Genomic DNA, 52,298 nt, shown 5'->3' on the forward strand with positions numbered 1-52,298 from the left:
CTCTCTCTCTCTCTCTCTCTCTCTCTCTCTCTCTCTCTCTCTCTCTCTCTCACATATGCACACACGGACCCACAGAGACCAGAGCTAGCTCCTGCATACATGTATACACTTAGCACAGCCCAGTTCCCCTGTTCATTTGGACAAACTATTGTTGCATTTTTAGAAACTGAAATCATGAGTTCTCGAAAATGAAATGATACATACCCTTCTTTTAATTAAGATTTCCGTCTATGTTCTAGGGTGGCCACATCATCTTCTTCCAGAGCCTCAGTCTTCTTGGTTACTGTCTATTCCCTCTGGATGTTGGTGCCCTGATTTGCATGTTAAAAGACAATGTAATAATTAAAGTGGTTGTCGTAGCCGTGACATTGGCTTGGAGCTCATGGGCTGCATACCCCTTCATGAGTACTGCTGTCAACCCAGGAAGGAAAGCTCTTGCACTCTATCCCGTCTTACTCATGTACGTCTCTGTGGGTTTCCTCATCATCGCCATCGACTGAAGAATCAATGATGGTTGTTATAGTAACACTCGATCAGCAAATCAAAAACTAGAATTCTTTACAGTAGAGTTTCTGAGGAATTCTGTAATTGTGATTGTACGTAATATTCTTTCTGTTGTTTGCAACATCACCCAGTAAAATTGTTCAACAGAGTTTGGTTAGTCAAATTATTAACCTTTGCTTCTTAGAGCTAACCGACTGTGCATCGAACTTTTTTTATGAGACCTAAAAGTTACAGTGTTTGATTTGTTCTTGTGTAACTCGAACAGAAAACCAAAGTAAAATAACCACACAAATATTCCAACAGAAACATGTAGTAGGCTTACAAGCACCGCAACCAATATCTATATAAACCAACAACCTTCTGAACGTGTGAAATATTCCCTCAAAGAAAACGTTAGAAATTATATTTGCACTTCTTTTGAGAAATTTTTCATTTATAATCATATCTTTCGTTAGAATTTGAATAAAAAAATATTGAAGTTAGTTAAAAAAATAACATTATTTTTTAATTTTATTCTACATTCAACATTCTTTATAATTTATTGATCTTAGTAATATTTTTATGCAAGTAAAAGTAATTTAAAAGAGTATTATAATACGTTTTCGAATTATTATCATTGAACAAAAGGTAGTTATTAATAAATGAAAAAACTAATCGTATTATCAATAATTTAAACAGAATGTTGAATGGGATGTAAAATTAGAAATTTTATATAATTTTTTTATTGATATCAGTAATTTTTCATCCAAATCTTAATAAACAGGTACAATTGGAAAATTTATAAAATAAAAATTGAAAATTCACATGTAGTAGGGTCTAAATATAACTAATCTTAAAATATGGAACATGTTATTGTGAGTATTATTGTGGGTGAAATGGTGGCATGCTAACGCATTGTCAATTCACAGACCACTTTGCTAAATCAAACCAACGCCGCTAATTATTGGCTTTGGAGGCTGAAAAGTGAATTAAATCATACACCCAATCAAACATTTGTACTATGATGATTATTGATTCCCACCAACTTAAGTAATTTATAAAAATAGATTAGTTATATTTCAATGCCAACTCTAATAAATCTATCCACACAAATCAAGAATGTTGAATAGAAAATTTTTTAGTTGGCATGTGTCAAGTAAAGTATACTTGTTATTTTAAGAGTATTTATGTCGGCAAGTTTCTTATTTTTAGTTGTAAACGACAAGTTTGAACAATTTATAAATTTTAATATTTCTTTTTTTCCTAATAAGATCTTTTTTGAATAAAATCGTGAGACTCGTAAGAAACTAGAATGGAAAATATCTTGCACAATGAGGCAGAGATTGAGTCGTAAGCCACATCATTTTGGCTTCGTCTGTGGAAACGAGGTCGTATGCCCGTCTCAAGCTATTCGTGAGGCTCATACAAAACTAGAACGGACAATACTTCATGAAATGAGGTACTGATTAAGTCTCACAAATCACATGAAATATATAACTTAAAACAGTAATTAATTATCAATCATATAATAAACGTAAAAAGAAAATATTTTTCTCCCCAATAAGAACATATATATAAGGGCTCAAGTCATTGCCGGATGACATTCTTCAATTGTACGGATGCAACATTTTTACGTGAATCAAATTTTGTGATATTCGGTAAGTGTATGGGTCAGTATATAATTTTTTAAAAATATTTTATAAAATATTTGAAAATTTATATGATATTAAAAAAATATTGGATAATTTTTTTTTAAAAATAAATTTTTCAGATATAAAAATAAGTCATTATGAGAGGCTACAAGTTCCTCTAGGAAAAAAAATAAGGAGCTTTTTAACTTGTTTTTTAAATTTTAATAGACTTCTTCAATTTTAATTATATTAATTATAAAATTATTATTAGTAATAATATTTTATAAGTTCTATAATTTTACTTTGTCCAAACAATTTAAAAGCTTATCTTTAAAATAAGTTTTTAATTCTTATCTTATAAGATAATTTAAATATAAGTTTAGCCAAATACCTCTAAATTAATTAGATAAGAAGCATTGTTAAATTTGTCATATAATATATTAACTTTATGGTGTAACATAATCTGGATATAATATTATTTGTGCTATTAAACTTATCAACTAGTAATTTTAAATTATTATTCTGCTAATTTCATTAAATTACTTACTCGCATGTCTAAATATTTGTATATTAAAGATTGGATACAGTTAATAATATGGTTATGTATTTAAACTTCATTAGAAATATAAAAATTAGTAAGAAATATGAGCGCACACTTCTAATCTCTCTTATCTTTTTTTAAGTGAAAGCAATAAACTATTATTTTCAAATAAATCGATTACAATAATCAATATCAATTATTTGTATCTAACAACAAATGATAACTATAACAATCATATATTAATTGTCAATGTCAAATAACAATATCAAATCAATAACTACTATTAAAATATAACAACACTTACTATCAAATCAACAATGGACCGTGTTGACCCAGAATCAGTATGGATCAGCCCAAAAATGCTCGGCCCTTTACTGTTCATGGCCGGTCTTGGAGCGGTCCTGAACCTCTAAGTGGACCCTAATCGGGTCAATTTTTAAACCCAGGTCCAGTCCATAGACCGGCTCAATTGAGCCCCAAACCAAGCTCAGATCAGGTCCGGATGTGCTTGCTTTTTTTTTTTTATAATATTAAGGTATTCTTATAAATAATTACTTAAATTTATAATTGCCTTATGAAATGAATAAATAATAAGTTAAATCACATGAAAATTTATATATAGAGATAATAATTAAGAATATATAATGAATTTAAAAAGGAAAAGGCCCAACAGGCTTGGCTCAAACCCGATCCAGGACCAAGTGGACCTAGGCCACTGGGCTAGGTTGGTCTCAAGTATTGATTCCTAACATTGGCTCAAGACCGTCCGTTCCCACGTGCGCCTAGGCCGAACCAGCCCAATTTTTTATTGGTTCAATCCGATCTTGGGTTGGGTTAGCCCAGTCTAGCACACTGTGCATGTTGAATCCCACATGTTGGTGCACTAGAAAAAAAAAATGACTATTGGCTACGATTTTAATAGCTATGAACAAAAAAAAATCGTGATAAATATTTTTTATTGACCACGGTTAAATAAAATCGATACAAAAATATTGATTTTCCATCAAGAAAAAGTTATTAAGCCATGGCAAATGTTTTAGTCACTCTCACAGATACCACGGCCAACAACCGTTGCATGGTCGTGGTCAATGACTATTTGTTACGGCTATTTTATTACTAATCACGACAATTAATCATAATTAAATATTGCATCTTTTTTATAGTGGTGGGTTCGAATTCACGACTTTAAAGTAATATCTAATCTCCCTTAGTTAAAAGTTCATTTTCTACAAAATAATTACAACACAAAAAATTGTTTTAGGAATCATATTAATAACACTAGTTTTAAGAAAGGAGTTCTTGATGGGGAAATAAATCTGGAGTATGAAATCCAAATACACTACGAACACGTGAAAAGTCACAAAACTGTAATTTTTTTTTCTCTGATTTGTCCCAAATCCCCTTTTACAGTGATACAAAAGGGGATTTATACAACTTTAAGTAATCAATGGGTTGGTGGGGGGGGGGGTATAAAATGGTTTATCACCAATAATTGGACATAATTAGGGCTAATCTAGCTAGTACTTACATTTAAATTATTATAAAAGACAACATTTTCTCGTACTAATTTTTTAATACTCAATTTACCCTTTATTTCATTTCATTCCTCAAAAAAGATTTGGTCATTAGTAATTACAACAATTTTAATAACCTCACTTTTTTTCCTCTTAACTATCCACTACTCCACACTTCTCTCTCATCTTACTTCTCCATATTTATTATAATTTATAATCATAATTTATTCTTTTCATATTTTTTCTTATCATCTCATGCAAAAAAAAAAAAAATTATATGTTCATCTAGAGAATCGCATTCGACAATAATTAGTGTTAACTAAAAAAACTTCACGATCTTGATATCTGAATGTCTTTTATGGAAAGCAATCTCCACGCCCCCATAATTGTGCTCTTTGTCTCCATCAGTTATTGCAAAAAACAGTATGAAGTGTACAAAAAAATTAGGGATATTTACATGCTGACAATAGATCGGTCACCGAGCTTCAAAAAGAATCAAATGATTACAAGTTTTCATGGGTTGAAGAAATCCTTACATAAATTTATTACAAACCTTACAAATATAAAGAATAATAGCAAACTTAAACCTAAGAACTGCAGAACTAATGATAAAGAATGCATATAACATAAAACCGTAAAATAGGCTCAGATAGCCTAGATCCAAAGGTCACTAAGGCCAAAGGCCAACAACCCCAGAATATCACGGTTGCTTATTCATAGAGCCACCAAAGCAAAACACTAAGGCTTTAAACCACTGAACCACCAAGAAACGCCACAAAGGCTTTTAATTACAGTGCCACAAAGGCTATCAGATTAACATCGTGCCTTCAAGTATAGAACATGAAGAACAAGTTAGATTATGGAAGTAGATAGAGGGAGAAGAGGATTATTACTTTCTGTTTTTGTTATCCCCCTAAACCATTTCTGCACCAGCCATTTAAAGAGGCTGGCCATTAAATGGCCGGTAATAAACATCGGAGAAAGAAACGACAGGAGGGAAAACCAGAGAAGAACGGGAAGAACCCAAAGGGTCAGAGAGAAAGTAGAGATAGGTATTTAAAAGGCCAACAGACGGGTCAAACCTGGTGGACCAAATAGGGTGGTCAGGTGGCCCATTTAAGGACTGGGCCCAGTTAAATATTAAGCCATCCAAGTGATATTGCAAGAGCCCAGGCCATTTGATTTGGACCATTTTATTTTACATTTCACTTAGATATCCTCTATAAATATAAAATTATACTTTTTTCTAATTATGTTTTAATTACAGTCACTTCGAAAATTCATTGTTTACACCCAACTATCTTTCATTAGGATTTGGACAAAAAATACTAATGTTACATAATTTTTTATTTTATCTCTCATTTAATATTCTCAGTAATAATTTTATATTTATGATGGAAAAAAAATAATGATGTCAATCTCACTTTATATATATATATATATTACATTTATCTCTTTCTAAGTATAAAAATACACTTGAGAATATTAAATGAGGGACAAAATTAAAAATATATATATAATTATTTTTGCTAATATCAAAATTTTTTATTCAAACCCTAACGAAAAGGGGTGAGGTGTAAACGAAAAATATTCAGAGGGTGTGTAAGTGTAATTTTAAAATTTTTTCAAAAAAACTATAATTTTATATTTTAAAAGGGGGTCTAATTACAATTAAATCAAAATTTTAAGTAAATTCGACAGTGCTAAGTTTTATACCGGATGTAGGTCCAACGCTTTGTCTATTGAGATTACAAAAGGGTTGTTCAAGAAAGAGAAAAATGACAAAAGACTTCAAGATTTGCGGATTTTTGTTTTGGGTCAGACCGAATCCGACCTAGTGATATTATCGTATAATACGATTTCATCTCATTGCCGACTATCAATTGATCTCGTTACTTTGATATGATTGAGCCAAGTAACTCTATTTTGAAATATCCCTCAACCCCAATTGTCAGATAAATTATTCATATTGCACTTGATGTATTGAGCATTATTTTTTAACTGATTTTTGTCGACTTAAACATCGAATAACTAACAATTAAAACATGAAACAATACACAAAATAAAATAACAGGCGATCTTAACGACTTGCACGGAGTTTAGCACACTATAAGAAAGATAAGATCTAATTATGGTTAATTATCATGATCAATAATAAATAATCGTACAAAATACATACCGGTTGTTGGTTGTTATTTTTTGTACGAGTTATTAAAACATTTTTCATGACTATTAATTGTGATAAATAACCTCTTCATGATGATAAAATTAATCTTGCATCGATTTCATCCAATCATAATTATTAATAGTTATTTACTATAATAGTATTTTTTTTTTCTAGCGTCAGTTTGTAGCTCAAATCAATACCCAAATATTTAATTAGAACTTAAAAAAAATTAAAAAAATAAAAGAAAAGGAAAGTTGGGTGGGGCAGCTGCACCTGCACACACGCACGCACGCACACTCAATTTGAAATTGATGAGTATACGTAATATGCTGCAAAAAGGCACGAGTCTGATACTCTTAACGGAAACGGACGCTATCATAATAAATAGGGTAAACAACAATCAGCTTTAATATTAAGTTTATATATAATTACAAATATCTTTTTTATTATTGATTAATATTTTTTATATTTAATAGAATTATATAATTTTGAACGGAGGTACGAAAATATCCGCTCTGTCCGTTTTTTTTTTTGTTTTTTAAAAATTATTTTAGAGCCCACAAGAGCATTTTAATCAGTTGACCATAAAAAAATAGATAAAACTTTTAATAAAAATGACATAATGTAACACCCCCTTCGCTACAAGGGCTATATCTACGCTAAACATCATACTTATAGTAATCTCTGTGTTTATAAATATAAATGCACATAATAATTTAACCCATATGTATACGTAATCATAACGTCATAACGACACAATCAACCCAAAACATCATATATACAAATCAAACACCCTAAGTAATCCACCACAGTTAATCTCCACGTCTACGTTTTCTCTATTCAACAAAATGTGTTTTGTACTCTAACTGACAAAGAGGAGAAAACAGCATACTGGCCCGACCTGCCTGAGTATAGTGCGTAGAACTATTTTTCAACAGTCAGACACCTCAAAATTTAATCCTGAAAGAAAATGTTAGCAGGGGGATGAGTCTGTCACTCAATAAGTAAATAAGAGTAATTATTAGACGAACGTTGAAGATATTGAGTGTTCTTTTTATATGAAAAGATGTGATAGATGAAAATTTATTTGAATTATGATATTTTGTGATGATTTTTTATAGAAAAAGAAATGATATTTTATCAATTTTTTGTTTGAAAAAAAGTAATAAAATAAATATTCTAAAACCTATACATAAGTCCACAAAATAATCTCATGATTTATAATTGAAAATGGATCTTTGAAAAATAGAATTACATTTGCACCCCCTAATATATGATTTATTTATACAAATTACCTTTGTCTTTTGAATAAATACATACATCAATCAGAAATATCTATATTATTTACACAAACTGTCCTTATTTTTAAAAAAATTATAAATACACCCTCATAAAACTATTATTTATACAAACTATTCTTTATTTTTTATAGTGTGGTGTGATTTTCTATAATTATATAAAATACAAAAATAGCTTGCGTAAATATACCAAAAGGTGAAGGGTATAAATATAATTATCCCTCAAAAATAAAACCAAACAAATAAAATTTTCTAACTAGTTTATATTTGTGTATAATTGGTTGGGATGGGGAAGGAAAGGTACAACTTACAAGAGCGTCTCACAAAATTTTAGCTTTGCGTACAAGCTATATCGGATTGTACTGAAACAAGTTTAAGAAACGTCAGACACTCAAACAGACAGAAGCTCCTGAAAATACGTACATATTATGCAAGAAAACATTTTATTTTAATTTAAATATATATATATTCATTTATTTCAATCTTTTATATTAGATTTAATTTAATTGTTTCAACTAATTTCCAATATTAGTTATCAATTAAAATCTATCATAATATTTGGTTTCAATTTTGCTTCATCTCTGAGATGGGCCACAATATGGACAATGTTTACCTTGATTTATTTTGGAAGTTTTGATAGTGTTTTGAGATGTTTTGAAATAGTGTCTCATTTATTTTTTGTCAAAATAAGTTTACACTAATTATAGGCCCTACAACTAAAAAAACTATATACATACTCATACATATATATAAATATATATATATATATATAAGAGACATGATTTGACAATGAACAGTAGTTTTTGTCTCCTACTAAACAACATCAAACATACCATACTTATTTTATATTATCTCCAAGAACAAATCCAAACATACACACTATCTCTAACACATACTTATTTATCTTTATTTTTCTCTCTCTATCTTTACAAAATACATCAAAACAAGTTAAAAATAAAACCAAACATAGTGTATGATTTTACTTAATTATCCTTCTATTTATTTTATTGATATAAATCATTTTAATCCCTTGTAGCAATTTTGTAAACGAAGGACTCCGATAAATTCCATTTGTATGTCATTTAATAGCGATAAATATCTAAAGCAACGATAATTATTTTAGTGTGAAAAAGTAGGGTTAAATGCAATTTAGTACTCCTGGTGACCTTTTTTTTTTTAAAAAAAAGGCCTTATAGAAAAGAAAATACGAAAAAGTGCCTTGACATTTGAAAAATGACGCAAAGAGTGCTTCATTTTTCAATGTTACGGGGGGTTATTTTGAAATTTCTGTTTTTATAGGGATTTTTTTCTAATTTTTCAAATTTCACAAGGTGAGTAAATTGTATTTTAACCCGTAAAAGTATAATTGCAATAATTATTCGGGTGTGAACTTCAATATATATCCTTCATAAATATTCAAATTGTTACATAAAGCTGCTTGTTGAAAATAAAGGTCCGAATTAGCTTCCTGTATTTGTTTAAAATGATGCAAAAAAACACCTCAACACAAATGATGCGTTATGCATGTCAATATATATATATATATATATATATTATCATTTTTAATTATAATATAATATTTAAAAACGATTGATTCTTTGTTTTTTATTATAAATGACAATTTGGTCCAGTAAAATCATATTCAGAACAATGTTACCAAATATATGGACGATCAAGTGATCCAATAATGCGGCCTTATGCCTATGAAATAGAAGTTACGAGTACGAATCCCACGATAGAATTGAAAAATTAATTTTGATCCTACTCTAAAATAAAGTAGAAAAAAAATATTACAAAATATACATAATATTGAACATCAATGTATTTTCACCCCACCTACAATATTACAAACAACAATAAAGACAGAAGCGAGGTTTCGGGTGGGGAAATCTTACAAGGAGAATCCAGATTTGTAAGAATACAGACAAAGAAAGTATACGGCTTGCCAAAGCCTCAAGGGCCATCTGGAAATTACTTAACCCCCATAAAGATCCTCTCTGGGTATAAAATAACGATGCAAAAGGGACATAACATGCAAATTTTCTGGTGTTAATTTTTTTTTTTTTTTGTTCTTGTTTACAACAATGAATTATAAATCGCTTACAGAATTACTTACAGATCGAACAACTCCCAAATTGTTAATTTTTTTTTTTTTTTGTTCTTGTTTACAACAATGAATTATAAATCGCTTACAGAATTACTTACAGATCGAACAACTCCCAAATTGAGTGTAAAGATTGATCCCCACAATCGTATGATTAGAAATGGTCCACTAATTATTGTGGCCTAATAGTTAAAGTCGAACGTTGTCACACTCACGTTAAGGGTTCAAATTCTTTACCAAGATGTTTGATGAGGTTAAACATACGTTCTGATTAGTGTGCTGATTTCCGCATTGTTAGGTCTTTGTTTTTAATGGCAGTGGGCGAACTATAGAGACCTTAGCCGTCACACATGGTGCAAACACAATCCTCCACGACAGGTATGTTTCTTGTCATACCTGTTTTTTCATTTTCCTCGTACCAAAAAGAAAATAAACGAAAGGAATATTCCTTTATCGTTCGAGAAATTATAAAGACCCCGTCAAATGAAAAATAATTATATAGCCCTTAAACGGTGAAATAAAAATTATTATTTTACCTTTGATGAACTTTTTTAAAAAAAATTAAACATATAGATAAAAAGGGTTGAGGGTGAGTAAAAAGTAAATCATCCATATATATTAGTTCATAAAAATATTTTAAGAATATCTGAAAGATATATAACATTAGAATTCATAATTCAAAAGTGATATTTTGGTTAGTTAACTATAAAAATTAAATAGAACCTAACGGAATGAACTTATTGTTAGACGTAAGTTAAAACAAGGGGTTATTTGTAGTTTGCCAAACGACGAGTAGATATTTATTATTATGCCAAATATTAAAAAAACTCGTCATAATTTATCCTTAATCATAATTAGAATTAAATATATTCACCAACCTGAACTATCACCTAAGTCACAAAGTGGCCATTAAAGTATACCATGTACTAAAAACTCTTATTAACGATCAAACTACAAAAAAAAATTAATGACGTTAAATTTTAGCAACGAATTAGGTTTATGTCCATTACAAATTAACATAAAAACATGAGTCATCGTGGCATTTATGGCACTAGTAGATATAGATTGTAGCGTAATTACAAAAATATTCAAGAGGAGCAGGAAAATCTATGTCGGAGAAAAACAAAAGTGATTTTTCTTATAAAATTTATAAAAGAAAAATCATTGAAAATGATTTGACAAAAGGTAAAAGCTAATTTGCTCTCAAAGGAACTAAAGAATCCTAAATCCCATATTCATTTCCCACTAATTTATGAATCAGAGCTGCAACACTATACATATATACACTTTTGGCCAAATCATAATAATAATAATAATAATTTAAATTTATTTGACTAATTATTTACAGACAATCAGCAAATTGGTGTAAGAACAAAACACTTCACTTTTACTCATTTTTATATTATTAAACTGAGGACATTTTGGTCATGCCATGTCAATTTTTTTAAACGACTTAGAATAACTGTTGCAGATAATACGATTTTTTTTTTTAATTAATTTTGCTGCTTACTATGAATGCATTTTAGCCTTATTATTATTACATTATTAATTGGTGCTGCCTAGAAATGTGACTACACAAGCTGTAAGTCCCCATATTAATTATCTGACATTTTGTCCCTCAATATTCAGGTGGAGTACAAACAAAAACCCGGACCTTGTCCTTTGTCTTATTTATTTATTTTTTCCAATTTCTATTATTAATTTATTATTTTAATGTTATGAACTAGATATTGTTACTAACCTAGAACTTGTCGCATTACATCACTATAATAACATAAATTCAAATGATCGACTTGTAATATTTATTTAATATGAATTGAAGTTTATTTTTTTTAATATATTGGTGGGGTTGCAGTTATCAAATATATTATTTTTTATGATTATTAAATTTATTTTTTTTGAAATATATATAATAAATTTAACTCGATATTTATCTAAACAACAATAATTTGTGGAGTTTAACGTACGGGCAGTGATCATTTTATAATGCTTGGGTTAGAGGGGACTGAGACTTAATTTCAAATGTGCTGGTAAAATTGTAGTGACTAAATTGAATAATATTTTAACCAACTTTGTCAAATGTAATGTTCCGTAATTGTAAATTTAATTTAGTTGAAAAAATGGAAATAAATTTTAATTACCAGCCTATGTTTTTATTTATAAAAAAATAAGAATAATTTATGTCATTCGAATACGATATACACAGGTCAAGTTTTTCATATTTAAAGCAAAATAATTGAATTTTAATTTATTTATTTAACATATCCATGAAACGTGTATAAAAAGTCTTCCCTTAAATATAAGAAATAATGTAATTTTTATGTATACGTGTATATAAAATAAAATAAAAGATGCAATGGAATTTAAAATTAAAAAATTTTGATCATATTAGACGACTATCTAATTTAAAATTTTAAATTGTTATAGAGAAGAATTATTTAAATTTAATACTTTAACACAATTCCCTTGCGTGCAAAACATGAAATCTTTTTTCTTTTTTTTTTTCTGTAGATGACTGATAACGAGATTCAAACTCTCAAACCTCTTATTTCGCCACTAAAAGAAATACAATTTTTGCAACAGTTAATTGATTATTATGGTAAAACAAAATAAAAAAAAAATATTTTGAATATAAATTAACAACGGCTCTACAATACCCATTAACCATCGTTTCTGCAAGCGAGTTCAAAGCGTCAGCCATAGCTAAAATCATGACAAATATTTTGATCATAAATAGAAAACATGACAAATATTGATCAAGCGTATTAAAAAATTTTAATTGATTTTATTTAACTATGATTACTATCATTGATTTGTTACGATTTTAAGTCATTGTCGTTTATATTGTAGCAAAAAATTAATTTTATATTAAAGTATCCGATTCATATATCATGTTAAATGACTATCTTATCTAAAAAAAAATATTTAATAACTAATATGTTAACAAGTGAAATGAAAAGCCTTAATTTGGTTATTTGGTTGGTTCCATGTGACAATAAATGTTGAAATGTCAGGGCATGTTTATTGATAAAAAACAAGTACTGGTGAAAATTTCCAGAACATGTTCATCGTATGCTAGTCAAGTATCCTATTGCCCTAATCTTGTCTCATTAATTTCTAGGGTAAAAGTCATTTTGCCATTCCCACCATGTTCAATTTCATACTTTATTATATATATTTATATATTTATTTATTTATTTCAACTTACTATATGAATTATACCAATGTTTTAACTCACTATTTATCTCCATTTTTTGGTATAAAATTTCATCGGAAAACGGAGATGAATAGTAAATTGTCAAATTCACATAGTTCATATGATACACAAATAATATATATAGGGTGTAGGGATATTTGTGATACTTTAAGACTGACATATATAGATATCAGCACACTAATTTTAGGTATAATGTTTGCCACTTCATCTCTTGCACTTACGTTTTGGGATACATTCAGTACTTATTTGAGTATTGGAGTGTTTTCGCCGGAACTTCTTTCGGCTTGTCATTAAATATTGTCTTGTTTTGCAGGCATTACAGTTTATCCTGAAAGTTCAGTCAAACAATTGAGTGGTAGAATCCAATATACATTCACCTAGAAACTATAAATACGCATTATTGTTTTTAGGAACAACAATATATATATATATATATATATATATATATGAGAAAGTATAAAATAATTTGAGTGACAAAATGTCACATAAATCTAAAATTGTAAAAAAGAGAGAGAGGGGATATTTTCTAAAAGAAAAATAAATATTTCTACCTTACTGTTCATGTGTTACATGATTATGAAAAAAAAATGCAATAATCCCCTTGTAATATTATAAATGAATAAATTATTTTTATGAAAAAAATAACAATTTATCTCTCTGTATTTTTTAAAATACAGTAATTTATCTCCTTGTATTTTTCAAAATGAAGTAATTTACTCGCATAGACAAGGAGGTAAATTGCTTTAAAAAATGAATAATTACACTCTCCTCTATTAAAATTTGGTATAATTACAACGTAGGTCCACTGTGGTTTGAGAAATTACATGTAGCACCCTTGAGGTTTGTCTTTGTCTAATAAATAAGTTCCTCTATTAGTCAAAATTTATTGAATTTGCTAATATTAATAAAAATATTAAATAAAAATTGATATTTACCCTCGATTGACTGATTACTGACATATTGCAGCTAAAAAAAATCGGACTAAACTACCCTTATAATGGTGAAAATATACCTCCTCATATACATTAACATATTAAGACGTATGAGGGTAATTTGATCATAAAAAGATTTATTTGACCTGCAATAAATAAGTAATAAGTCAATTAGGGGTTAGTATAATTTTTTTTTCCTAATTTGTGTTTTTTGTTAATATTAACAAATTCAGTAAAATTTGACTATCGGAGGAACTTATTTGTTAGATGAAAGCAAACCTCAAGAGTGTCAGATATAATTTCCCAAACAACAGGGAGTTTACGTGTAATTACACCAAACCTCAGAGGAGGGAAGCGTAACTATCCCTTTTAAAAATTATACGGGAAAAATTGCTATTATTTTTCATAGGGAACTTGTTCATTTGCAATATCACAAGAAAATAAATTCCATTAAATCCCACGATTATGTCAAACATTAGAAAATATCAATAATTTCTTGAATAACAAAAAATATTTATAATTATATCAAAACTCAAAAAATTCAAATATAATCTACCTTTTTTTTTAAAAAAAATTAAGCTATCCAAATAGTGCTTAATCCAAACACAAGCAAGGGAGCTGGAGGTGAGAAAAGGTGTTATGTGTTGATGATAAGCACTGTAGTAGTTGAAGAATTTGAATTAATAATCGTCATAAGTTCCTGCCCTGTCCCTTCCCTTATCCACCTAATTTAAATTTAACAAAAATCAAGGCTACAATTAAATAAATATTAAAAGGGCCATGTCTGAATCTGACAGAGCCTAACACTAAAGAGGACAGCACAAAGCCCATCATAACAAACCTACACTCATATATGCTATCTAGACTTCACCCTGTCTCAACATGCTTTTTGGACTTATTATGTATTCATGTTATATCAATTTCAAATAATTATTTTTTTTTTCACACTTTATAAAAGCCCAATTCAATATTAAGTAAGTACCCATTTTATTTTTAAATCTATCTTGTTTTTCTAAGACATTTTGAAAATAAAGTTTTATTTTTTATAGGATATTTCTTGAAAAAAGCCATTATATTAGTTGAGAATTTATCTTTTTGAAAATACAAAAATGACGAATTACGAATACCTCATTGTTGTTTGAAAAATTACAAGTACTTCATTTAAATTACAAATATTCTAACGAATACCTCCTATAATAAGCTATCACAAAGTGTATTTGTTAAAGATACTTATAATTTTTCAAGTAATGAAAGAATATTTATAATTATAAAAAATATCAAAAAAGCCCGTTTTAATCTACCCTACAAAAATTTCTCATATTTTCAACTCAAAACATATATACATACATATATATATATCTTCTTTTCACCTCATTCATTAACTTAATAAACTAATAAAAATTTTCAATAATATGCAGTAACAAGAAATTATTTACGACTCAAGATAGTAAAAAATACAGCGATCAATATTCATTAATGTCAAATAAATAAATATATTGATCGGATATCACAATCAATACATAATTGAAACACATTCCGATTCCAATCTCCCCACGAAAATTAATATGCAAAAGAAATATATCCATTTCCAAAATTTAAAAAAAAAATAAAACAAAACTATCCCCTTAATTTTAGGATGGAGATTAATAATTCTAATTAAGTTATAACTCTATATTATATACACATATTCTCACACTCCTTATTCGAAAAAATATACTTGATTAGAGTGCCTATCAATTAGGCAATAATATCAAGAAAGATTTGGGGTCAGAAACCCATCATTAAAAACCCCTCATTGGGTCTGATTTTTTTTTTTTTAATATGTCACAGATTTTTATTCTGGTTCCCAATATTTTATCCACTGCATGAAGCAAACCCCTTTTTTTTTTTTTTGTTTAATATATAGGCCAATAAATGCTTGCTTTTACTGCTGCTTCAATGGTTGGGGAAAGCAAAGTCAGGAAAATGGAGCCCCCCCCTCCCCTCCTCTGCCCTGCATACTAATCTTAAACTATTCTACGTTGAGAAACGTGTGATTTCGAGTTATTTTGACTTTGTCACACTCAATTTTTAATTAAATATATATAATTTATTTGATTTGGAATTATAATTTTTTATTTATATATATGTGGGCATAGGAAATGGCGTATGTGGTAAGGTAATTATTGTCATCTTCTTCTCAATGTTTGCTACTTGAAATGCTATAAATAATTATCTTATTTATAAAGTGATTGCTAGAAATGAAATAATAATCAGACCAAATAAAAAATTTTGATTTTAAAATTCAGTATTATAATATGAAAATTAAGCGTGTGAAATTCAAAATTGACCCGTATCTCCCTCCCTCCTCCACGACGATGGTCCTCTTCTTCGTCCATCTCTCGCGCTCCACCGCCTCCGTGTCCATTTATCCCTAACTTTGCTCATCTTGTCCTCCCTCTTGGTCGTTGTCGCTTTGTCCCTTTTCGGACCCAAAAAAATGTAAAGATTATGAAGTGAGGAGGGTGCAATGGTATAGTCCAATTAAGGGGTGTTGAGAGTGAAGTTTGGACAAAATTTGACCACTTGAAAGGAAAGGGTTAATGAATAAACCTAAATGCTCTTGCATGAAGTGTCTTTTTCCACTAGTTTTGATGGTGTATACATGATTGTTTGTATTCGGCAAGGTGGTCTGAAAATGAATTCAATTGACTGCAAATTAAGATGTCCGGAGTAGTCGGCAGAGGGCTTATGTAAAATGTGCCCAAGAATTACAACAAGAGTCCCTTTCTCACAAGATTTTCATACAACACCCTCTCTCTCTACCTCTCTCTTTCTCTCCCCTCAAAATTTGCCTCTCAAGTGCTCCGTACTACAAATCCAGCCAGAAAAATATACTGCACCGCACTAAATTCCAACACTTACAACCCAGCTTCAGGCCCCATTTCTGAACCCTTCTTCCCCTTCTATTCAAATTATTATAGACTTCCCAAAAAATCCTTTTTGTTTTTTTTTTAAATTATTTTTTGCGTATATATATATATATATATAGATATATACATACATGTATCTCTCTCACTGTCTTAACACCCAACTTCACCCTTCCTTGTAACACCCTTTCAGTGTCACCATCTTTTACCTTTCCCTAACCATACACCCCCACCCCCACCCCTCTGATTCTGTCATGTAAGACCATTAATAAGAGTTGCCTTAATCTGGAATTTCTCTCCCTCTTAGTCTCTCTCCAAGATTCCGATATTACTAACAAGATTACATTTTTACATAATCCCAGTTCAAGATTATCGTATTCCTTCTCAGTCTTTTGTCTATAAATCCTCGCGGAGTTCATTTCCCTGTTCTCATCATCTCCCTTGCCTTCTCCACCAAACAAGAACATAACCCCTTTCTCTTCTATCGCTTATTCATTAGATAGCCCTTGAAAGGGAGAAGAATGAAGGAGATTTGGACAACCATGGCGTCCATGATGGGAGTCTGGGCTTTCTGTCAAAGCCTTCTGCACACTGTTTTCCCCCCAGAGCTCCGTTTTGCTTCCCTTAAATTCTTCCACCGCCTGTTCAACTACTTCTCCTCCTACTGCTACTACGACATCACAGAAATCGACGGTGTCAACACGAACGAGCTTTACAACGCCGTGCAACTCTATCTCAGTTCCTCCGCCTCCATCTCCGGCAGCCGCCTGAGTCTCACCCGTGGCCTCAACTCGTCCTCCATCACCTTCGGTCTATCCAACAACGACCGCTTGGTGGATTCCTACAAGGGGGTTACGGTGGAGTGGGAACACGTCGTCACTCAAAGGCAAACACAAACATTTTCGTGGCGACCGTTGCCGGAGGAGAAGAGAGGCTTCACTTTGCGGGTCAGGAAAAAGAACAAACAGCTGGTGCTCAATTCTTATCTGGACTTTGTGATGGAGAAGGCCAATGAATTGCGGAGAAAGAATCAGGATCGGTTGCTTTACACGAATTCGAGGGGAGGGTCTCTGGATTCGAGGGGTCATCCTTGGGAGTCCGTGCCCTTTAAGCATCCCAGCACTTTCGATACATTGGCCATGGATCCCGCCAAGAAGGCTGAGATTATGGCTGATCTCTTGGATTTTGCAAATGGGGAGTCTTTTTATCAGAAAACTGGGAGGGCTTGGAAAAGAGGGTATTTGTTGTACGGCCCCCCTGGGACTGGCAAGTCTAGCATGATTGCGGCCATGGCGAATTATCTTGGATACGATATTTATGATCTTGAGTTGACTGAAGTGAATACTAATTCCGAGTTAAGGAAGTTGCTGATGAAGACAAGTTCCAAGTCCATTATAGTCATTGAAGATATTGATTGTTCCATTAATTTGACGAATAGGAATAAGAACGCCGGCGGCGGCGGTGGCAGCAGTGGTAATTCAGGTTCAAGGAAAAATAGCTACGATGTGGCGGCGCCGCCAGGCGCCAACGGCGGTGAGGACGGCGTAAACACCATAACGCTTTCGGGGTTGTTGAACTTTACTGATGGATTGTGGTCTTGTTGCGGGAGCGAGCGGATTTTCGTCTTCACGACGAACCATATCGAGAAGCTTGATCCAGCATTGCTGAGGAGTGGGAGAATGGACATGCACATACACATGAGCTATTGTACATTTCCATCATTGAAGATTCTATTGAAGAACTATTTGGGGTATGAGGAAAGTGATTTGAAGCAAGAGGTTGTGGATGAGCTGAAGGGGGTAATTGAGGAGGCGGAGATGACGCCGGCCGATATCAGTGAGGTCTTAATCAAGAACCGTCGGGATAAATCAAAGGCGGTTGATGAATTGTTAGAGGCTCTGAAAATTAAGGCTGAGAAGAACAGAATTAAACCTAGGGTGATCAGGAACGGAAGCAATGAAGTTGAAGATGAGGAGCAGGAGAAGCGGGCCTTGGACAGCCCGAAAGAGGGCTCTGATCAATTGCAAGAAAACTGCAATCAATGTGATGATAAAGAGGGCCGTGCTATTGAAAATGATGATGATGAGAAAATGCATTAATCTTACTGCTGTAATGGACCATTTCTTGGTAGTGAGAAAGATTCAAGAGGAGGATGAAATTGGGAATTTGGCAATGTAGAAAAAGATGATTGTTAGAGAATTCAATGCCTGCCCCCCCCACCATTTGTTTTTGCTGCTTTGATAATTAATGAAATGAATGGGAAATTTGGTTTAGCAACCACCTTTGAGACAAATTCAAGAATGATGGATGTTTGTATGCCCATGTCCTAACGTTAGTTCATGTTCATGTGGTCTGTTGTGCTAGTTTAGTTCAGTATTGTCTTCCGAGGTTGGCAACCATCTCATCTTGGCCTTTCATATGATAGTATTTCCTTTTCCACATGGTGGTCTGGGTGTTGTGTCTTGAGATCCTTGTGCACAACACATTTGGAAGTTTTCCTTATAATATATGACTTTGTTAGCTGGATCACTTGTGATTGCACCAAGAGTGCACATGCAGATGTTTGGAGTTTAGATCAGAAATTGCCAAACCATTTCTGCAATTATTCTGACATTGACGTTTCTGGGCTCGTTCTATCTCAAGGGGTTGGGGGCCTTTTGGAGCTTCGAGTATTAGTATTATCAAGAAACGACACCCCGGAACAACTGTGGATGCAGCTCGACTCCATTCTTGGATTTATGCACTTCTATCAAGTTTGAAAAAAGAAAGATTCTCAAGCATGATTGCAAGTAAAAATTTGGAGTATGATATCATGTGTGCTCTAACGATTAATTCCTTATATTGGTACAAATTCACATAATCGGCATCACCAAGCTTAATTACAAGATCTGCCTATATTTTTGTGTGAAAAAGTTGCCTCTGTCTTTATGTGAAAAAGTTACAATGACAGACAATAACAATGGAGTACAAATACTTAAACTGCTTGACACTCGCTTATCTGTCATGTTTTGGTTGAAATATTCGCGTGAAAAGGTTGGTTCACAACGATCGTGTAATGTGATTAAATCATCCGATAGTTCAAATATCGTTTTCTTTTTTGTTTTAGGCATAATTTTTTTTAGACATCTAAATCTAAACGCTTTATCGAACCATTCAGTCAATAGGAGCAATGGGCATTGTGCAAAAATGATAAGAACATGGTTCACACAACTCGTAGTTTCTCATCTAAAACCAACAAATGCAAAGATCTATCATTACCAGAATGAAATTTCAAAGACAACCCCAGTCTATTAACCAAGATCTCAATGTTACATACTTGTTCAACACCCGATCGCAGCATGCTTGCGTCCCATAACATCTAAAAACATCACAGACCTATTATTAAGCATAAAATTTTGAATTAAATTTAAATGAAAATGAGAGTAGCTCAAGTGGATAATGGAGAGAGAGAGAGAGAAAATTCAAAAAAAATAAAAAATGGGGAGTCGAAGAAAGAGAGAGGAAACAGCTTTAACAATGTGAAGATTTGATGTTGGAATAAAGAAAGATTTATAGGAGGAAAAGCAAAGAGCCCCCCTTCTCCTGAGGCCGGTTATGATGAGAAAAGTTGACATCTTTTTAGTGCCCTTTGCCTTTGATTTTATTACTGAGTTGGAAAGCCAGATTTGCCTTTTTCCATTTTAGCCTAGACTAGAGTAGAGTGGATTACTTCTTATCCTACGTGGTGACAGCAACAGCAACAACAACTAATTTGTCAATGTTGTAAAATCCTGTCCATTGATTTCCATCTGGTGGGTCCCCCTTTCACAAACTATAGATTCATCATCATCACACTTTTGTTAATTAATAAACAACACTGGGTTTAGTGGTGTGGTTGGGGGGGTTTTCTTCAACAGGTGAAATTTTTATTCATACTTTTTTGTTGTAGTTGGTTTGATATAATTTGCCATTTTTACCTATTTTTGAACAACTTGTTTCGGTGCAGGTTTCCACTTCAGACTTGCATTTTGTAGTGATGACATCCTTGTAATTCTGGTATGGATGTGGAAAACCTAATATAATCAACGTCCCACGTATTCAGACAGCGACTCCACATTAATCCTCATCTTCTATTACAAATTAAGCATTCTGTATTGACGTTTTTTAGGGTGTATGCAGAAGTTTTGAAAAATAAGGATAGTATGTATAAATGGTGTCCGACACTTCTTATGAGTGTATGTGTAATTATTAAAAAAAATAGAGAATAATTTTTGTAAATAAATAATAGGTCCGGGAGTGTAAATATAATCATCTCTTTTTAATAATCACTTTTAGAATTAAATTTCATCAAATCAACGTCTAGATAAAAAAAAATATATAATTTTTAGCTTTTAATTGCATCACGATTATTTTTTACTTAGTCACTCAGTATGCCCATTAAATAACTCATTAATTTTGAAATTTAGCTGAATTGCATAATCAATTACGAAATTATGAAAACAAACGATATAATCAAAATTTTCATTAATTAATTGCACAACTGTCGTGCCAAACTGTATTATATTTCGAATTACACTTTGTACATACACATCATATTCTGTTGTCTTTTGTCAATACTTGTCCCTTTGTTAGTAAAAATGGGTCACTTTCAGTCAAATGGTTATGAGTTCGATTCCCTCTGTCAATTTGAGGATCTACATTAGTTAGCAGTTTTGTAAGTACTCATATAAGCAAAATATGATCTCGGGACATGTTCTGATTCACAGTGACGATCAAAGTCAACATATGAAACGAAAAAATAATTTACAATAGAATATTCTAACCGACTGATAACAATCCTAACAAAAAATTTCCTTTTTCAGACTGGTAAATTTTTTATTATATACTTAGATAACTACTTATGACCTCAAAATAACAAGAGATTAAAAGTTTGAAGTATGATATTAATTTAAGTGTTTACCACTTAATTAAGGAGATGGGAAGTTACAATTATACCCTCACACACACACACATTTTAATGACTATTGATTATTTTAGTACTTAATTTTATTTTTGAGTGGCACTAAAGTAGGATGGGTATCATAACTTGTTGCCTCTACTTTATTTATTTTGTAATAATATAATAATTTTGGGGCCCTTTTGTAATTTAAGAATTCAATTAATTTGTCTACTTCTGCCTATTTTACAATATATAAAAGCTGCTACAGATCACCGCATAACAAATCACTCCCTCACCTCCAAAGCTTCACTATTTATGATGATGTGAAGATGATTAGATGTTCTCCCACAAATCACTATTAAGATTAGTTAGGGTGTCTTTGGCTTTATTTGGAATTATTTTATATTATTCTTAGATTTATTTTAAATTAATTTATAATAAACCCAATTTTAATTGCTCCTCTTAACTCGCGGTATTCACAATCGTCAAAGTTTGAGGCCATAGATTGGAATCACAAGAAAAAATATTATTTTTGGTAGTGACTTCGTACTGTGCATGATTAAAAGTAACGAATAGCAGAAAAATACTAATTAATTATGATTGCACAACGACAGATTAATTGTTGTTTTCTGCAAAAGCGAAGCCAAAACTAAAAACTACAACAAATTATTTAGCCGTGGTCAAAACTTAGTTGTTTGCAAGAATTTTGTCTGATTGTGGTGAATAGTATTGATTTACTATAATTTTTTGTTGTCATTTATAATGTGGGAAGTAATTCCTTTTTTGTGGCTGTGAATTCACTGATTTGTGGGTGTTGATTTTACTTTTAATAGTAGCTGTTCGTCTTCTGTAATTGTATTTAATGATTAGTTGATATGTGATCTTAATAATTAATAGGGTAAAATACACTTTGTCCCCTTGAACTATCCTGATATAACACTTGTTCCCCTAAATTAACAAATATAACGCTTATCCCCTTGGTTTGATAAAAATACTCCTTATGCTTTGAATAATTATATTATTTTTAATATATATATTTTAGTATTTTACATATTAAATCATCATCAAATTATTTTTAATTAATTTTTCAATAAAAAAATTACAAGTGAAATATAAATTAATATATATAGTAGATACACAATAAATATAATATAACCAATAATTCGTATATGCTTTTTAAAAGAAATTGATAAATATATATGGTTAACCAAAAGTTAAATATTTTTAGAAAAAAAAGGATAAATATATTATCATATTTTTTTAAAGAAAATATATTCAAAAGAACATTTAGTTACTCATTTTTTATCTAAAAGAATAAATAGTTAACACCTTAATTTTATTACAAAATTAATAAATTTTTTTTATGAAATTGCTTTATATATTTTTTGTACTCATTCATTACTTAATTTTGAGTATATAAAATATAATAACATTTAAACTATTTAATTTACTAATTTTCTATTACTTCATTATAATTAAAAGATGCTTTTTTCAATTGAGAAAATTCAATTAAACTTAAAATACAAAATTTTTAGAAAAAGGACTTCTTTGAACTGTACATATAATACAAGAGTAAGATTGTCCAAAAATTAATTATTAGGGGTAAGTGTTATATTTGTTAGTTCAGGGATAAGTGTTAAGTCAAAAATAGTTTAAAGATGCAGAATATATTTTACCCTAATTAATATATAGATTATTCAACGATTGACTATTGAAATTTATGATTTACTTATAATCGATTCATTAAAAAAAATGTCAAAACTCTGTCTAATATTTATATATTAAAAATTATCATTCAATCTTTGAATTATTTCTAAGATTCTACATATACAAATATAAAATACTTCAGTATTGGATTTTGCATAATTAATTATGAAATAGTATTATAATATTTTTTATATAAAAGTAATTATCTCATAATCAATTATGCAGATCGTGTGTGGTTAAACTGCGCCTATAAAGTTTATACTATAACCACAATTGAAACCTAACGAGATAAACATTATTTTATTAATTATGATTATAAATAAATTAAAATTTAGAATCTCCTTTCATTATAATAAAGAATATTAATAACGATAAAATATTAGATGACAATTCAAGGGTTTCCATTAAAAATATATATTAATCGACAATAATTTTAGTATTTGATTATATAATTATTAGTAATAATAATTATATATTTGGTTATCATTATAGATAATTAAAATATATGTATATAGTGACAATTTAATAAATATATATATATAGTTCTAATTGTTTATATACTAGTAATTTTATGTACGATTTTCTGGTTAAAATCAAAGCAACATTTAGGGTGCGTGTGACCACTTTTTTTTTTTTTTCGCAAAATTATATTTTTGATCTAATAGCTTTATGTTTTTAGCACTTTTAGTCCTGTAATTTACTTCATTTTTTGGCAAATTTAGTCCTATATTGATAGTTTTGTCCCTTTATACTGTAATACATCTCATTTTTGTCTTGTAATTATGAATCATTAGGGTCAAAATTGTCAATACAAAACTAAATTTTTCAAAATTATAAGAACCAAATGTGAGATATTTAGGACTAAATTCATCAAAAAAATAACTAAATGTGCAAATAAAATAAGTTACAGGACCAAAAGTGTTAATAATTTAAGTTATATGATCAAAAATGTAACTTTACCTTTTTTTTATGAGATCCAGTTCATTCTTATCAATACATTCAAACTCAGAAACTGATTTAATATATATATCAATATTTTCAAATTATCAAATATATTTAAAGAAAACAAAAAATTAAAATATTATAATATTAAACTAAATAAATCTATATCCATGGAACTCGAATGAGCAACTTTTTATTCTTGTGACTAGTCTTTGAGGTGAAAGCGATGAGTTATTATATTTGAATAAATCAATTACAATCATTAATATTAAGACAACAATTGACAATTATAACAATTGTATACTAATTATCAGTATCAAATAAATATATTTAATCAACAATTACTATTAAAATAGAACGACAACTATTATTAAAATAGAAAACATCCCAACATTAGTAGGGTTCGAATCCATAACTTTAAAGTTATTAAGTTTTAATATCGCCAATCGAACTAGACCTCATCCGTAATTCCTCTGCCTAGTTTGGAAGTGGGTTGTTGGGTTATAACTACTGGTTCGTATTAATGTGACGCCAGACAAAGAGGGACTATGACCAGGCCAGACCTTCAAAACCAACCCCTCCCCTCCCCCTTGGATACTGGAGATTACATAAAGTTCTTGTCAATCAACATCTTTCCCTTTCAATCAATTTTACGTTTTTAACTTCTTCTCTTTTGATTTGAGGCCGGGGTTGCTTCAACTATTTTCAAACTTGAAATAAATCGTACATCTACTTTTTGCGACTTTTAATTCAAGAGTTTGTGTAAAAATGGTCACGCTTTCGATAAATTTTGATGCGGCTTTAAGTTGAGCTATAATTGAAGGATTTGAATAATGTTTAAAAGCAAAAATTATGGAGGAGAAAGATCTTCTTCTCCGTTTGGGACGTGATGACATGGATCGAATTCACATTAATCAGATTCTAAGAACCAATTCAATCATATGTCGATGCACTAAAATAAATATAACTCTTTGTATGATAAAAAAAATCATAACGAATATAAATTAATCATAGTTGAATAATGTCCTTTAATCGTTGTTTCTGTAAGTGAGGCTAAAATATTAGCCGTAACTAAAAATCGCGACAAATATTTTGATATGTTGATTAATCATGGTCAAGATTTAAGTTTTCGTATTGGTGTTGTTTGAGCGTAGTAAATATTATTGATCTACCATAGTTTTAAGTTGTTACTGTGTTTATATGTGTTACCCCTAAAAGCCATTGGCCTAGATGGAGGCCGAGTCGACATAAGTGGAGGGTCGAGGAGGTGCGGACCTCTTGGCCAGTTGCAGGCCTAAGATCTTGTCTGGACTCGAGGCCTAAATGTGGGAAAGCCTAGGTTCACGAGCCCACATAAGATGCCTAGGAGGCGTCTACCCACATTAGTAGGAATTCCCACGTGGCCCACCTCAATTGGAACGTAGGCTGACTCCAGATGTTATCTCTTAATGCTTTACTGTTTTACTTTCTTTATTCAAATACAGATTTCAACATTGAAGTGCTAACGGTTCTTTTATAAGTTCTTGCTCTAACGTATGCAAATCAAAGTTCAAATATTTCAAATTACACCTCAAAAAACGAGTATCTTTTGCTCATATCGATAGCGTAGAAAAATATTATGTTTCTTTGTTTGAGGAAACAAAAATCATAGATGCATGGGCATTGGGCAATGTGTGTGCCCCTAGTAATGATAATAATAATAATAATTGAAGTGAAATCCATATATAGGGAGAAATGAGAAGCAGGTACGTAGACTTCAGCCATTCTAACAAATCATGCAATTTCGCTGGCATGCACATTATACTCTTTTGTACTTTGTAGTTTTTAGTCAACAAAAGATGGATGTGGACCCTTTCTATACCTTAACCACAACTCTCTTTCCAACAAACTTTTGCACTTTACTTTCTCATCCAATTGGTTTCAATCTCATCGTGTGCATGTCGGATTTCTTTCTTTCTTTTTGTAATAAAATAATTATAATATTAGTAATAAAATCTTTCTTGTATGGTAAAGAGATAGTTGTAATAGTTTGTGGCGGAATAAGTCGTACAAAAAATTATTAGTAAAGAAGTAGTAAAAGTTGAGAGTGTTTGAAAATAAATATTAAAAGTGAATAAAAAAAATAAAGAAGTCGAAGTTGAAGTGTTTGGGAAAGCATTTGTAATTTGGCTGCAGAAGTTGGTATAAAATTGTTTATAACTTTTGGCTTAACTCAACTTAATTTAAACAATTCAGAAGCAGAAGTTAGTTAGGTTTACCTTTCATTTAATATTTTTAAATGCTAATTTTGTGCTTATAAGGAAAAAGATGCAATAATGTTAACATCTCTCCCTTTATATATACGCAGAATTTTACATTAAAATATTAAAGGGTAAATTGCATAAAACTCCCTTGTATTTTTAAAATTTAGCTAAAAATCCCCTATTTTAAAAAAATAGGCAAAAAATCCCTTGTGGTTTTCAAAAATATTGCTTACTCTCCCCTTCCATTAGGTAAACCCTAAAGGTGTTAAATTTTTACTAAATTGACCGTTATACCCTTCTTATAACAACTATTGATCTTTGAATATATAAAATGAACTGTCCAAATTTTAAATAATTTAAATATATTATTTATTTATATATACACTATATATAACATAATATAACTATTTCTTTGGAATCTTCTCTCTAAGATTCCAGCGTCGTTCGAATGAATTTCTAGTCGTGGCTTACACCATTCGAATCCTCTCCTTAAGGGGAACATATCCATACCATCAATTTGAATTTTCATTGCCCGGAGAGAATGGGCTTCGAGCACGATCGATGAAGCACCTCGGTTTATCCTCGGTGCCTTCACTCTAGCCACTTTGGTTTTTCCTATCTCTTAGTCTCGGATTTTGAGACTCATTAATACACGCCTTTTCCATTAAAAAAAATAATAAAAATTCCCATATTAAAATTGTAAAAAACCATTATGTTGAAGATAAACGCTTCAGTCAATTAATACATATATATATATATATCATCAGTTGATTATAGTGATTCTCGACAATCGAGCGCACAACCTTTCGACAGAATCTACACCCGTTCTTACCATTGGAATCAATATTTGCTGGTAATTGATTAGTCAATCGTCCTGAATTACAATAGATTGAAATGAAGGAAAATAAAATAAAGTTACATCCTTGCTTTTTCATGTGATGAAGAAATGAAACGCCGACCTTCGATTAAACTTAAATGTTTGCCTAAGATTGTCAAATAATATCTGATATCTAATTATGGCGATGTTGCCTTTGATGAGATTAATGTTTGAATATTGGTGTCTGAAAATTTATGAGTTTTGGAGGATAGTGAGAAAAGAAGGGTGAATGAATGAATGAATGAATATGCCTATTCTTGAAAGTAGCATGTGTATATAATATGATCAAGACCTTTACTTTCAATTTTCAACGTTTGAAAATGTTCCTAATTTGACTAAATGCTACACAATTGAAAAGCATTCAAAAGAAGAACATTACGACCAAGAATCATGATAAGCATGTGTTTACTATTATTATTTTATTTTTAAAAAATATTTTTTTAGAATTATTAATATGTTTGATCAGTTATGAATATTTGAATCTCGTAAATAACATAATATATTATATTTTACTAATAAAATAAATGAAATTATGACGCAAGTATTTTATAATATTACTAACAGGGTCTTGCTTGATTGGTGTTGCGATTTCACAATCAAAATATTATGAGTTCAGGCTTCACGGATGTGGGTGTATATATGTCTACTCTTACAGTAGTTTGTTATTTCTCTTTGTTTCATTTTGACGTATTGAATCAATTTTTGAATTTGAATATATTTAATAATATGATAAATAAGGTAAAAAAAAATGTCAACATTTATACATATTAATTAATATAGTAATTAATTTATGTACCTTATGGAAACAAGTCGTCATGATCTTTTCTCGACCGCCAGTACTTTCTCATCTTTATTCGTTATTTTTCTTAATATATGAAGGAATTAATAATTATCTTAATGCGACTTTTCAATTGTCTACAATTTGACTTTTTGTTTTATAATATTTTCCAAAGAATTAAATGTCAATAGTAAGAAACGTGTTCACGTACGACACATTTTAATTCAATTAGCATTGAATTCACGTATGCATCCACTCACACACGTTATTAATGAATTTTGAACCCGGTATTTTCACAATGAAATGTCGAGACACAAATTCTTGAGGTGTACTTCAAGGGACTGATGCGCAATTGTAATTTGTTATTGCATGACGTAAATTTTATTAATTAGTAATTAAAATCTAACTCTTAATCAATTAACTCTTGTGATTTAGAGAGTAATTTTGTTTTTTTTTTAAAAAAATTTATTTCGTTCTTTTTCTTATTTTTCAAACGTTGGAAGTTTAAATTTTTCTTATTTCGTCATATGGTCTTTAGTCGAAGCCGACACGCCATCTACATTAAACTTTTCAAAGGATTTTTTTTAATTAATTAATTAATTGCTAGGAAAATTTCAAGTTCGCTTTCTTCTTCTATGTATTTTTAGCTAGTAATTTTCTACACGATAATTAATAATTTTATTGTATTTGAAGGAAAGTAAAACCCGATTTTCTTTTTCTTTTTTTTATTAAAATTATGAGATCAAAAAAATTACTAACATTACTACGTCTGGATGTTTTGTTATGTTATTTATTAAAAACAAAAAATACGAGGTTGTTTTTTTAAACCATCGATCATTTTTAACACTTATATTTTTTTTGGTTCGGAGCAATATAATTGTAAAATTATTTAATTTTTTTTTTATTTTTCAACTCTCATATAATTAAATTTGGAATCATGTAAATCTGAAATAAAAGTTTTATGGTATAAAGCAAATCATATCAGGAAAAATATCGAAAGAGATAGGAAAATTTCTCAAAAAATTATGAACATACTCTGAGGCCTGCAAGGGTGGACGTGAGCCCCATTGCCCTCCACAGACTATAAACAGTTGCAACTCGACTCAATCATTCAGGTATGTCAAATCAATTTACTGTAGTATAACAATTTTATCTGAAATTTGACATAATTACAAATACCCCATTGTTGTTTGAGAAATTATAGATACCCGTTGATATTTTGATGAAATTATGTAAGTTTTAGATGGATGGATGAAATTGTCAATTTTGACCTTACTGTACTTTTTTATTTTTAAAAAAAAATTAAAAATTTGTAAAAAAAAAGTTGGATATCCACTTAGTCTATAAAAACAATCATAAAATTTTAAAAATTATAATTTTTAATCTATAAGGGCATTCTGATCGGTTCACCACAAAAAAATAGATGAAAACCTAACAGATTTGGCTAATTGTTGGATAACCGTTAAAATTAGGGGATATTGATAATTTTTCAAACTAAAAAAAATATTCATAATTATATTAAATTCGAATGGAGCTCGTCGTAGTTTATCGAATGGAAAATTTAATTTCAAAACAAAGATGGGTGGATGGAAGCCCACTTGGCATGAATTGTACCATTAATGTACAATTGCAGGGCCATAAATTACATATTCTAAGGATTATTATTCTTAAAGACTAATAATTGATGGAGAACCAATACCAACTAGACGTTTCCGCTGTCCAAAAAGAAATAGGATCTAAGACCAAAAAATTGCACTTCCCATGAATTATGGCCGTCGATTACCAATCCTACATATATATCCGAGAATCTTGGACATAATTTATGATCATAATACATAAAACTTGGTCTAAAATTGGACAGATTTTCAAATGTACTTTGATGGACAAAGAAATGGGCATCTGCAGTTGGACAATTGTGCTAGCGAATAACTTCTCCACATTCTTGAATTCTTACGATCTTGTTATCTACGGTGCCAAGAAAATTACGTCAATTTTTAATTATTCCATTTTTCAAGGTTATTTTTATAGATCGTTTAGAATTTTACCATTCTTGAAATGGAATTAGAATTACACGGTGTTTGGATGAGCTAATAAGATTTTTTTTAAATATTATATAGAAAAAATTTAGGAGTATAATAATCATACAAAATATACGGTATTTAAAGAAAATATTTTTAATAAAACTAATCTTTATTATATTACAAAACTCAATGATTAACGACTGTAACAATAGACATATCAATAATCAATATCAACTATCAGCAACTAACCAACAATTACGGCTAAAGTTCGCAATAACTCTATTAAAATAGGACAACTCTCGTGGGGCTTTAACTCCGCTAATTGAATTATGCTTTATTTATTAATATTAAGAAAAATGAGACTTTAGGAGATTAATATCATATAAGTTTCAAAAATAAAGTTTATCCATGCTTGTGAATACTTTCTTTCTCTCAAAGTTTGGGCCACTGGCCACAATGAGTGTTGGGCCATCAAACTTGTCCAGCAAAAATTGGGCCCATTTTGAATTTAAACAAGAAACAGGAGCTGGATGGCCCATTTAAAGCCCTTTTTGGAGTGAATGGGCTCTCTTAATTTACAAAGCCCAACACCATTGATTATTTAAGCACGGTTTGCAATAGCTTATAAGTTTTTTAATTTTTTTTCCTGAAGATAATATTTTTAATTATAACTTATACTTTTAAATTTATTAAATAAGTTTATTTAAACCAAAAGTTATATATTTTTCCCCACAAATTCTCGTATTTTACTGATAAAATTATAAATATCAAGTTTTTGATAAATATATTTTTGGGTTTCTAAATATAGGTCGTTAGCACTTTTGGTCTTGTAATTTACTTTATTTACACATTTAATTTTTTTTTTGACAAATTTAGTTTTAAACATCTCACATTTGGTTCTTTTTAAGCAAATTTAATCTTCTGTTAATAATTTGGTTCTCTTCACACTGAAATAGATTCATTTTTTGTCCTATAACACTCAAAAAAAAAAAAAAGATTAGTGACAAAAAAATCAGGTGGCTATTTTAATATTATCATTAATTATATACAGTTAGTGACAAAAATATTTATTTTGGTACACAATAATGAATTTCATGATTTTCATAATTACTATTATTTTTCAAAAAGTGTCGGTAGCAAATATTACTCATAAAAAAACGTACTCAAAGTTGTCACTGAATACAATTAGTGACTCATCTATTATGATGATCTAGTGACAATAAATATTAGACACCCCTCGACATCTTTTGGCTTCTTATGCCCTATTGGTGGGAAAATTTGCATATTTAGCTTCACAACTTTGCAAATTAGTCCCTGAACTTAATGAATATTGTTGACAGTTAACATCCAGCTGCATGTAATTTTTCAGATTCAAGAACATGATATGTTGAGGAAAGGTTTCATGTTGTGGGGAAAGGACAAGGATGCAAAGCATGGTATGGAGTTCAAAAGCCCAACAATTTCCACTATTATGAAAAAAATTATGTAAGAATAATAACAGTGATGTATCTATACTGACACTAAAGATGGTTGGTGTTATATTATTTTCTTCTTACTAAATTACGAGTATGGACACCTTTCCTCACTATAAAAAGTATAATATTTAATTTTGATTAATTATCATAATCAATAATAAATAATTATAATAAATGATTATTGACCTGGACCAATAACACTTGTTGGCCGTGGATTTTGTAAGAGTGGCTAAAATATTTATCATGACTCTTATTTGTAGCAAATACTTTTTTTTCATGGTGGAAAAACTAGTTTTTTTATATCGATTTTATTTAACCATAATCAATAATAATTATTTACCATAATTTTTAACATAGTCGTTAATATTATGGGACAATACTAAATCTTTTTCTAGTGCCTAATTATACAATTCAATTCGATTGAATTTATTATGATTTTTTAAAAGTTGTATTGTGGCATAATTAAATGGGTTAATTACGTTTTGTTATCTGAGCTACGACTGTTTTGTACTTTGGCATCTAAATTTTTTTTTGTGTGTCAACTTACCATTTCGACTTTACGAAATTTTGAATTTTGTCATTTATAATTGTTGTTCAATCAAGTTTTTTGTTGAAAAAACATTACATATAGTGGGCATGTGATATTTGAAAATTATGTGATGTGATATTTTTCTAGCAAAAAAATCAATAAAAGGACAGCCATATATGAAAAAGTGCAAATTTCACAAAGTTGAGATGGTAAGTTGACACAAAAAAAAAGTTCGATGATAAAGTGTAAAAACAAGCCTAGTTCGATTGCAAAATGTAATTTACCATAATTAAATATTGTTACTTAATACATACTTTTAATGATGATAATTTTGGTATTCTTTAATATTTTATGTTTTTTCTTTTTTATCATAGTATGCATTATTATATACATTCTAGTAAATTAATAAAATAATGGCATGCAACATCAACTATATGGTTTGGTCATCATTGATTGAACCTGAATTTGTGGCATGTTGAATTACTTTTATATATGCTAGGCCCCATGAGTTAGATGCTATGGTGCATTGTTTGATTCCCAAAGGTTGATTTTTTTTAATAACCAACGATATATTTAAGAGTTAATTATATTTTGTCATCTGAATTATAATTATTTTTATATTTTGATATTTATTTTTTTATATCAACTTATCATCTCAATTTTGTAAAATTTTACACTTTGTCATTTATAACTTTTTTTTTTTCGAAAAAACATCACATGCATACATATGAGATATTTCAAGGTTATGTGATGTAATATTTTTCATACATGCAAAACATGTAATATTTTTTTGGCAAAAAAATTAATAAAAAAATGGACATATATGGCAAAGTGCAAATTTCGCAAAGTTAAGATGGTGAGTTGACATAAAATAAAATAAAATAATGATAGAGTATAAAAATAAATATGATTCGAATGACAAAATATAATTTTTCCTCTATCTGAGTAACTAATTCTTTTTACACGCGAAACAATTAATTATTCAAAAAAGGTGAGCACCTAATTTCTTATTTATATCACTAAAAGGGCATCAACGAAGTATGTATACAGCTTGAAGAATGTGTATTTTTCTGCACTAACGCCAATGATGAAACGAAAGAAGAGAAGCTGGCATTTTCATAATTATTTGGAGTGTGTTCCACTTTATTATATTAACAAGAAATAATAATTAATTCGAACTGCACAAGTAAGCATATAGCAACAACAGAAGTGGGAGTTGGGATAAAATATTACAACACGCACTATGACAAATTTAAAGTCAACTAATTTAGCAGTAGAAAAATAACTATTATTGAGAGTAAAATTTTGGTAATTTTGGTTGCGCGATAGTATATGGGCAGTCAACTCATCGATTTAAAGATGTGCCTATAGGTCAGAACACAATTTTAAATGTACGGCGTGGTGATATTTCTTTTCTTCGGATTCTTCAACTTGCTCCATGCCACAGTCGTGTTCTACAAGTGTTGCAGAATATAAATTTTTAAGGGGTTATCCAATGTGGTCATATTGAAAGTGACCAACATCTTATTACTACTTTAGTGGAAAGATGGAGACCTGAAACCCATACTCTTTATTTTTCGATTGGTGAGGCGACGGTAACACTTTAAGACACCGCTATCATTTGGAATCTTCCTATTGAAGGCAATTTGATTACTAGAGTACGTATAAAGTGGACTACTTAACAGTGCCAAGATTATTGCCATCAATTTTTGGGGTTCCAACCAAATGAGAGAGCGAATAAGGCTCCCTATCTTGCATGACTGGTTGCTAGGTAATACATGTGACAATGACAACCCTTTTGAATAGGTATTGTAGGAGGCACAAGTGTGTGCTCTGTGCATTTTTTGTGGAATATTATGTGCTAATGCTACGGGCAATACTGTATCGACATCCACAAAGGTGGTGAATCTAACTGGGGGTGTAGTGGTGTTGGCCTATTTGTACAGAGAGTTGTGTACAACATCACAGAGACATAAAGTGAATATAGGTGGGGCCATGCAATTGTTACAAATTTGGGTATGGTCTCGTATTATAACCATAACGCCGATTTCCTCCACCAAACACATAGAGTTGGGCCCATCATAATTGACGAAAAAAACATCCTCCTGCATCCACCATATGTTGTACGGTATACTTAATTTATTTAATTATAATAGTAAAATAAAGTTAAAATTGTTTAGTTAAACAAGCATAACGATTTGTTCTTCTTTCCAAGGCTCCCAAAACACTTTTGGATTAATTTATCCCTAAGATTAGTCCAAACTCCAACCCAACTTAGGTAGTAAAAGTTGGGGGTATTTGAAAAGAAATTCAAAAAGTGGGAAAAAAAAATAGAATCGAAGTGTTAGCGAAAACATCTTAATGTTTATAATTTTACCAATAAGTTATAGAAATTTATAAACTGAGCTACTTCTAACTTTTAGCTCAAATCGATTTTAATTTAAATAGTTCAAATACAGAAATAATAAATTAAAAATACTATTTTCAAAATTAAACTGATACGCTTATTTTAAGTGGTTGCAAAATATCAAAATGAGCCACTGTTTAGTTAGATTGTAAATTCCATTCTTTCTTATGATTCTCAGACTACATGGGATTGTAACTCTATATACGACTCACGATCTCGACGAAATAATTATCGAGAAATATTTTCTTTTTCATGGGTTTACATTTTTTTTAAAAAATAATTGTTTAAAAGGAAATATGCTATATATAAAGAGGATCAAGATTCTTTTTTTGATTGATGTGGATGGTAGTTTCATATCATGAACCATTCAACTCATACTTACTTTCATACTTTGCGAGGATGTTAATATATAACTATTTTGGTATGTATTTCAATGTACTAGTCACTGTTGCACGCGATCCCCGCGAGCATATAAAAAAAATTAAAAATATAAAATAAAAAAATATTATAAAAAGATATAAACGTAGTTTAAGGTGAGAAGAAAGAAGTATGTGATAAAAAATAAATATTTGTGAGAGACAAAAAAAAATAAATTATAAGTTATGAATATATGAAAGTTTGTGAGTGCAAAAAAATAAAAAAGGTGAGAGAAAACATGGAGTAGTGGTTGAAAAAAAAAATTAATTATAAAATAATAAAAAGAATATTTAAATTACTATTGTGGGTAATTTTAAAAAGAAAATAGAATGAATTAAAAGGTAAATTGGGACAATAAAAAATTGGTACGATCGAAAGATTTTCTTTTATAATAATATAGATTAACTAAAATTAAAATTTTTTATTTAAAATATAAGAACTTTTTGTTATATTTTCTTTTTTTTTTTTGTTCTAGAATCTATATTGTGCTGTGTTATCCTCCGCTCTACAAATCCTCTCTGTCTCTCCCATAAAAACCATATTTTTTTTACATAATTAATCTGAACAAAAGTATTTAAATAGAAAATATATTTATATTAATTTTTTTATTTAAAAAGAAAAAAAACCTGAATACACACGTAGCTGGAGTGCCGTAATTGTTCGTGATAGGTAGATGGCGGGGGGGGCGCTGGCCAATGAGAAAACACGGAGCAGGCACGGCTCCTTGTGCTGTTAACAAATAATCTGGCAAATGCGGGCCCCACCCGAGTAATAATCCTGCCCAACTCACCATCTTCTGTCCTCTTTCTCTCTCTCTAACCCCCTCCTATCGTTTTTTTTCTAATACAAGAAAACACTATCTTTGTGCTAGGATCTGCTACAGCACCCCCATGTTCACTTACAATGGACCCACCAATCAAAATGGGTCTTACCCCAAGCTTCCTTTCTTTTTTCCTACTTCTCCCACAATTCCTTTTTTACTAATAGCATTAAAATAAAGGATAAATAACAACCACCTCCTTTGAGATTTCGTGTAATTACAATACTTTTTAATTATTTGAAACACTGCTAATATATTTTTGATTTTAACGTTCGTCCAACAGCTCAATCTGTTATATTTCCATCCATTTTTATAGTGAACTAACCAAAATACCTTTGTAGATTAAAAATTATAATTTTATTTATTTATTTATTTATTTTTTGGACTAAACGGATAGCTTTTATAATTTTTAAAAATTTCATTCACCTATTCGATTTTACAAGTTTTTTAATTTTTTTAAAAAAATAAAAAAATACAATAAGGCAAAATTGATAATTTCATACCTTCATCCAAAAATTACATAATTTTTTCAAACATCAGGAGTTATTTGTAATTTTTCAAACAATGAAGAAGTATTCGCAATTATAAAAATTTCAAAAGAGCTTGTTGCAATTTACCTAAAATAAATTATAATATTTTTTTAATATATTGAACAATACTTCATTTTAATCAATTCATCAATATAACAATAAAAAATAAATTACAATAATTCACATAGAATTCTATTAAGACATAATTTTTTGTCCTACAAATTCTTATGTCTTAAAGTTCGGACAAATACATTTACACTTCTTGATCTATAATTTATTTACATAAATTATCGTTATCTTTTACGCAATTATAGAAATCACCTCTAACAGTATAACAATCAGGGTTATTTGTGTAATAATGTTGACGTTTTTTTAATATTGTGTGTGTAATTTTTTGAAAAATAGGAATGATCGCGTAATCAATATTAATATTTTCTGGTGGATGTATGTACACTTTTCAGAAAATATGAGGGATTTTTGTAAATACGTTAGAAAGTATAGGATGTAGATGTAATTACCTATATATATATATATATGATGACCTCAACATTATTTATGCATAACAAAAACATTAATATATCAATATAAATGTTTAGAAAAATAAAAGCAATTTAAAAGTTAAAATAATTGCAAAAGAATGAAATATTCTTTATGGTTAAAAAAAGAAAAATAAAAAAATGAAAATAAGTTTAAGATAAATTATAAAAGACTCTCCTATATTAACTGTAATTACAAATATATACCTTTATATTATTTATAAAATTATAAATATCTCGATAAAATTAACTATTATTTAACAAGTATTTTTAAGATTGTCTAACAAATATTCCTAAATGTGAAAAACAAACAAAATAGAAAGGACTGTTATACTCCCCTTCCCTGAAGTTTGGTGTAATTACACCTAAATTTTATGTGGTTTGAGAAATTATATTTTAGCACTTTTGAAACTTGCTTTCATCTAACAAATTAGTTTCTCCATTAATTAAAATTCACTGAATTTGTCGATATTAACAGAAAAATTGAATGAAAATTGATATTAACCCTCGATTGACTTATTAGTGACTTATTGCAGGTCAAATAATTTTTTCGACTAAACTACCCTTGTAACGGTAAAGATATACCTCTTCACATGCATTAATCGTAAAGACGTATAAGGATAATTACGTCATAAAAAGATTTATTTGATTTACAATAAATTAGTAATATGTCAATTGGGGGTAAATATAGATTTTTTTTTGTTAATATCATAATTTTGACTAATGACGGGACTTATTTATTATAAAAAATAAATTTTATAAATATTAGATGTAATTTTATAAATTATAAGAAATCTAAATATGATTATATTAAACTTTAAGATAGAAAAGTGTAATTATCCCAAATAAGAACTACTGCTAGAGGAATTTTGAGTCAAAGTCTTGGGAAGCTAAGATGAGTGGTTGACTGCAATATTGACTCCAGCACCCGGTTGCACCTAATAAAAACTAAATTATTTCATCCACCCATTACTCAACTGAAACACAGGAAAAAAGAAGAAAAAGAGATCACAGAAACAGACATACCCAAAAGGAATTGCAGAGAAGAGAACAAATTACAGAATTCCTTCTTACATCTCTCTCTCTCTCTCTCTCTCCCCTCTGTTGTCTGATCCTTTCTTTCTCTCTTCCTTCTTTGCTTGCGCTTAGCAAAGAAGGAAAGGGAGAAACAATTTCTATTTCTTTTTCGAACAAGAGAGAAACAAAAGAGGAGAACTGTGTATATACATATATACATAGTTCTTTGTATATATGCTCTTGTGTTGAAGTTGCGATATTTGTTGGGCAGAAAGAAAAAGAGGGGGAAAGATGTTGGTTGCGAACAGTTTTGATTCATGGCAAAAGGACACCTTCTTTTCTGCAGCGGAGGAGGTCCAACAATCTGCCGACATGTAAGTTTGTGTTTTTGTGTGTGTGTGTGTGGGCGTCAAATTTGTTTATGACCATTTCTTGTTCCTCTTTTTGTGTTGATTCTGTTCTTTATAATGTATGTCGATCTGGGTCTGGTTTATTTCTCGGATTCTTCCCTTGGCTTAGGTAAAGTTTGCTTCTTTCTGATTGTGCGTGCAATTTCTGTGGGTGTTCCGTTTTCATGCCTTCATCTTTTTTTCGTTCCTGGTGGATTGGAATTTGAGCTTTGAAGTGTCTTAAGGAGGTCTTGAAAAGATGTATCTTCTTTTTTCTTTCTCTGATGTAAGGGTGAATTGGATTTGTGTGCTTTCCTCGTATGAATTGGTTGTGTTTTGGAGATAAAGTTTGATAATAGCTGGAGTAGTTGTTGTGTATAAGTGTTTCCTTTTGGACAGGGAAAACTTGATGAAACTTGTTATAGGGTCCTACTCTTATAAGATGGATTTCTTGTATATGGTATGTGTAGTTAAATAGTTTAATCAATTTCTCTTTCTTCGTTTGTTCTTAACTGTAACTTTTGATTGCAAGTTTCAAATATATGATTTTGGTAGAGTGCACCGCGCTTGACAGGGTCGTCGAAGTACTAGTTGAGAATCATTCACTGAAAATAGCCTTCTGCCTTGTATTTTTGGTTTGGCAGAATGGAATCAGCTTATAGGACATGGCTCAGAGCAAGGAGAGAAGGATTGATGCCTCAGCATTTAGATGAACTTGGAAGAGAGCTTCAAATGGCTTTAGGCACTGCGAAATGGCAGGTCAGTATCTCATTTTGTTTCAGGCTAAGTTAGAATTTTCTTGGTTTTACCTACTCCATCTTCGAATCTTCTCCTTAACCTTATAAAACAATTTTTGTTGGTCTTGTTTTTCCCAATTTGATGCATTGCATGTCAAAATGAACATGTTCTTTATTATTTAGATGGAAGAGTTTGAAAGGGCTGTTCGTATGAGCTACAGAAGTCATGGTGATGATATTAAAATTAGCCGGCATAGGCAATTTCTTTCTGCTATAGAATACCAAATTTCCCAAGTTGAAACAGCACTGAGGGAATCATTTAACGAGGAAGGGAAGAAACCATTTCGCTGGGTGAATTTGGATGAACAAGAATGTGATGATTTAGCTGTTTTTCTTTCTGGAACTTCTGGGGCAACACAAAGGATCACAGATGGAGATGTAACTGTTGGAGCTGTGGTAACTGGTTCCCTTAATGAGAAAAACCACATGGGAAAAGATAGCAATCTTGGTTCCAGAGTTGGTTCCAAAATCCAACTCTTAAATCAGGGAAATAGCCCTGAAGAAGTCACAATTAACGAAGATGCCAACTGCGTCATGCAGCCAGAAGACAGCAGACTCCCAGAGATGGGGGATGAAGTTAGCCGTGAAGCTGATAGAATTGCTAGTAATCGCAAAACCTGGAGTTCACCAGATGGGAATGCCCTGGAGATTGTTATTGATAGGGATGATAGACAGAAGAATGCATTCATCGAAGCAACTCCCAAGGAGAAAGCTTTCAGACCTTTCTTTTGGAGTTCAGTTGGTCTAGACCATCTTGGAGCAAAAGGAGGAGCACTGAGCCGTGCCCAACTGAAAGTGATCAATTGGATAAATCAGGTTAGTTTTGACAATAGTTCCTGTGGTGATTGCTTGCTCCTGTAACAGCAGGTATATTTGGTGAACTGTGTCTCATTGAGTATTTATTTATTACTTCATCTTGCTTTTATTCATTTTCTCTACCTATAATACACCACCCTTAAAGGTCTAATTTGTGTTGTTTACTAGCAAACATCATTATTCTAATATAAGCTAACATTTGAAGGTTTTATAATGTCAAGAGATATAGAAAATCTGTATAATGAATTCGTCTAAACACAACAAGACCTTATATGCGGTAAACTTGGCTATTAAATGTAGAGATAAGGATTACTCTTTTGCTTGAGTTTCATTTCACTGTATATGGTGGATTACCATCTATACTGAGAAATTCTCTTTTGTCTCTTTAAGTAGTCCGAAATCTCTAGCACCGGTTGCCCTTTTTGAGATGCAAAATGACATTGCTCCTTGATAACATAATTCGTTTAATGTCTTTTTCTTTTAATGCTATAGTTTTTGTAACATACTGAGCATCTTTCCCCGGTTTTCAGCGATTGAGAGGTCAAAGAAGTCACAGACAACAACAGGTGGCCCAAGTGTCGCCAGTCAATTCTATTCGTTTCGTACTCGGATTGATGCTAACCATTTTTCTAGTGGGTACGTTCCGTCTCTGTTAACATCAACTGATAATATGTAATAAATGATAATGGCTGTTAGGAAAATGGAAATATATTCTTGTTCACCTCTCCTTTTCTTTTCCTCCTGTGGGCTTTGATTGCCACAAAGTGATGATGGGTGTATTTGGACGTTCGTGCAAGTTGATCGGTGATAGATGCAGTTTTGTAATGGACGATAGTGTATTCTAGAAGATATTTAGTTGAGCAGTTGTAGTGCTAAGTGCACTTGATGAGAACTACAGATCTTGGATTCAATTTTTATTTGAGTAATTTGCCGTTCCTCAGGATATTGGTGGTTTATTTTTTCACCCATGTGCTTGACCTTTGTGTATAAATCAGTAACACCACGATAAAGAACTGGGAGTTCCTTATCTGAAGATGTATTCCAAAGTGGGATGGTCTTTCTTTTAGTCTTTTGATGGCCGCACTAGGTTGTAGTGCACTTACATGGAAGCTTCTTGGAAATACTTTCTACTTTTGGCAACATCCTAAGCCTTATACAGGAGGAAGGATGAGAAAAAGGCAGACTTGATGATATCAGAAAAGAAAAATGGAAAAAAAAAGCCAGGGGTAAATGAAACGCAATGCCACGATGATTTTTATGTTTGCATTTGGTCATGTAGTCGAACTAGTTTGAAATGCATCCCTGTGATCCCCTCAAGCAGCTCGCATGATGATCATTCATGCTTTGCAGGAAACTGCGATTGTGAACAGAACGAAAACTTTTTGTGTGAAATCAAGGAAGTTGTTGATGCCATTGTCAGCATGTTTTAATGCATATAGCATTCAATTTTTTTTCTTTAGAATCATACTCTCTGGGGTTCTTTTTCTTAGTTTAGTCTGTGTATGTAAGGAAGATGGTGACCATGGACATGCTAAATTTTCTCCTTTTGATTTTTGCAGTGCCATTTTTGGTCTATACAACTTAAGCCATGTTGAACTCCATCAATACTGAGCAAGAAAAAAGAGGTATATATTTCAAACTTGTTATATATGATAGTTGTGGTAGATTGAATAAGAAGAAGAAATTAAGTGTTGGTGGGAGACGAGCCTGCAGGATATCTACTGCTGTCTTTTACTTTCATTTCAAACATCTCTGCTTATATGCATTATTTAAGATCCAAAAGAAGATACCAGAAAAGATTCAGAGGTGAAAGGACTGTTCAGAAGATATTATGCAAACAATTCGGCTTTTAAAGGGAGAAGAAAGACAATGATCCTGGATCATGCTGCGTTTTAAGCCTGAACAAGCAGAGATGAAAGATGATCATTGACCAAAAAACATTGATGCACTCAGAACCATGTCTATATCTTAAATGAAAATCAGTCCATACAGGGCTAATATTTAACATCTCTGTCAGGTTTGCATCATAGAAAGATACAGGTCCGATTGGTGATTGCTGGAATTCCCAGATTCTTATGTGTCTACCATTCTTTTTCTGCTTTTCTCATGCTACCCTGGAAAGATTTTAGATGCTATTTATTTCGATACACTCACATTTATTTTCCACTTCTCTGTATAATTAACAAGGAGAATATGGTGACTGATATTATCCCAGGTTTACTCATCGAATCAATCGAATTCAGAGTGCTAATGTTCATTGTGATTTTTCATTGCAGGTTGTCAGCTTGTGTTGATGATGGACGGCTTCTTTCTTTCAATTGTGCATATTAGTTGAATGATCCGTTCCCTACTGAATCCAACTCATGACAATTTGAATCATAATAAACTGCAAATTGATTCAGTTATATTCTACATAACCTGTCCAAACATATAGAGAAAGCATAGAACACAGCATTTGATGTATCATTTCCTTCAAATGCAATTCATGAAGCAAACCACTGCTTATCTTAAGGTATGTGTATGAGGCATTCTGCTTTGAAATGTGTATGTAAATAGTGTTGATGGATATAGGTCATTGTAACTATGGTGTTTTTACTTACTAAAGTTATACATTGTTCTGCCTTGTTAATTTGGAATGTGAACTTAAATAACCACAAAATAGGGCATTGATGAATTGCACACAACCACCACAGAAAAATGCAGCCAAAATGGTGTTGAGGTCTAATGGCATCTGCACTACCTGCCCCACTCTAAACTAAAAGTATATAAATGTTTTAACTTTATATTATTCTAAAGTATCCCACCTGAAGTAGAGTAGCAAACTCAAAAGTAGAAGTGACAGTTGGAAAATGATAATTTTGACTAAGGGCGATATGTATAACATGATATGAATCATCAACAAAAGTGTAGCTCATGTTTGACTTGTATAAATATACATGAAAGAGTACATTATGAAAATTGAAAGAATTACAAAGGCCCATGCCATTTTCTAGCATAACCATAAGAAGCATAGAGGCAGACTGCAGAAGTTGCATGATTCTTCTAATTCTAAACTATACATTATCCACAGACATAAAAAGGCCATCTTCCAACACATAAAGCAGTTATATTGTTCCAGTCTCGTGGTCTGCAATTGACAACCGCAACAGGCATTCGTCTTTGTTTCATCTACTCTGAGAACAAAAGGTAAACAAAACAAACCAGTGAGATGCCCTCCAGAGATATTTCTTCGGCAGAACACTAATTCAGACATGTTACAAAACCTAGGAAAGCCCAGAAAATAGTGATCTAGGCAGAATATCTGCTGACAAATACAACAGAACAGAGTAACTGATAAATGACAGATTATCTTTCAGTAGTTTAATTTTTATCTCAAGTGTCTGTACTAGAACTTTTCTTGTGAAAATAATGAGACGCTAGGCATGTGTTTAATTCAGTACAGCATATTTTAAAGGTAACCATGAAGAGCCGGGCACTTTAAGAATATAGCAAGAAAATTGGCAATGCTGATGGTGGTTAACATCAATGCACATAAGCTTCAAGTTTCTTCCTCTCATCTAGTATTGAGATTTCTTTGTACATAACAAGTTTCTTCAATACACTTATTACCACAATGCCTACTTTGTCTTCCATGAATTGATAAAAGTATTTCTCTATAGTGACATATTGTACTGAGTATTTTTGTTATTTATGATATCGTTCACTACTACAAACAGATGGGCAGTGATGTCGTCTCTAATGAGCAGAATTACATTCAACTTCTGTACTAGGGTCACACTTGATGAAGCAATGGACATAAAGTCACATACAAATTATATTTGAGAGAGGAAAACATTTTGTTCAACTCTCAAACAGACAAAAAAGAGGTACTTTAAGCAATGGAAACTTAAGACAAATGCACCTAGAAGGAAAAATGTAAATTGTAACAGAAACAAACACGATCTTGCTCAAGGACCTTACCAAAATTATGGCTTCTCTGTTCAATAAATCAACATCCTTTCATGATGAATGGGTCATTCTACAATGTGAGAACTCCACCTTCATTTTCTTTGTCCATTGTCATCTATGCACCCCAAAACCCCTTCCTTTCTAATTACAAACTCACAAGAAGAATCTGGCAAATGGGGTGCAAAAACAACTCGAATGAACCTCCTCGTCTGCATTCTTTCAAAACTTTCACAGTCCTCTCCCACTCTTCCCTCCTCTCTCCACATAAACAGCCTTGTGTTCACACAATTCGCCCACGACAAACCCAATGCTGCACAAACTCTCCTCCCAGATGAGCACAAAAACGCCGAATTCCCAATCCTCAGATTATCCGAAGACTGCATCACATCCACCACTTGGTTTGTCAGCACAACCGCTAATCCAAATTTGTGGGAATAAAACCTCAATTTTGACGATATCTTGAAAAACATACTCGATCTCCGCTTTAGTTCAAGTGGGGTATTCTCAAACTCCCCCCGGAACAATGCAGCCACGGAATCAATAACTATCAGCTTGATATTTAACTTGGGTACGAGAAAATCCAGGCGAGGCAAAAGGTCAAGCAGGTGATCGGCGGAGTGGAGAGGCTGAACAAATATGCGTTCCAAGGGGTCGTGGGGGAGGTCCGTTTTGTAAAAGAGGGAGAGCTGGTGGAGGCGTCGGAAAGGGAATGGAAATTCAGAGTGAAGATAAAGCGAGGAGGCGGAGAGGCCGCCACGAGAGGCGGGGAGCTGGGCTGCGAGAAGTAGCTGGAGGGAGAGCTGGGTTTTGCCGGTGCCGCTCTCGGCGACTATTTCAGTGATACTGTGGCAGGGGATTCCGCCGCCGAGAAGGCGATCGAGGAGGGAGCAGCCGAAAGTGAGTTTGGGGGTTTGGGTGGGGAGAGGGTGGCGGAGGAGGTCTTCTGGTCTCATTTTGATTTTTGCTTCGAACTTTGAATCTGTTGTGGGAGGCGCTAAGTGTGGAACTGAGATGGGGAAAATATCACTTTGCCCCCCTTGATTTAATGGAAGTATCAAATTCACCCCCACTAGTTAACTAATTTGACAGTATGCCCCCTCTTTAGTGATGGAACATTGCCGTTTGTTGTTTTCCATGAAAGGGACGAAAATTTCATGTTAATATCATTATTTTAATACTTTAAGTTATAAATACATTACAATTAACACTACAACTGATATTTATTATTTTCTCAATTTGAATTTTTCCAATTACTCCATATTAGAGGCCAAAAAAAGTAGCAATGATAACAAAAAAAATTCAAATTTATCCGTATCAAATCGAATCAAATCGTTTTTTTATAAATTATCTTTCAAATCTTAATTTTAAATCTCTAATAAAAACACACTGCACTTTTGGTTTGATTTTGATTTATAACTAAAAAATATCGTAAAAAATCGAACTGCAAATTTAAATATATAATTAAGTTTAAAAAAATATTATATATATTGATGTGCATAAAAATAAACTGGTCCAAAAATGCCCTAAATGATTCTAAAAGAAGAAAGAAACGAGAGATGCGTAATATCCTAGGAGGCCCAAGTCGTGAGAGGCCCAAAAACACTTGATAGGTGGCCTTAGCGTGTGCCCTCTGAAAAACAGATTAGCAGGTGGCCTTGGGGGCGTCCCTCAGAAAAACAGATTGGCAAAGGGAGGAGACAGAAGACCCCCCTACTTGGACCATGATAAAAGTCCGATAAGTATTCGGCCCAAAAGGCCCACACACGTAGCAATCCACTCTCACACGTGACATCTCATCAACCTCAAGGTCAGCTTCCACATTGGACCATATCAGCCCTAAGGAGGCTCCCCCAAAAACCTAGGACTCTTAAACCTAAACAGACTCTTCGCAAAATAGGAGTTTTCGCACGAAAGGAGTCCTCCCCTAGACAAAGATGTGTTGTTGTGGGCTCATCAGTTGAAGATAAGACCAAGTCAAGCTTTATTCACACATATTTGTACCCTTTCTTCCAAGAATAAAGGAGGTATGCAGAGTCCTAGCAGAGGGGGACGCCCCCTCTATATATACAGGTATAGTCCCCCTATAGGAACACCCTTCAGTCCCCTAATGGGGATACCTTCCAGAATTTAGAAACCGCAAGACATACACATAAATAGATTTAGGTTTTAATAATAAATCAAGTCCATTAAAATTTCCGTCAATCTCCCCTTTCTCTTTCAGTTTTCCTCGTCTTCTCTCCTCTTCTTCGTGTTCTCTATAATCCATTGCTCCTATTCTCTACTCTTCTTCTGCCGCCTCAATGGACAAATAAGATTAATTTAAAAGGAAACTTCATTATGTTCGAATATATATATGATTGATTAATATATTTTTTGTAATTTTTTTATTTTATGTTTTATTACCAATATTGAGTTTTTAATTTCTACTACAGAATTATTTAATGTTTTAAATGTCATTGCAGTTGGAGCTTGGCATTCAAAATGTTTTTAAAAACTTTTAGTTGTATTATATTTTAAATTATTATATATTATTTAACTTTAATTATCCCAAAACTTATTATATTTTGTTACTTAAAGATTTTAGTTATATGCTCTTAGGTTATTGTATATTTGACTTTTAATTATGATTACATTTTGTTAAATTGTTACATTTGGTTAGTTTTTTTTTCTTTTTAGTTTCAGTGTCTTATTTTTGTTATAAGTGGCATAATTGTTAGAAACCACACCTTTGATCTTGGTTCCAAAAGTGATAATTTAAAATTTATTTTATAAAATCGTCAATGGCAATTCGATTTAAAGATAGATGTATAAAAGAAACTGCACAGTGATCATCCTTAAAGAAAAGGTAAATACGTAGATATCTCTCTTGTTCCATTTAGAAGCACTTTCTAAAAAACTCTTTATATTTTTTTAGGGTATAATACACTTGCCCCGTAAATTGTTACTCATGTAACCGTCTCAGTGCTCTTTTTTTATTGAACTAACAGTAACAGTCAAGCGATTTAATGAATCTAACACCTATTAGTAATTTTGTCCAAGCCATGCCCGATCATTGAATTTGGGTACGTATATGCTGACGTGGGTTACTACCTGATAGGATAATTAAAAATACCACATAATTTTAGTGGTTTAAAAACAACTTTAAAGTCGTGTTGTTTAGAAGCACGGTTTTCGGGTTGGAAACAACAAGCACAGTCTGAAGACTGCAGAGATAAAAGAAAAAAAATCCCAATTCCCTCGTCAGAAAAGAAAAGAAAGATAAAATTATATTTTTGGTCTTGTAATTTTAAGTTGTTAGTATTTTGATTTGTAACTACATTTTTACATATTTAATCTTTTTTTTTATGAATTTAGTTCTAAACATCTCACATTTGATCATTTTTTGATAAATTCAATTCTGTATTGATAATTTTGGTTCCCTTCATACTGCACAATATCTATTTTTGATCCTATAATTATGAGTCGTTAGGACCAAAATTGTCATTACATGACTACATTTACCAAAAAAGAACCAAATATGTGATGTTCAGAACTAAATTCGTCAAAAAATGGCTAAATATGTAAATAAAGTAAGTTATAGGACCAAAAGTACAAATGAGCTAAAGTTAGAGGATGAAAAATATAATTTTACCAAAAAAAAAAAAAGAAAAAGAGCTTAAACCTGAAAATTGACATTTACATTGAGAAATTGACAAAATGGGAATTTTCAATTAATGTGTAAAAGTACTATTTTGGGTAAAACTGTAGCACATGCAAGTTTTGTTTAATCGAAGAATATGTTAACTAATTAAAATGTTGTAAGTTTAGTGTTATTGTTGGTTGTAGGATGTTTCCGTTGGGATTATTTGTTGCCCACCATGTAAGAATTTGTCACTTCCTCGTATGCACAATTTATTCTTCCATAATTAGCTATATAATGATTAGATAAGGTGAATATAAATTGAAAAATACTGTATTAACACAAAAGTAGGAATAATATTCTTTTACGTGCTGAAATGTGGCATGCTGTGTAGCCACATTAGAGCCAACAGTTGTGGATTTAGTTGATAAGAACGAACCACTTTCAGTCAAATGATTGTGGATTTTACTGACTCTGTCAATTTGAAGGGTATTTCAGTGAGTAATTATAAATGACTTTGGTCGTAGGTGCTATGTCTTGGATCATAACAATAGATAAAATTAAAAATAAAATAAAATATATATGCAAAGTAGCAGACAATCGGCAAAAGGAGCCTTCGACTAAAGTCTTGGGAGACAGCGTCGTAAGTCGTGGTACTAAACGAAATAAGATTCACTCAAATTTTTTATTTAAAAAAGAAGAAAAAAAAAAAAAAAGCATAGCCACATTAGGAGGCGAGTAGGGGAAGGAGCCTTGGAAGAGGGGGCAAGGGCGCTTTCATAGAGAAGATGGGAAGAAGGGTGAGAAGCTTCCAAAGGATGTCTTATTCATTACACCTTTGTTTTTGTGATGGAAACACAAACAAGAACAACCACCTTCTACCTATTATTATTTGCATGAATGTTTGTGGTTTAGATCCAGAATGCTGGTGGGCCCTCTCAGATGTAGATATTTTAACTACTCTCATATCCCCAATTTATTAGTAATGACAAGTGCATTAGGGGCATGAATCTTATTCTTTCTTTCTATTTTCCCACCTACGACAATATATATATTTGTTAGAATTGAATTTTCTGTCGTAAAGTCTATTTTATTTTATTATTTTTAAATAAGAGCGATGAACTATTATTAATTGAAATTATTTATGTTATTTGGATAATTATATATACACCCACATAAAACGTCAAGATCATTTACACAAACTACTTCTACTTTTTTAAAAAATTACACATACACTTCTAAAAAATGTCAGCATCATTACACAAACTATCTCTATTTTTTGGTTGCTAAAAATGGTTTCTGTAATTATACAAAAAATGTGGGTGGTTTGTATAAACAGATTGCATAAATCAGAGGATGTAAATAAAAATATCCCAAATTAATAACATGATGAAAGTTGAAATTACAAATATATTCAAGGTTAAATAAAAAATACTAAATGCCCATTTATGTAGATATGTTCCATTTAACTTATTAAATATAGCAAGTATATGTGCGTAACTTAATTTTACGGTAACATGACGGCAGTTGTGTACAATAATTTTGAATTTCAATAATACTTTGAAGTGCTAAAGGCTTAATTGGCGAATCTGGGGTCCCATGATCTTAGTAGTCATGGGTTTAAACCCAGTCAGGTGCATGGGATGTTGTTTGTTGTATAACAGGAGTTGGTCTACTGCATAGTAGAAGTTGTTGTCTACTATAATAGTAGGTGTTATTAAGTAAGATATGAGTATTGTAATATTTTTTGTTAGATATTGATGTGTTTTTGAGTAGGATATGATTATTGTAATAATCTTTGTTATGGTCTACTGCACAGTAAAAGTTGTTGTCTAAGTAAGATATGATTATTGTAATAATTTTTTTATTAGATATTGATATATTATTGTGTAGGATATAATTATTGTAATTTTCTGGTATACCTATCAAAAGTTTGGTAGGAGGTAGCATACAAATTTCTCGGCGTTACTGCATATGCAAGTAATGTGGTGTGTGTGCATATATGTACTCATTTGCTTATTCTTCTTGTATTTCTCTTCCCTGTATTAATTATTCAATTTAAAGGGTAAATCACAGCCAGCTCTCTTAAGATTTGATATGATTATAAATATCTATTATTATTTAAAAAATTAATATTACTCCCCTGATATTGTCTAAAAATCAGTTCAATTCATAGTTTTTATTAAGTTGTCATCAATTTTTTATGGTGAACTGACCAAAATGCACTTGTGGACTATAAATCGTAATATTACTTATTTTTCAAAAGTTTCTGAAATTTTTTTATAAACTAAGTGGATAATTTTTTTTATACTCATGCATCCAATTTTTTTTTTTCAAAAAAAGAAAAATATAGTTAACAATTTTAGACGTTCCATATAAGAATTACATAATTCTATTAAATATTATGAGATATTTATAATTTTTCAAATAATAAAAGATATTCGTAATTATGCAAAATTTTGAGGAAGTTCTTCGTAATTTATCCTATTTTTAAATCAAGAAATTATTTGCATAAATATTATAAAAGTGGACATATACACTTGCAATAATGCTACTCAATTCATAGTCTCGAGGTTGTGAAATTTCAATTTTACTATTTAAACAATGCCCCCCTTATATTATATATTTTTGTAATAATTAAAATTTATAACAAAATCCCATTTTGTGATCACTATAAATTTAATTTGTGAACATGTCTACTTAAGGTCACGTCACCAAGCAATAAAATGAACAATAAAACGTCTCAAAAGCATCGATATATCCTTTACGTAAGCTACCAAACTAATATATTGCAAATAAATTAAATACTATACAAGGAAAATTAAAACTTTTAATGTACTTTTCAATAGTTACAATGGTACTCATCAATGTGACCTTTGTGTTCCATTGATTTTTCTAACACCGAAATTAATGTCGTACGTAGAAAAAATTATCATCATCAAACATTCATGTCTTCTGCGAAAAACAAATTATTATAATACTAAAAATTTTAATTACATGTATATACTAAGTATATGTCAAATATATATATATATATATATTAAATGAAAAAAAATATAAACGACTTTAATGTGATATTGCAAAATGAGTGAATTATTATTATATAAAAATAAAAAATAGTGATATTTACCTCCTTATATTTTTTAACATGCAGCAATTTGTCCCTCTGTGTTTTTTAAGATGCAGGAATTTATCTTTCAGATATGAAGGTAAATTACTTTATTTTTAAAAATACATGAGGATAAATTATTATTTTTTTATTATAAGGGGATAATTTACTCATTTATAATATTATATAATTAGGATACGTGTATAGTAAAATGTTAGTAAAATACACGCTCATGTATTATTGCCAATTATGATCACCTGCATGTTACATTTGATCCCTTACTACAATTAATTAAATAATTTTTTCATCAAAATTCTTACATAAAACATATAAATATACGTATACATTGAAGTCGAAGAAACGCACGTGATCGTCACGTGAGACGATTGATCATGATGAGTGACATCCTCAAACTTGCGAGACGAGACCAATTGATGCCGTGACAGACACACTAGCATGCTTCTTGCAGCTCAACACCCTCAGCAAATCGCCGCCCCATGAGGTTCTCCGACTAACCGGAGTTCTATCTCCGCCCTCCACCGCCGGGAACATGCTCCCTGGACTGCGGCGGACCTGCCGGCTTTTTATGTCCCTGAGATCCATTTCCGGCGGAAATTTCACTGGTCCAAACATCAGAGGACACCATCTAGGCTTAGGTGATCCCTTAAACCCGTCGAATTTCATCGACCCCTTGGAAAAACTCCGATGAATATCCTGGCAGTTGGATTTTTTAATCACCAGGCTTGAATTCCAACGGAGCTTTTGGGAATCCAAGGAACGGCTGCTCCGACTGATGAGTCTTGTGCTTGAACTCCTGCCGTTTGATCTTGCGGGGTTCAGCTCAGGCAACGACTCGCAATACCTGCGAGATGAACTCATGAGATGTTCAGGAGATGTAATAAGGAACCGATGGTCGAAACGAGGTTGTTGTTGTTTGTAGGATACTATGAGCCTGCCGCAGGAGATTATGTCTTCTGCATGGGACATATCATCGGAGTGGACAACCTTAAAGAACTCGAAGAAATCGGACGGCTGGGAGTGGGAGGACGAGTCTTGGAGATCTTGATCCTTGGAAGAGTCTTGTAGCTGTTCATCTGAATTATTCAGAGGAAAATCGCAGAGGGAGAGCGCCTCTTCTTCCTCTTCTTGAAAGCTAATAGCATTACTACCCTCCATTTGATCGATGAAGAGAGAGATACAATCTTGTGTATGTATATGTCACTGTGTGTGGTGTGTGAAAACTTGGAAGAGAGGAAAAAGGGCTGGATCCAGTTATGGCTGTATGTAGAGCAAGATCATGGATCAAGAACTACTTCTATATATGTTGTGTGGATATTATTTGTTTTATGTGTATATAAAGATTGATGGGGAGTTGTTTTTTCCTTGAGAAAATTAAAGGGTGGAGTGTTCAATGACAAAAAAATGACAAGATTTTATTACAATGAGATGGTGTTGGTGACCGTTCTTGAGCCTATTATCAGAGGGAGAGTGACCTAAAATCTTGTAGTAGTCACCATATTAATTCACGTTTTGTATAGTCCGTGTCTTCTAGAAAGGCCAAAACGACAATTCAAAGAATTAGCAAAAGAGAAATATAAGCCAATGGA

General features: G+C 31.2%; 5 protein-coding genes across 6 annotated transcripts in view; 3 read left to right on the plus strand and 2 right to left on the minus strand.

Annotated features, from left to right (window-relative positions):
* LOC105155685 (protein YIPF6 homolog) overlaps nt 1–694 on the plus strand; it is a 6,271-nt gene extending 5,577 nt beyond the window's left edge. Inside the window, 1 exon segment of the mRNA XM_011071606.2 lies at nt 240–694. Within this exon segment, the coding sequence (XP_011069908.2) occupies nt 240–500 (261 nt within the window). The 3' untranslated portion in view covers nt 501–694.
* On the plus strand, nt 16,950–19,073 carry LOC105155686 (AAA-ATPase At5g57480-like). Its single transcript, XM_011071607.2, has one exon. It carries the CDS (start codon nt 17,318–17,320, stop codon nt 18,893–18,895), a length of 1,578 nt encoding a protein of 525 aa, XP_011069909.1. The 5' UTR covers nt 16,950–17,317; the 3' UTR covers nt 18,896–19,073.
* LOC105155687 lies at nt 37,983–43,184 on the plus strand. 2 transcript variants are annotated; one of them, XR_002286581.1, is made up of 7 exons: nt 37,983–38,387; nt 39,047–39,161; nt 39,323–40,015; nt 40,546–40,651; nt 41,575–41,640; nt 42,292–42,527; nt 43,086–43,184. XR_002286581.1 is itself a non-coding variant. In XM_011071608.2 (6 exons), the coding sequence occupies exons 1-5, from the start codon at nt 38,305–38,307 to the stop codon at nt 41,598–41,600; spliced, it is 1,023 nt and encodes a 340-aa protein (XP_011069910.1). In that variant the 5' UTR covers nt 37,983–38,304; the 3' UTR covers nt 41,601–41,640; nt 42,292–42,583. The 2 variants fall into 2 exon arrangements, 1 of the variants encoding a protein (XP_011069910.1); XM_011071608.2 differs by lacking the exon at nt 43,086–43,184 and having other exon boundaries at nt 42,292–42,583.
* Nucleotides 42,351–45,111, minus strand: LOC105155688 (DNA repair protein XRCC3 homolog). The gene is made up of 2 exons (XM_011071609.2): nt 43,976–45,111; nt 42,351–43,188 (listed from the first exon to the last, which is right to left on the minus strand). The coding sequence occupies exon 1, from the start codon at nt 44,914–44,916 to the stop codon at nt 44,056–44,058; it is 861 nt and encodes a 286-aa protein (XP_011069911.1). The 5' UTR covers nt 44,917–45,111; the 3' UTR covers nt 42,351–43,188; nt 43,976–44,055.
* Nucleotides 50,906–52,149, minus strand: LOC105155893. Its single transcript, XM_011071877.2, has one exon. The coding sequence runs from the start codon at nt 51,865–51,867 to the stop codon at nt 51,100–51,102; it is 768 nt and encodes a 255-aa protein (XP_011070179.1). The 5' UTR covers nt 51,868–52,149; the 3' UTR covers nt 50,906–51,099.

Source organism: Sesamum indicum, linkage group LG2 (genome assembly GCF_000512975.1).
Source record: "Sesamum indicum cultivar Zhongzhi No. 13 linkage group LG2, S_indicum_v1.0, whole genome shotgun sequence".
NCBI lineage: Eukaryota > Viridiplantae > Streptophyta > Magnoliopsida > Lamiales > Pedaliaceae > Sesamum > Sesamum indicum.

Bases quoted from the DNA above. Each gene is read 5' to 3' on its own strand.
- LOC105155686 (XM_011071607.2), top strand. From the start codon at position 17,318: ATGAAGGAGATTTGGACAACCATGGCGTCCATGATGGGAGTCTGGGCT.
- LOC105155687 (XM_011071608.2), top strand. From the start codon at position 38,305: ATGTTGGTTGCGAACAGTTTTGATTCATGGCAAAAGGACACCTTCTTT. The intron at 39,162-39,322 runs GTCAGTATCTCA...TTTATTATTTAG, and splicing joins TAGGCACTGCGAAATGGCAG to ATGGAAGAGTTTGAAAGGGC. The intron at 40,016-40,545 runs GTTAGTTTTGAC...CCCGGTTTTCAG, and splicing joins TGATCAATTGGATAAATCAG to CGATTGAGAGGTCAAAGAAG.
- LOC105155688 (XM_011071609.2), bottom strand. From the start codon at position 44,916: ATGAGACCAGAAGACCTCCTCCGCCACCCTCTCCCCACCCAAACCCCC.
- LOC105155893 (XM_011071877.2), bottom strand. From the start codon at position 51,867: ATGGAGGGTAGTAATGCTATTAGCTTTCAAGAAGAGGAAGAAGAGGCG.